Source organism: Orbicella faveolata, unplaced genomic scaffold (assembly GCF_042242905.1).
Source record: "Orbicella faveolata isolate gen_17 unplaced genomic scaffold, um_ofav_v1 contig_46, whole genome shotgun sequence".
NCBI lineage: Eukaryota > Metazoa > Cnidaria > Anthozoa > Scleractinia > Merulinidae > Orbicella > Orbicella faveolata.
This window is the reverse complement of record NW_028301576.1, coordinates 25,590,657-25,660,000: the sequence shown is the minus strand read 5'-3', so window position 1 is coordinate 25,660,000 and position 69,344 is coordinate 25,590,657. Positions and strand designations below refer to the sequence as shown.

The window sequence follows — 69,344 nt, the reverse complement described above, 5'->3', positions numbered from 1 at the left end:
CGTGTCCTAAAGTTCTCATGATTGATGAAATTCAAACTAAATCCTTGACAATTTTTTCAGCACTGAAAAATAGTAATATATTTAATTCTGGATTGACAATTAAAGAAACAAATAAATACACAGGTAAAGTTGCACTTTGAGAAAACAAATTTGAAATTATTTTCCCAAAAAACCCATTTAACTGGCAGCGACGCTTGTCTCACCAATTCCATGTGCCACTGCGGCCATGTTTTTTTTTTTCTGTTGGAATTTAATATCTTCTCCGTTCGAAAATTACTGATTTCAATTTGGAAATAAAGGAAGGTTGGTACACACTACATGAAGGCTGTTAACGCAAAACAAAGAAAACAATTCTTTAACGGTGCTATTCACGCCGTGAAAATGATTTGGGTCCAAAAATAATTGAAACACGGGGAACTAGGGATAAGTTAAGCCTCTTCCAGGCGTTCAGTTAGTTGGGGCTCAACGCGAAAAACAGTGAACGAAAAAATATGGAGGAAGCGCTTTATCTCACCGCATTTCTCCCCTATTTTTTCGCCCACTGTTTTTCGCGCTACGCCCCAACTAAGGCCCTCTTTACACGACCCCAGGTTGCCTTTTACCCCGGGTTGAATCACTGCAGCGGGTAATCCTTTTGTAGTCAAATGTAGTCAAGTAGTCAAGGCGGGTCAGCCCCCCTTGCTGGGTATGTCGAGACACGGGTTGACCTGGCGAGAAGGGTTGAAATTTCTTCCATTCTCACATGTATAAATCAGTGGGCCAAAAACTAACACAGGTTGGTACTTTCAGTCAAATAATCATGTTGTTTTGTTTTTTGGGTTTCTACATCAGGACCTCCCACTATTCCGTAATACTTTCTAGTTTTTGCGTTTGTCATCTTTCTAGTCCATGTTTTCAGTTTTTGATCAGAAGAAAGGCTGGCCTGGGTCAAGCTCGAAGTATACCACACGCTATTGCAGACTGATAGCCCGGGTTGGTGTAAACTGTTTATTTTTAGCACTCTCTGCAATGATTCACCCGGGGTCGTGTAAAGAGGGCCTAACTGAACGCCTTGAAGAGGCGTAACGTATTACTAGTTCCCCCGGTTTCGATTATTTTCAGATTATTCCGCGCACTCCGCACTCCACGTTTTCGGAACAGCATATTGGCGTTGATGTCATACACATGTGCATTTGATATAAATGAAATAATGCAGGAAGTACTGAAAGAAGCCACGCATCAGTTCAACGAAAATGTTCGCCTTCAAGAAAATGTGCCGTCACCGGAAATACGACACTCAGATTGTGGCCCCCTTACTTCTTCACGAATTGACTGGCAGAGATATTTACAGTATCCATTCATTCTGTGGGATCCATTGGCTCAGTTTCCTTATCTCTTTAATACTCTATCATTTTTGTGCCCTACATGCCTGGAGGACGCAGACAAGACGGATATGAAAACCCATTCTTTCTTATCAAGAATGAATCATTGGTTTAATGGCCGGCTTCTTTATCATACTAACAGCTGTATTCTCCTTGTTAGCTGTATGTACCGCTGTTGTAAGGGCCACGACATTTCGTCTTGCCATCCTTCCATATTGTCGAGCTTTCCTTCTTCATATCTTTTTCAAATTCCGTTTTGTTTGTTTCACAAGTCTGGCTTTACAAAGGATGCCCTTCATCTCGTTCAAAAACTAGTTGACGAGGGACTTGCTTCTGAACAAATTGAACGACTATTGGAATTGCAATATTGTGATGCCTTTTCCACAATGGAGTTAAAATTTTGGCGGGATTACTGATTGAGAAGTTCACGGTCACGATAGACTCCAGCGAATTCTTTCCCAAGCAAGTGGAAAAAGGAGCCAGGACACTTTGAAGCCCTTAAAACCACGAAACCTATGAAACCATGAAACATGAAACCACGAAACCTATGAAACCATGAAACCTTTGAAACTATGAAACCTATTAAACCACGATACCTATGAAACCACGAAACCTGTGAAACCATGAAACCGAGGAAACCATGAAACCTATGAAACCACGAAACCTATGAAACCTCGAAACCTGGGTAACCACGAAACCAGTGAAACCATGAAACCAGTGAAACCATGAAACCTGTGAAACCACGAAACCTATGAAACCTCAAAACCTGGGAAACCACGAAACCTCTGAAATCTCAAAACGTGGGAAACCACGAAACCTGTGTAACCACGAAACCTGTGAAACCTCAAAACCTGTGAAACCACGAAACCTATGAAAAACCTGTCAAACAACGAAACCTGTGAAACTATGAAACCTGTGAAACCATGAGACCTATAAAACCACGAAACCATGAAACCTATAAAACCACGATACCTATGAAAGCACGAAACCTGTGAAACCACGAAAGCTATGAAACCTCAAAACCTGGGAAACCATGAAACCTGTGAAACCAGGAAACCTACGAAACCTCGAAACCTGTGAAGCCACGAAACCTATGAAACCTCAAAACCTGTGAAACCACGAAACTTATGAAACCTCAAAACCTGGGAAACCACGAAACCTGTGAAACCAGGAAACCTACGAAACCTCGAAACCTGTGAAACCATGAAACCTATGAAACCTGTGAAACCACGAAACCTATGAAATCTCGAAACCTGTGAAACCACGAAACCTATGAAACCACAAAACCGATGAAACCATGAAACTTTGAAACCAGGAAACCTATGACGCCATCAAACCGATGAAACCATGGAACCTATGAAACCATGAAACCTATGAAACCTCGAAACCTGTGAAACCACGATACCTATGAAACCACGAAACCTATGAAACCACGAAACCTATAAAACCACGAAACTTATGAAACCACGAAACCTATGAAGTCATGAAACCTGTGAAACCAAGAAACCTATGAAACCATGAAACCTATGAACCATGATTCATAATGATTAATCACTAATGCATATATTTGCATGATTCATAATGATTAATCATTAATGCATATATTCGTCATTAATTTACATATAATTTGCATATATTCGTGATCCGTAACACTAGGTAATAACCATAATACCAGTCTTCTGGCAAATCTGAGTCTTGTAGTGTTTGTTAATCATTGACTTTGAGTAGAAATCTAGAAGATTCCTATTCCAGTGATCTGGCTGATGGGACTATTGATCCCAAAAGTGGAAAGAAAGTGAATAGGTTTCTTCTTGCAGAGGTAAATAAAATTATTAGACTATAGTATGCCTGTTACACTTTTGGTATGTCAACATTATATTGGGAAAACTGTTTTGTCTAATGTGATACACTATTTAGACAACCAAGACTAGCCAAAATGGTCATGGGACATCCAAAGGTCAGGCCACATTATCTGATGGTATGTTGTTTTCGATTTGTTATTTTATTTTATTTTGTTAGAAACAGTCAACTGACTCCACCACCTAGTTGCACTCAGAACTGAAATATCTTGTTTGATTTATATATTTTTAATTAATTTTTAATCTTTACATAATGTTGAAATCTTAGAAACACTGGTTTACCAAATTTTAGGTGGTGGTGGTAAACACCATGAAATTCAAATCCAACTCATTCATGTGGACAGATTTTATTTCATCACCCAGCATTGAGCAAGGTACATTCCTGTGTACTTGCCACTGTGAAATTTATGTGAATGGAAGGAAGTATACAGTATTGTGAGAACTGATCTCTGTAAAGACAGCTCTGCCAACCCTGACACCCCAGTCCTCTGTTAGTGCTTCAACAGCATCAACTGTCCCCGATGATGAAGAGGCAGATGCTAATGACTCAGTTGATGACGAGGCTGTTAAAGCAACAGTACACTCTCTACCAGTCAGTGTTAAGAACCTGCTATTCAACATCACAACAAGAAGCCCTTAAAGAGGCATTTGAACATGCATATGGACAAAACAGACACATATTTGTGAAACTTGAAGCAGAGCCATCTAACATTGTTGACAGCCATGCAATTGCTGTCTTCATAAAGCTGTCTGTAGACTATAAAAAAGTAGCAATTTGTGCATCCATTACTCAAAAAACAATTGCATGAAGTGTTTGTAAGAACAATACGCTTTTGCACAACGTTCTTAATGATTGGTTTTTGACCACTGATATCACCAAGAGAAGCTTGTGGGAAAGGCCAGTAATTAAGGCAAGTTCCAAAGTTGATTAAAGATAATTCTTTAATTTGGTATTGCTTTTAAGACATGGAACTAGGCCTTTCTTCCTTTGTCATCACCCAAAGAAACGTTTGGCTGTGTTCAAGGTTCATTTGTTCATTTATGCTAGAAAGCCAAACACAGAATTCTAAGGACTATCATTCCAAAACTTCATGTCTTACAAGCATAGTTTACATGACAACACTTTCAATTAAGTAAAAGGAAACATGGGTCATGATAGCCTGCTTTTCGATGAATGTATCCTAGGGCTGAGACGTATGTTACCACAATAGAAGAGGAATAACCTTGTTTATATAAATTAGCAATAAAAAGAGCTAATGTGTTGGAATGAATAGGAAAATTAATGTGCCTGACATGTAATTGATTTTACTCAAAGTCCTTAAACAAAAACCACGGATGGTGATACATACTGAATGATGATGGGCTTAAGCTAGTCTCCATAAGCTTTGTTATGGTGATACCCAGCAAAAAGTGGGCTGGTATCTTTGTTGGAGATGTATCCATGCAGCAAGACATGTGTTGGAATTTCTCCACCTGTAAGCAAAAGAGACTATCAGCTAATATGTTTTTGCTTCTGGCGATGTGTCTTGCTTTGAACAAACTATTCTAACGCAAACCGGTCAGAACCACATGCCTTAACAACCCAAGCAAATCCTTATGTTTTGCGGTTTGCTTGTTAATGATGTGTGCAACACTTGTTGTCTAAAACAAAAATCACACATTTATTTGGAGTTGATCCGCTCACAAGATTAGGCCTATAACAATAAAGCTCAAAAAATGAAATGTCCTTAGACTTACACCATACCCAACCAACTTAGCAGCATTGGTGTAGAAGTGTAAAGAGGGTGACGCATGCCAGGCTTCCTCGAGGAAAAACGATTTACAGTTCAATTCCAAGAGAAATTGATACCATATGATCAAATCCTTTTTTACTTCTTGTGTCAGCCGTATGTAATGTAAGGGCCATTTAATCCCTGTTGTAAGGTTTATTAGTCGGTGGAGAAACACCCGACCTGGTACGATGACTGGATAAGTGAAGTTAAGCAATCCGATAAGGGACTGTAGGTCACGCAGTTACTTTTCTTTGAGTAAAAAGGGAGTGAATGGCGCTTAAGCACTTAGCAATCTTGTCCTGAGGAACCCTAGCTTTGTGCCTGTTGTAATCTAATTGAGTCCTACAAATGTTGAGTCACTGACTGGAAATATCGAGAATGGCTGGCCAGGTTTGAAAAATCGAAATTCCAGAAAACTTTGCCTAAAGAACTCTTTTAGGGAGCTGCTTTTGAAACCATTCCAATTTTCTTAGAATTACTGATCGGATCCAACTGCCCGAAGGCGATTAAACCAAAGGAAGTGATAGCTGGTAAAAGCAAAGATCCATACACAGTCCCAACACTCCTTGGTTGGTGCATAGTCAGACCAGCCAGTCTTTGACAGACCCCCTAGATGAAGACAGCATAGTAACATGCAACAGGATTATAGCACATGAGAACACGTCTGAAACAAGCCATGTTAGTTTTATCCTGGAAGACAAGACTAAAGAAATCATAAACCCCTCCTATGTAAAGCAAATGCTTGAAATGGACATTGCGGAAAATAACGACTTGGCTCAACAAGGTCTTTCTAAGGAAGACAGGAGGTTTCTGAACATTGCAGAGATGGGCATAAACAGACGTGATGACGGCCATTACAAACTTCCACTCCTGTAAAGGAAAGCTGTCTGTCGTATGTACCACCTCAAGAAACGGTTTACATCACCGAGTAATGAAGAATATAAGGGAGAGCACATGAAGTTCATGGAAGATATGAGTGAAAATGGCTAGGCCAAAAAGGGTCCAAGTGATGCTGACATGAAGCCCAGCATGACATTTTACATTGTTCATTACGGTTCAAGACATCCAAAGAAGTTAAGACCAGTTTTTAACTGCAGTCAAGAGTACAATGGCAATTCCCTGATTGAGAATCTATTGCAAGGTCCTCTGCTGACGAACAATCTTACTGGTGTCTTGTTGAGATTCCGACAAGAGCCCATTGTTGTGACATGTGACATTATGGGCATGTTCCATCAAGTCCATGTCAATCCCGAGCACCGTGACCTGCTTCACTTCCTCTAGTGGGAGGAGAACGATCTTTTTAAAGATCCTGTAGAGTACTGCATGAAAATTCAGCCTTTCAACAGTCACCGTGAACCTGAAGTTACAGTTTAAATTGATCACATGATGTGATCATGCATGGAGAGACACTATCAGCCCATAATACACATCTGTGGAAAATACCCAGGTGGATAGTACTTGTCCGTGAAAATTTTTCTGTACTAAACAAGCAGGCTTCGTTGTAATAATATGGCTACTCGATTTGCTGAGGTCAATGAAGATGTAACTATCCTTGTCAATGAGGGAGTACCCCAAAAAACCAAAAAGGCGAATTCGTATGCAGTTAAAGTTTTTAAAGGTAAGGAAACTTTTAATAGGACATATTTGTTACAAAGTTACAATGCATTTGACGAATTAAAAGATATTCACCAAGAAACCATAAGACTGAATAAAAGTTAAATTCAATAATATTGTTTTTACCTTTAAGCTTGGTCTAGAGAGAAAGGAATCACGGAGAGCATTAGAGTTCCCATCAGAAAGACTTGCTGAAGCCCTTCCCAAATTTTTCGTGAAGGCACATACAGTTAGTGGGCAACACTATTCGCAAAACTCCATGAAAGCCATTTGAGCGGGTCTTGAACGGTACCTGACTCAAGCTCCACACAGGAAAGCATTTTCTATCATACACGACAAAGTTTTTGTTCCATCCAATGAGGCTTTAGATTGCCAACTAAAAAGTTTGGTGATGACGGAGGTGTTGTCATCTACAAAACACAAGCAAGCCTTAGTATGTCTCAAACAGATCGAAGCCCTTAGAGCACATATTAGGAAGGGTTGTTCTCTGATACACCCCCGGGATTTAGGACAGAAAAAAATGAACAGCTTTATCCACTTTTGAACAGGTCTCTTTTATGAGGTGCAACACAAATAAACATCGAACTAGCAGTGGCTCTATTAACTATTATTTTGTACTAACACAGCAAGCGGGTAACCTCTAATAGAAAGCATAGTTACAACTCTAAGATGCAATGTGTACCACCTGTTGGACAGCATTCGAACCGGAGCACTGATAATGAACCGACCACATGGGCACCATTTAAAACGAAAGAGCAGGAAGGTGTCATTGAACCAAGTGTTTCAAGAGAGTTTCTAATATCACCAGTGTTTAACACTGAAAGCCTCGTCACAATAGACGATGTTTGTTCAGAAAAGGTGGCAGAAGGTATCCTGAAAGCACCTGAGGGTATTTATGAAATTATATTGACATTTACAGAAACCGTCTTCAACAGGTCATTCAATGCCGACAATCTTTTACTATTAAATAACATGCCAACCAGTCTAATAATGTGCCATACAGAAGAGGTTCAGAATGAGGATGATGAATGTGATGTTGCTGAACATGTTCAAGCCCTGTCAAGAAATCTAGGAGGATTTAATCTAACAACCAAAGTGATACCAAAAGATGGAGAGTGTGCTTTTCGCTCTCTAGCTTGAATGTTGAGTTCTGTCTGTGACCCACAGCAGCCCGAGATTTCAACTCACTTAAATTCGATTGGTCAATGTAAATCTGAGGATGAAGACACAATCACCATGCGTAATTTGTTTGTTGACAAAATATTGAAATGTGATGAGATTTTAGCTTTCTTTCCAGGTCAAAGTAAGGAGGAAATTACAAGAGGCACTGCAGTTCAGGAGGCAAGGGATGTTTGATACAGCTATTGGTGACTTAATCATGAGAGTGTGTGCACAGTTACTACGTGTGCCTATCATGGCTGTAACATCTCTCAATTCTTTGCCATGTGTTTCCTTCATCCCCAACAACCCACCAGCAGACCTATCTACGTAGCCTATCATTATTACAGGGCAGGACACAATGATTCCACGAGACCATTAGGTAACACAACACTGTGAACTGTATGCATAGAAAAAGAATAAAAAAATTTATGCAGAGAAAATCATAAAAGATATCTGGGAATGCATTCTGAGAAATATTGAAAACAACAACTCCAAGGTTTTAGTATTTGCCAGATGTCCAAGGTTTGATTTATAAGATCCTCGCAGATATATAAACAATAAGCTCCACTAATTTTGTGAGGACTGACTGATCAAGTATTTGTCTGCAGATATTAACTGTTCCAAGGCTCGAATAGCTTTCTGAGAGCAAAGCTTGAAGAAAACGGTAAGCTTTGAGGAAAAGATAATGTCCAACGTACAAATATCCAAGCATATTTTCTGCACAAAATAGAGGCTATTGTGTTCATTATCCTTCAAAAGGTTTTCAAATAGCCCGCCCAATTTTAAAGCCTTTTGCTGTGAGGCTTTTTTTAACACTTCGGAATTTGTGTGGGCATTGAAAATATTTTCAATCTGTTTAAAATGTTCAATTCTATTCAAACAGGCACTTTTCTAGGGATGAAAACTAAATGCGCAAAAGTAAATTCCAAAATTCGAAACTTTGGGAATAATACTTGGAGTATATTCTAGGTTATTCCCCAGATTTAACTGAGGAATATTTCGAGTAATGTGAGGAGTTTACACCAATAATCACGTTTTTCTATGTTTGAAGAAGTACAGTTGTTCGTCAGTCAAAACCAAGAGGTGTTGTATGGCCAGAAGTACATGAGAAGGAAAAATGGTAGCTTGCTTTCGCCAATTCAGTTTTTCCTGATTTGGTTTTATCATTAAAAAGGAAACATGTAAGGAATTTTTGGTCTTAAAAAATTAATACATTTCAGAAGCCCAGAAGAAAAAAGACATTATTATCAATATACGCGGCCAAATTGAAAACCGCCCTCTTGAAAACACGCGCTTTGCGGGCCGCAAATGACTCCTAGCGGGCCGTTAATGTATTAACGGCCCTGCAGCTGATTGGTTCTCGGTTCATCATCCGATGAATATTAACCAATCAGGTTACGTTTATTGACGCGGGAAAACCATTCAGGTGCGAACAGCTTGCGTAGTGAATGTTTGCCGTTTGGAAATTTCATTTTAAAATGGAAGAACTCCCAAATTTTCAGCTTTTTTCTAGTCAAAACTCGGACTTAGACAACAAGCAACTGGATGAGATTGAGCAAAAAGCTCAAGCGAAAAACACCAAGAGAGCAACTGAGTGGGGAGTAAAAAAGTTTGAGAAATGGTGTGAGAAAAGAAAAATTACAGTGGATCTCAAAACAGTAAGTGCAACGGACTTGAGTGAAATTCTCTGAAAGTTCTTTGCTGAAGTGAAAACAGAGAAAGGCCAAGCATTAACTCCAAGTGCATTGACTGGAATTAGAGCGGCCATTCATCGCCATCTAACCTGTGCTCCACTCAGCCAAAACATAAACATTTTGCAAGACAGCGAATTTATGTCTGCCAACAAAATGTTTGAAGCGAAGGCCAAGCTATTTACGAAAGAAAACAATGCGAAACCAAAACACAAATCATCCATTCAGTCAGGAGACATGCAGAAATTGAATCGATACTTCATGGAAGGGCAGAACACGGACGGCGTTGGGAAAGATGCGGAGAAGTTAGTTGAGTTTATTTGGTTTTCGTTGTGTTTTCATTTTGCTCGCCGCGGCAGAGAGGGATGGCGGGAGCTTACAAGGCAGTCATTTGAAATAAAAACTGATGACACTGGAGCCCGTTACATCACCAAAAAACTTACTGAACAAACTAAAAATTACCAAGGAGGCGCTAAACAGTCTGAGCAGTCATACTCGGATGTTCGTATGTACGAAACTTCAACTGCACTTGATCCAGTGGCTGCGTTTGAATTTTACCTTGGCAAGACTCATCCCGACTGTAAGGCACTGTTTCAGACTCCAAGCAAAGCTACCACCAAGAATGTAAACTTTGCAAGCACCCGACACTGGTACAGAAATGAGCCTATGGGAAAAAATACTATCAGCAAGATGATGGAAAGGATTTCCATCAAAGCAGAGTTATCGGAGCGGTACACGAATCACTGCATTCGTGCATCGACTGTCACTTCTTTGTTCCAGCGCGGTGTGGACGCAAGGAAAATCTGTGCAATCACAAAGCACAAAGATGAACGAAGCCTTTCCCACTACATCAGCGAGACAACAAGTGCACAAAAAAGAGAGTGTTCAAAGATTTTAAGTGACACATTTCAGCCACAACTCACTGTTCAGCAAGAAGCTTCAGGAATCACAAGGCAAAATGTCGCGGGCCCGTCAGCCGGTCCTAGCTCAAACTTAAACCCACAGTCTCTTCTCCAAAACCAATTTATTTCCTTGGCACAGCCGTACCAAAATTGCACCCAACATATTCAGATTGGAACAATGAACATTTATCACGGAAAGTATGAAGAACCGTCGCCATCAACCCGCAAACGCTGCCGAATAATCGAGAGCGACGATAGCGACTAAAAGCTGTAACTTATTTGATGAAATTAGCAAAGACAGTCTGAGTCCATTGCCTGTGAACGGGAAGACTATCATTTTTTTAAATGTAAACTGTCTTTTTGTTAATCATTGTTACCAATCGTTTTAAAACTAGATTATATTTGACATTTTATTGTAAACAAAAAGGAATTTTATTTGGCTCTTGTTTAGCTGTTCGTATTGTAGCAACAACTTTCCATACCAAAGTTTCATGCTACATCTCTGTTAAACATTTTTTTCTTATTAAATGAATTTGTACGATTTGGCCTTGTGTATTGATAATAATGATAATCGCATGACTTTTGTCGGTCATATAGTTTATTTGTGTCCCTCGTAGCATCATTTGCGCCCTTGCGAAGAGTTAAAGGAAAGACTGAAAAGAAAAAGGCTACAGAAATTAACCAAAAAAAGAAAATAAATCTGTGAAATTAAATTTCTCAAATGACAAATTTGTAAGCAACTAATCCATACAGCTGTAATTGTGGCTTATTGTGTTTTGCAAGCCTCTCCCAAAATAATTGGCCCCTTACAAGCCATTCAACCATTCATAACTCAAAGCAATTACACTTAGCCAGTATAAAACTCTGAAAAACTTACATGAGCAAGTCATGACTGGTTTTTGTTTTGTCTCTGATTTGTTGAGAAAGAGGTGCAAGCTTTTTTATGCCAATCTTTATGGCTGGACGCACTTAGTGTAGCTACCCAACAAACTTTTTTCGCAAGTTAGTTAGCTCTGTACTGCAAACACCACAACTTTCTTTACAAATGAGATCAACAGTTTCGTGGTGATGTTTTTAACATTGAAAGGAGGCTGTGTTACCAGTCAAAGAAATTCTTGTTCTCTGATTGGCTATTAAACTTGTGAAAAAACTTTGCTGGGTGGCTACATTAAGGTACGCTGTAAGCAAAGGAATGAAAAACTTAAGTAAATGCAAATTACTTTCCACCCTCCAGGGAACATTACTTCACTGGGAATTGTGCAACTTGTTAAGATTATTTGTGCAATATCGATTAAAATTAAAAGTGCAATTTTATTCCCAGACAAAGATGTGCTATAATGTCTCCAATGAAATGGTTTTTATACACATTTGCATGTCTGTATATTTTTTCTATATGTAGCAGTGTTTTGCACCATGATACAACTTCCCCTCAGGTTTCAATAAGACGGCAACATAAAACTATTTATATGCTTCTTTTAACTAACAATTTCATTTAATTGTCTATTTCTTGAGATCTCTTATTTGATGCCTTATATTAAATATAATTTAAAATAGCAGTAGCAACTGCAGTAAACAAGGACACTAGCTTCATAGAGCTTCGTAGATTAGGTTAAATAATACTGTGGTATTCTGTGGTAATTGCAGTAGTTAAAATGCTTATGTACATTTATCATTTAAAATATTTATATAATACCAATGATGAAGTGCTGCATAACATAATTATACACCAGGGTGCTACTATGGTCCTGTGCAGACAACTACATCTTCTTATTTTTGTACATTGCCCACTGGCTATCAAAATAATCATGCCTTACAAGTAAATGCCAATTCTCTAAAAGAATAGTTAAATGCCAAACCAGTTAGTGGCAATTTCCCTAAATGAGAGAAATGGTTTTGATTGTGTGATACTATACCCCTAAGCCCTACATGGTGTAAAGGAAATTGGTTTTCTATACTACTGCAGTTTTCTGTTGTCACAAGATGTGTTAACACTGGCTCTTTACTACCAGTGCCAAGCAATCACATGTATTTTGTGTAGTTGCATAAGTCCTTTCAAGCCTGTTGACCACTGGGTGTATACTTTCTGAGCAGTGTTCAGCTTCCATGCCCATGGTGTGCTTGCAAATGGCTTTCTTAGGGACATGGAAAGTTAACGCATGAAACTTTTGAAGCAAGTTGGTGTTTGGAAAGTTTATAGGAAACCAGTGACCAAAGCTAGCACATCGGACCACAAGGAAGGCTACCTCATGGTGACAGAGAGGAGTACTGGGTGAGTACAGCTGGAGACAGTGTGAAAGTTTTGTCAAAAATGTTGACACCTTGTTCATGCTTCTTTGATCACTGAAAACTTTATGTTCTCCATTTTGAAGATTCCCTCTGAGTGGTTTTAAACAATTTACAATTTTTCCCACGTTTTCAGGGTGGAGAATTTTGGCAACATCATTACCAACCAGAGCCCCTTTATGATACACTTGCCTCTTTAAATTCATCCTTTCTAGTACACCATCCAATCTCCTTTGGAAAGGCCCTTTCAAATTATGTATTTTGGCAACTATGGTAGTCAATTGTTCCTTGGCTGCTTTCAACTGGTCTTGATGTTGTTTTGCGTGGTGTTGTTGTTCATCCCTGCCCTTTTTAAACTCTTGTGCTGTTTCTCTTGCTTTACAGCTTCCACTGTGACCTACACAACCCAGTTCACGTTAGTGTGGTGAAATCTGGTTTAAGTGATGGAAGAACATGTTAAATTTAAATGGCAAAGGTGTCGCCCTGGTGGTGGAACAAGTGAAAAAGACTGTCACTGTTGTAGAAGTAGAGCGGAAGATCACTTTAAAGCCTTCCAACCTTAAAACGAAGAAGTCACTCCAGGATCCACTCCAGTGCAGAGGACTGCCACATCAAGGTACTAAACTGGAGCTTAAAGAACAACTTCAAACTTCTCTTGCGCAACTGAGGGAGGACTATGAAAAGTCAGGGAAAGTATCTACTGCCGTAAACATGGACAAGAAGGTGACTGCAGACAGCATTTGTCTTGTAAGTGTTGATACGATAGCAATGGCATCGAACAGTGACTCTTGTTTGTAACTTGTGGATCTAACACTGAACGGTGTTGGGATCACTGGGGCTGTCAAGGAATTTTCCCGATATCCCAGTGACTGCAAGTCCATGTATGCCATGTTTATTTCTAATCGAACACTTGTCATTTTGAATGACAAGGGCATAGCTAAGATTGATATGGCAACACGAGAACAGACCATTCTACTGTCAAATGGCACTCCCTCTTGTAAAGAAGTACGAGGCATTGCTCCTTTCGGGGATTAGGGAGAGACTCTTTACAGATATGGAGAGAAGGCAGATAAAGAAGGTTTCTTCAAATGGGACCATTCAAATCATTGCAGGCTCAGGAGAGGAAGGCAACAACGATGGCACTCTGGCCTCATTTTCCCAGCCTATGGGTATTTGCGTGGAGAATGAGAAGAATATTTTTATCACTGATGCACAGGTTGGAGCAGTAAAGTTAATAACAGATGTTGGATGTGTAGTGAAATTTCTGGAAAACCTTGGAAAACTGTACCAATCTTTCTCCGTGCATCAGAAGCACAAGCGAACTCACACCTCAACACTGCAAGAAGCTGGAGAGATGATGAAATTCGTTTCTGGGTACCTTCAAGGCACTGTTCAATCAGTGCAGACATTACTGGGCAACAGCAAGGAGACCAATGGACCTGAAGGAACTGTTGCAAGCAAGACAACCAGGTCTGTTAACATGATAAATCAGGGACTGGCAAGGTTACAGAGCAACATCACAAAAATAAATCCAGCACTTACAGTTAACCCTGAAGCTCTCCTCACCACGAAAGTCAAGAACCTCCACGCAGTTTCCCATTTCAAACATCCAACATGTATGTAGTTACACTACGCCAGGGATTTTGGGACTACAGCCCTGTAATCAGCAAAAAGAATGATGCAGTGGTCCGCTTTTTACTTCACACACTCAACATCGTATTATCCTGTACCCTCGACACAAATTCACCTTCAAGATTTTCCAAGGATGACACAACAAAACCTGCCAGTCATGAGTTCAGCTGACCAAGATCTGATGAGAAACTGGGCAAACACACATGGTAAGTGTGTTAAACAACGCACTGTCGGACAAGAAACCACCAAGTATAAGGCTGGTACTCTCCGTCTGAACCTGTATCAGACTGCTGTCCACCAGGGAGAATGGCTAGAGTTTGCACCAGTTGAAAGAGTAGAACAACCTAAATTTTCAAAGCAAGAGGGAAGAGAAGGCGCACCTACATTGAGGGACCCAGGAGATGATCAGCTCTCCGAATACGATGACCACTCCTCCGACAACAACTCTGATGATTTTGCAGTGGAGGAAGATGGTGCCATTCGTGATATGCAGAACGAGGAACTCAGTTTCCTTTTTGCATCGTGCAGAATGCGAAGTGGACAGATAGTGAAAACAACTAACAAGGCTTTGCTTTGGACGTAATTTTTCAAAATATAACGGTATGTAACTTTTGTTTAAAGAAAAATGTTCTTCTTTTTTCCGTGAAGCGTGAAATGCCTGTTTAATTTTTCGTGAATTGTGAAAGGACCATTTTATTTTCCGTGAAATGTGATCTAGACCCCCCCCCCCTTTACCACCCTCTCTATTTAGCAGCCTCCTATAACAATCTTTGGCAATTTTAAAAGTCCTTTCCTCCCTGGCAAATTCCCACATTGCCCCCAGTGGCACTCACACAAGCATGTTCTAATCGCATCGTGCAATTTAATAGCTTTCAAGATTTTAGAATATTATCATTTATTGCATTAGAACAGTTACCACTAAGTGTATCTCCTTGGTATCATTGATGATTTTATTGTGTCTTTACTGAGAAGTTTGACTGGAAGTATTGTCACACCGCAGTGATTTTTGGAATGTTTGCTATTATTGATTTGTGACTCTTGTCATCTTCTTATCTGTTACTATCTAGGATTAGTACTTATCCACAAAGACATCACACAAATTTCTCATAACATCAAACCGAGGCTTGGTGGTGATCGCTTTGCGTGGTTTGTTGATGTTTAGAGAGAATACTAAGTTGCTCTTGTCAGCTTCTTCACTTTTTGTTTGAAATGCCACAATGGTGTATTGCTTTTGGCTGTACAAACTCTTCAGACATAGAAGTCAAAAAGTCCTGCATTGCTTACCACCGGAGAACAAAGAACTGCTTTCCAAATCGCTCACAAAAATTCAACAAACACGCCAGTTAGTGAAGCTATGAAGCTATGTGGTGACCACTTTGAAGCTGACTGCTCTAAGAGAATCCTGGGTCCTTCACATGTCAACTTAAAACTAGGGTCTATTCCCACAAAGTTTTGCTTTGTGCAAGAAAAAACACAGAGCAAGCTTCCAGCAGAGCGAAAATCGGCCAAGCGAAAATAGCCGATTTCATACATAAACACGCCATTGGATGATTTGACAGAATGTGATGGCATCAAAAATGACAACACAAAGCTCGAGATCAAGGAGTCCAAAGTAGTACAGTTGAGAGGGAAAATCAAAGAATTGGAGCTATCCCTGGAGTGAGAAACTGTCAGAAGGAAAACAGCCGAAGCTGCCTTAGAAGCTAAGACATTCTCTGTGAAAAATTTGTGACAAGACGCAGAGGTTTTCAAGTTTTACACTGGTTTTACTGAAGAACAGTTTTGTTGCCTTTCAGAATTCTTGGGTGATGGAATAAGTAATCTGACCCACTGGGGATCATCAAATGCTTCCAATTCCAACAGTGAAGATTTAGGGGGTTCAAAACCTGGGCCCTCAAGGAAACTGGCTGCTGAAGATCAGCTACTTCTGGTGTCGACCAGGCTGCGTGTTGGAATGCTTGAACAAGATTTAGCTGTTTGTTTTGAGCTCTCTCAATCGCACGTGTCAAGAATTATCACCACCTCGGTTAATGCCATGTTTCACCCCTTTAAAGAAATAGAAATCTTGCAAATACGTGAGTAGTCATTGGCAAACTCACCTGAAAAGGTCAGGGAGTCTTGTCCTACTTTAAGGTACATCACTGATGCTACTGAAATTTATATTGGAATCAGTGGTGACGGTGCCATAAACTTTGTCTCCACTTTAGAAGGTAGGTCAATTTCAGACAGGGATCTGACAGTGAAATCTGGCATACTTGGCAAGGACTGGGCTAAGGTTGATGTGCTAGTGGCAGATGATCTTGCATCTATGGGTGTGAAGTTGAACATTCCCACTTTCTTAAAAGGGAAAGGTCAATTTGAGGAAGATGAACTTGTGGGAACTCGATGCATGGCCAAGTTTCGCATTCATGTTGAGTGAGCCATTGAGCAAGTCAAAACTTACCATACGTTGGACTATGTGCCAATCAAACTTCCTTGCTCAGCATCCATTCATGTTTGTCCTGAAATTTACAAGATTTGGAGTCTGCACTAACATTTAATTTCCCTGCAATGTGTGTAGCTGAAACCCACAGCTGCTGCTGAATACACCAGTCCCAAATTTATTGGGCGAAGGAATTCAATTTTGGGGATTTTGAGCCCCACATATTATTAATATAAGCTACAGCTGTGAAACTGTCTATCTAGAGCTGGACGTGGCAGTTGATGGTTTCTTTGCAAAATGACTTGAGGGCAAAGAAAGCTACCTTTTTTGCGGCTATCGAAGCGATTCAGCATTTGCAGCCCACCTTCTTTCTCTAGAATGACAAAGAAGGCAAGCACCTTTTGTTTATTTTTCACAAGCACTTTGTCACTTTGCTTGTGCCGTTTCTCTGGTCACTTCCGTGCTCTAATTCTTTTTCCTCTCAAATAAGGGAAATTAACACAGCAGAGGAAATTACAAGACGAAAGAAACAAAAAGATGTTGGCCCTTCTGCAAAACAACAGCATTATGATACATTATGTAAACAAGTTTTCACCTGCAACTTTGACCTTTTTAGAGGAGGAATAAGTATGTGTAGTCATTTTATTTAATGTATTTGGCCATTTTTTTTTACATATTTCCTTTATAGTCTGTTTATTTAGTTACTTATTTCTTTGTTTATTTATTTACTTATTTATTTATCTATTTATTTATTTATGCATTTATTCATTCATTTAAATGTCACACAGCTGTCCCTCTTGTAACCTCCACTCCACTGGTTTGTTATAAAACTTGCTAAATGTCTGTGCAGATGCCCACCCAATGGTACTTAGGATCATGTCAAGTGGCACATCCTTGGCATTTGCCTTAGAGGCTGTTGCTGCTCTAGTACTAGGTGCAGTGAAGGTGGTTATGTCAATACCAGAGAGTTTAAAAACATCCTTGGTCCACCTCCAGATTGTGTCATGGGACACTGCTTTGTGTGGTTGTATGCAGCTAATAAATAGCTGTTTCTCACTGTTCTGCAGAGGCTTTGTTTTCTGGATGTATTCTTTTAATGTGGATAGTGGGCAAAGTGTGGGATAAGTTATGTACTTCTTGATTACCAGGGGCTTACACATTTGGGCTGTTTTGCTAGTTTTAGTGTGGTTCTGCAGTTCGAACTGACAGGAAGTGGTGTTCACAGTCATACCATCTAGAGAAAGTAAGTACTTAGCCTTTCCTCACTGTCCTGTTACAAGCAATAGGCACCTTAAGATACCAGGACGGGACGAGCTAGGACGGCTACCGGAAGTAAATTTACTCAACCGGGCATGCGCACAAGAACTCTCAACTAATCTCTCTACCGTCCTCGTCTCATCGAGGACATCATTTCACCCGACTAGCATGTCCCCCTGGCCCTCTTGCCCTGCTAAATGTTCTAATCATCTTTATTTTCAGTTATATTGATAGGAATGTTTATAAGGTTCGCGTTTTTTGTGATTGTAGTGTAGAATACTACACTGACATATGAAAATGTGAATAAAAATATTCCTCATCTGTTTGTTTGTGTTTCAGTCACTGTTCAGTCACTGTCACGAGTGTGCAAGCTCAATACAAACTGTATGCAGAGAATACATCAGTGCAAGTACAGTCGGTAAAATGTTGTAAGAATGAATGCCATGGAGCATCTATTGAGCAAATAGAATACACATTTTCAAACTGATGTTTAGTTGTTTTTTTATACTACCCGGAACTTGATGCAACGTTTGTTTTATTTTCATAATGTTTGATACAATTACAGATGGAAATTGAAATGTTCACCAAAAGTCAAGATTCTTTGGCGACAGAATTCTCAAATGCTCCGATGGTAAAAAGCCATCTGAAGCAGGTCGATCAGATTGTTTGTTTAATTTTTTCATACAGAAATTCAGGTTTCTCTATTAAAGTATTGACAGATGTTTGCATCACTTATAAAGAAAAATAAATTCAACATCACTGTTCACTATCATTTAAGCTTAATAGGATAAGATTTCTACCATCTTTTTTATAGTCTAAAAAATGTTTGAATTATTGACATCACCGTTCTTTGCGAAAATACACGCCTTGAGCATTTTGTTTTTGGCAACACGATGGGACCCGCAAAAGTTTCCCGCAACCTGGCCTTCCTGTCCTCGTATCTTAAGGTCCTTAATAGCAGCATCACTAATGTTAAAGACTTTTATGAAAGGGCGTCAGGTGGATGTAAGTTTCTGAGGTAACTTAACACTTTAGAAATATCCCAAATACAGTTGTATTTGGGTTGGGGTTTTCTGAGTTCGTAAATGCATTTGAAGAACCATGTCACCAAGGGGTGAGAACCAAAGTGTTTCCCACTGTCCATAGTAATAATGGACAAAATCGCAGATCATGCCATATTTATAGTGGAGTAACTCAGACCCTGATTGTAAAGGGTCATGAGGAAGTCCAAGGACTCATTTATCTTTGGTGAACCATAAATAATGCCTTCTTGATGACAAACTGCCAACCACTTATCAGTGTATGTTTTGGATTGTTTTTGCGTGGTTACTCTGCAGGAAGCCATGAGGATCTTGGCAATGTCTGGAGAAACATTCTATTGTGTAAAGGATTCCTGGAGAGTGGACATATCATTAGGTCTTGCAGTATGTTGCAGTAGGCTGTCTGAGGGTTTCATTATCCAGGGTTGATTGCATGGCAGCTGTAGTGCCTGTGAGAATTAGGTTTGAGTTGGCCACACTGGGATGACAAGAATTCCTTTTGGTTGGTCCGGGGCAATTTTCTGTAGACATCTGGGCATTAAGCTGAAAGGGTGAAAGACATAGAAGTTAAACTTGCTCCAATCAATAGCGAGTGCATCTAAAAAGGCACACCCTGGGTCAGGTTTCCAGGAGCAATACAATGCAAGTTGACTATTTAGCTTAGTTGCAAACAGGTCAATGTTCAATTCTGGGTACAAGGACAAAATAACTTTGAAGGCTTCCTTGTTCAGCATCCATTCAAGTTTGTCCTGAAATTTATGAGATTAGGAGTCCCCACTAACATTTAATTTCACTGCATTGTGTGTAGCTGAAACCCACAGCTGCCACTGAATACACCAGTCCCAAATTGATTAGGTGAGGGAAATTAATTTTGGGGATTTTGAGCCCCCCCCCCCCCCCCCCTCCATATTATGAATATAAGCTACAGCTGTGGAATTGTCTATCTGGAGTTGGACATGGCCGTTAATGGTTTCTTTGCAAAATGACTTGAGGGCAAAGAAAGCTGCCTGCAGTTCTAGGATGTTGATATGGCTAGTACTTTCCAAGGTTGTCCATCTCCCTCCAACTTCTTGGTCACCATACACTGCCCCCCTAGCCTAGGGTTGAGGCATCAGTCTGAATGATCATGCAAGAAGTTGGATGGGTAAAGTAACGAGATGAATGTGGCATGTTTTCAATCCACCATGTCAGCTCTGCTACTGAGCTGGATGTGAAAGTCATATGAGATTTGTAATCTCCCTTATGTGTTATCAGGGCATGGGTTCTGTCTCTCTCCAGGAAGCAGTAGTGTAAAGGTCCAAATTGGACACCTGCGAAGTTAGACACTACAAGGCCAATAACTTCTGCAACCTTTGACATTAGGGGCTTGGTCATATTTTGTAACCTTTTGCAGGCTTCTACAATTTGGAGAATTTTTTCCTCCATTTGTACAACAGTCATGCTAAAAGAGTCAAGCCTAAACCCTAAAAATGTGAGGGTCTGAGTAGGTATTATGACAGATTTTGTAGGTTGTAAGTGAAAGCCTGGGCAGTTGAACAAAAATGCTGTGGCTCTAATGTTGCTGCTACATTTTTTAGCATTGTCCCCTTGTAGGTAGGAGTCATCTATATACCCCAGGTCGAGATGGCCCAGTGAATGTAGGGATGCATAAACTGGTTTAAGCACTTTAGTGAATATACATGGGGCACTGAACAAACCATTTGGCAAGCAAGTATACTGGTGTACCATTGAATGCAAATTTCAGGTATTTTTGGTGCTCTTTAGCAACTGGTACAGAGTAGAATGCATTTTTAAGGTCAACTGATGCCATTCAAGGGTGTCCATTTTAAAATGGTGGTATTGTACAAACGCATTGATAGGCTTGAGGTTAAGTATCATATGGTGTGACCTACCTGGTTTAGGTCTAAGGAATATAGGTGAAACAAATTCCCCAGGTTCTGGTGAGGAAACTTTGAGGAAACCTTTTATAAGTAATTTGTCAATTTCCTCAGTGACAATGTCACGCTGTGACTGATTAAATGTTTGACCTGGCACATGCCCTGTGCCATCTCATGGGATCTCTATGCCTCCAGTCATATCATAGAATTACATTTTGAAGATGGACTCATGAGGAGACAAAAATATCTAACTTGTGAGTATCAGACCATGTTTTCAAACCCATAAGGGTGCCAAAATCGGATGAATTATATTATTTTCTAAATTACAAAATGGTAATAATCGTAATCATAATCATAATCATAATAACAATAACAATAATATTTATTACAGGAAGTTCACTCAGCTACTGGTGATACACAGAGAGGTCCTGTTCATCATCATCATCATAATCTAGACTGACTGTTTCAGGTACTGTAACAAATGTAAACATGAAGTGATGCATCATGTGTGGTCAACTACAGTGGAAGAGCCTCAACTCTTGATAATCCAACTAATGAGATTTAACAACAGAGGAAAGAAACTGAAGAAAAAAATGAAATTGGCACAGTACGAATGGATGCATTGTTCTCTGTTAATTGGCATACAATTCAATTGTGGGATGTTTTTTAGTCACTTTCAATCTTTACCATTGAATTATTTCTAGAAATTAGCGAGTTGTGTTCTCTTTTATCTCCTTTAAAGAGATTGACATTTCAGCTGTATGTTCCATTCAGCCGGGAGTCAATCTTTCCTACTCTTTAGTGGGAGTTATTGTAAGTAGGACCAAAACATACTGGTAGTTCAAAGAGTTTTTTCTTTTCTTTTTTTGGGCTAACTGTGCAAGGGAAACTCCAATGAAACTTTTGCAACTGACATTTTCATTGAAATTGTCATTTTAACTACATCAAGGTTCAACCAGCATTGCAGGCCATTGTAAGTAAAGTTCATTGAAATTTAGAACCGTAATTGTCACCGACAATTTGAAAAAAATAATTTTACCATTCCAAAATACTCTTCCACTTTATCACTTTATTTCTGGATGAATAGACACCTCACTATTGAAGCTCCAAGGATGCTGGCACTTATTTGATGATGAACACATTTCAAAAGTCAACGACACTAATGTGGCAGCGGAGCTGGAAGTATATTGTAATGATTCCTACAATGTTTATGTTACTCTGTTATTTGACTCTTTAGGAATGAGGGAAGGGGTTCATTGCTGTAATGCACTGTTGTACAATTAACAGCGAAGCGGATATTTGCTGTTCTTAGAGAAGACAACGGATGCCAAACCAGTTCCCAGTCAGAAGCCAACCTGCAAATACTCCCCAATGGAGAAAGGCAAGTCCATCATGATGACAGTACTGTTACTGTCCATTTCACATCCCTAGTCTCAGTTGGGTTTTATCAGTGAAAACGCAGGTGTCCTTATTTTTAGAAGCCTCAGAAGTTCGTTCTGCAACAATTACATCTGGGCCACAAGCGGACAGTCCTTCCACAGAGGCTAGCACAACCTTTGCAATCTTGTTTCTTCAGGGATACCTGCGTGTAATGTTCTGTGGTTCCACATTACGTATCATAAGAAATATTTAGTGTTCAGTTGAATTGAAATTAACCAAATTACCCTTCTTTATAATCACTCTCACATTGGCCAAAAACAATGATGGCATATGTTGCTTGAATCAAATCATCATCAATGAGGTCAGTTAAATGGTATCGCATGAATTCAGTTTTACCAGTAGATAAGTTGCCTCTCTCCTATTAAACAATCAGTGAACAAAGTGGCGTAAATCAAGGCAGATGACACTGCAAACCTTGTCAATACAAGTGGTAAACCCATTTGAAACTACTCCCATGAGGAAATAAGACATGTCATTAGGAAACCTGGCAACACAAGAAACCTCAACAACTTCATAAGAGCTTTTTTTCATGCCCATTTCTCTCTTGTGAATTTCACAATGACGGTTATTGATTATGTATTTACCCGTGTATAAAGCGCACTTTTTCCCAAAGAGTAGGTTCTAACTTTGAGATACATATTATGCACCTAGCAATGGTTTGCCCCAGGATGGGGGGTTGAGCAACCCAGGGAAATTAGACTTCATAAAGCGCATGTGGGTTGGGATTTTGACATCCACAACGGTCCCCAGGGTGGCAAATTTAACTCCACAACTATCTTGAAAAGTTCAGAGGATCTGGGAATGAGTGATGAGTGCTGTGCTATCTTGGAAAATACCCAGTATTCTTTTAAGCGAGTTTCCCGCGTCCAACGATGGCTGAATAAAAGATAAGGAATATTGTGTTGTTTTTTATGTCTATCAGTGCTCTGTCTTAAAAGTTCTATAACATAAGGTATCTTTCCTTCAGCTTTGAGAAGAAATATTCATAAAAAAGCTCATTCAGATCAAAATTTACTTCCTACTTGCATGTCTTCACTAGATGCTGCCCAGCCATAAGTTTTCAATGTTCTCTGTGTTTATAGATTTGGAACTGGAAGTGGCCAAAAGAAGATTCATGCCTCAGCTTCTGAGGGTGTAAAGGTTTGGCAAAGAGGCCATCAGAGGACTTGGTTAGACTGCCAAGTTTATTCTTCGTGAGTATCAGCAAAGATTTATTGTGGATACTGAAGCGATTCAGCATTTGCTGCCCACCTTCTTTGCCTAGAATGACAAAGAAGGCAAGCACCTTTTGTTTATTTTTCACAAGCACTTTGTCACTTTGCTTGTGCCGTCTCTCTGGTCACTTCCGTTTTCTAATTCTTTTTCCTCTCAAATAAGGGAAATTGACCAGCAGAGGAAATTACAAGATGAGAGAAAAAAGAAGATTATGGCCCTTCTACAAAACGACAACACTATGTTGAAGGTGATACATTATGTAAACAAGTTTTCACCTGCAACTTTGACCTTTTTTAGAGGAGAAATAAGTATGTGTAGTCATTTGGTAATCCAATGGTCTGCCTCGGAAGAAGGGTCGAAGATTTCACAGCAACTCAAAAAGCGTATTGAGGTGACAGAAAGATATCCTGAAATTGAACTAGCATATTTGATTGGATGGCCGTCCTGCAGAAGTTCAAGCCTCCAGTCAGAGCCCCTTTCCATGTTGTTCCAAACAGATTATTTGATACAGTAACAAGCAACTATAGCAAAAGGATAGATGTTGTATTCGATGTATATCAAGAACAATCTATTAAGAATGTGGAGAGGTCAGAAAGGGCTTCCAAATCTGACAGAATCAAGTACAAGAACATTCTGCCTGGTTACAAGGTTAAGTCATGGAGCAAACTGTCGAGTGCTGCCTCAAACAAGGTTGAGATTGTGAAGTTGCTTGTGTCTCAGTGGGAGAAGGAAGAGTTCAGGACCACAGCCCTACACTTCATCCACATCTTCTGACTTTAAACCTGCCGAGTTATCAAATCTGGTGAGCAGTTGCTTGTTTAAAGTGGCATGCACAGAGATACATTAATGTACATCAATTTTTGTTAATAGTTGAAGAAAAGGAAACCATATTCGAGAGTATCAGAAAAGACATGAAGAAACACGAAGTTCCCCAACAATCTAAAAGGCTGTGCATGCCCACGGAACGTACAGACAATACTGCTTTCATATCTGATGACGGGGATCATGAAGATCAAGCAGTAATTAATCTCGTTCTTGAAGATAAAAAAGGAGAACAGTTGATGGAGTATCACTTTCAGGTAACCCCCCAGACGGTGGAAGAGAGGGTGAAGGCCATGAAAGATTATCTTCTGGAAATGGCAGGCATCCCACCATCAGAGGATACACCCCTTCCTAACTTGGAGTGCCACCAAGCATGCTTTTTACTTGGGGGCTACCATAAGCATTACAAGAATCTGGAAACCTACAATTTGGGTGCCAACACATTTTCCTATTACATCTTCCCCGATGTGATGCATCGCTGGGAAAACCTTTTCAAGGCCAAAAAAGAAGGAAAACGCTTTATCCCACTTATGGCATCTATGGATACTTTTTTGAAATACGACTTGCCGGAATGTATTCTGGACCAATGCTATTATGTGAATACTGCTCTCGTTTTTGAGGTAGTAAAGAAAATCATTATGGACTTAAAAAACTGCTCGTACAAGATGGCAACAGGATCAGTCTGAGGATAAATGTGCCAACCAAGACACCCTATGGTATGGAATGGGATTCTCTCATTGAAGAAAAGAAACAGAGAAGGAAGCTTGCCCTGGCTCACAGACAAGCAATCATAAACAGCCAAAACCCACAAAGTGTTACGTACCTGGAATTAATGTTATGCGTGTTCCATGATTGTTATCAGAAGTTACTTTGACTTGACGTTTTCTTTCCATAAATTTTTATTCTTACCTGGACTAAGAGGACAGTAAGCTTTAAGATGATACCAAGTTCATGTCAGTTGAAAAGTCACATGACGAGCTATTCACTTCCAGAAAAGCAGTACAAGTGCGTATGTTATTAAAGCACAATGTTTATGTGAACATTTTTGATAGTAATTGCATTGAGATGGGTGCAGAAGCCATTGAGATGGACTAATAAGACAGTAGGTGTTAAAATGATAACAAGTTGGTGTCAGTTGAAAAGTCAAGTGACAAGTTATTCACTTCTGAACAAAGGATATGCATGGCATCTTTTTCAAGTTTGTGTGAGTGTTTGGTGCAAATCAATGGCTTTGACAGCTAGAAAATGTCTTTGAACAGTTGGTAAGGACATTTAACTGATTTTATGCAGTAATCTCTTCTGCCGACTTTTCATTCAAATTTACAGACAGTTTCAGCCAGTTGGCTTAGCAGATGATGAATTGGCTGGCAGTGAATTGGCAGACAACTTCAGTTCGGCTGAACTTTTGTCTTGGGACTTCCATAACATAGTAGCCAGGTATTACATCGGACTATGAAAAACTAGTTTCCAGGCTCTTCGCCTAGAGTACCATAAATCCTTGAATTACAGCATACCTGGAATAAGTGCCCCCTTTAAATAAGAGCCCCTCTTATCAGCCAAAATTTAAAATAATCACCCCTCAAATAAGTGCCCCCTACCCTCCCCTCCCCTCCCCTAATCTTGTGGACGAGTAATGAGACAACAAAGGATGTATAGTTTTTGTCATGTAGTATGAGATTTGTACATTTTTTCAATTTGTGAACACATAAAGTTTGGAAAAAAGTTACAAGTACTAACAGTGCCGCGATTTAAACTTTATGCACAGATGATGTATTAAAAATGATCATGTCAGACCATGATTTGGGAAAAATTTAATAAGCGCCCCCCCTTCCACTCAATTAAGCGCCACCCTTGAATATGTGCCCCCGTCTACTCCAAATTTTGAAATAAGTGCCCTGGGCACTAATTTGACGATTTATGGAAGGTCAGAACACCTGGACATTAAAAATTTGTCACAAACGAAACAGCGTGCTTTTGTCGCTGTTTTAGGAGAAAAACTACCTCAAAATAATCAATCTCTTCAAACGCTTCCCTTGACATCAACGAATATGCTTCCTTTGAACGTTTTGTTTTGCATCAATGAATGTACACAACAAACGGTCAAAGCGGAGCGGTCAAAGTAGAGGTCACAGATTCAAGTCTGTCCATCATAATAATCATAGACTTTCTATGCAGTGGAGCCTGGGAACTGCTAACAAACAGATAACCTGAAGTCAAGATATCAGGACAAAAACAGGAGACTGCCCTAAGTGTGCAACAGATAGTTTTTAAAAAAAAACTGAGGGAGGCACTTTGCTACTAATGCATCTGAGGACTAGAATCTTGCTCAAGTTTGTTCGTCTACCATTTGTGTAGTATTTTTATTGATGGTAAATTGTGTTTCTTTAAAATAATTTGTGACTGGAGGTTATAATAATAATAATAATAATAATAATAACATTTATAATGCGCAAATTTCCTAAAATGCTCAAATGCGCATGACAAGATTAAAAACCGAATAAAAAGGCTAAAAAGCTACAATTACAATTAAAAGAAAACTTACAATGATTTTAAAAAGCTTAAATCACAATTAAAAGTAAACTTACAATAATAAAAACAACTATGATAAAAATGCATCACGGAAAAGGTGAGGTTTTAGCTTGGCTTTAGTTTTTAGCTTTGTTCCCGCTTCTGTCTTGTAGAATGGCTGCTCAAGTCAAATCCTTGGTGTTGGTAAATGTGCAAAATGAAATGATAAAAGTGCCAATTCTGTCATAACAAGAATATCGAAAAAAGTATTGAAAGAATCAGAGTTTTGTTGAAATGTCATGAATGCCAGAATCAACATCTTGGGAAAAAGATTTCTCTCCCCCATTCTGCATTCAGGAAAGCTTCATGGAATGGGAAGAGTATATGGAACCTTGTTGATTCTTGGACACCAAAAAACCTAATCTTTTAAAATCTTCTATCATAAGCTTCAATACAATGCATTAATTGAGGAAGGCTGAACTGAATTTAGCCACAGAGTAGCCAAAGAGATTAATAATTGGGCAGAATCTTCAAGATGTCACTTGGGATTCAGAGAGGAGAAAAAACATTGCAAAGAAAAATTCAGGAGATTAGAAAAAAAAGCATCAATAAATTCAAAAGAGGGCCAAAGAGGTCCAAGTAAAAATTCATTGATCACACCAAACAGCATCCGCCAAGGATAAGGAGAGAATTTAGAGAAGACTGACACTCAGCACAGTCATTTTTAAGGCCTTTACAATTTTATTGCCACCAAGGTTGAAGTTGTTAATAATGATAATCAGCAGCATGACACCATTTCATTGGTAGAAGAGGAAGAACTCTAACTCCTTAACTGTGAACCAAAGGAGCTGACTGACAATGATTCTGATGACATCCCTATCTGGGTTTACATTAAATGAAACCTGCAAGAGCTGGCCATGAAGTGCAGAGACTGGCCTACAATCAGCTACATGCCAATTGGAATCTGAAAAGTAGACTAGGAGAGGCAGAGAGGGTAAAGATTTAATTCAAAGAAAGTCTTGAGGAAGAGACAAAAAGGCTGCAAAAAATTGAGTATTGAACATGGTCACTATTAACAAAGTAGAGATCAACGAGTATGAAAGAAACTTTTGGAAAAGATTGAAACTTGAAAATATCCGTACACAGTTTTTAACGAAAGGATGCAGTCAAATTTAAAGGGAATAACTCTGAATAATCATAAGTATAGCACTGATAATTTTTTAGGAAGAGATTGGAAGTTTCTAGCCAGTGTCTGTGATTTAGCAGCCCCAGATCAAAACTCTGCCTGTATTTGGTGCAAGTGCCCAAGACATAAAAGGTTTGACATCAGTAAAAAGTGGTCCTCTTCTAACAAATCTCTTAGGGCAAGAGACTTAAAGAAGTAAGCATGCAAGAGTTCAACAATATAATTGCAAAACCAATCCATTATTTAGTTTTATTCCTGTTGACCATGTGATGACTGATACACTCTACTTGCTTTCTGAGAATTTCTGATAGTCTAATTTAACTTCTTACCAGGGAACTTTGCAAAAAGGCACCATTGGCAAGGTATGGGTTTTGTCAACACAGGTTTAAGCACATGGCTCTGTATGGAAAATTTGAGAAAGATTGTGGAAATGGTGGCTTTGAATTGAAAATTAATAAGGACATCAAGAAGTTGGAGTACCAGGATCTTACAGGACCTGAAAAAATCATGCTTTTTCAACACAAATTTCCTGGTACAACATAACTAAAATTTCCATCTTAATTTATGATCCTTTCATTCCTCTTCCTGCCAATATAAAAATACAAGTTTCATTAGAGCAGACTTCATAAACAAATTTGTTCCTCTGATAGCTTTTTGATGTAATCCTTCCACGACTTTCACTGAAAACATCTCCATAATTTGGAATTTCAATACATACTTTTCAATCCTCTCTGCCCACAGAGTACAACTTCATTGTATCACTGGCACATTATTTTCATTGCATGGCCTCCATTCACTGAATTTCTCACTCTGCTCTTTGAAATAAATTTTGAACATGTTTCTCACTTTGTCAACCCAGCTATCTCCAGTAGATGATTTTGCTCTATAGCTTCTGTGAGTTTCTCCATTAGTCTCTTCAGAACATTGCAGTCCCCCTTCGACCTGTTTTCCACCATCTTGAAAAATGGCACTCTTTTCATATTTAATTACACTGCAAGTCAGGTGTGTAATATGGAGGATTGGGGCCAATTTAGACAAATGTTGAGGTTATTCATGGATAATAAGAGTCTAATAAAACTGAAAAACTCATGTTCAATAATCGTTTTAGAAACATCAAAATCAAGAACACAAGCATTACATGTATAAACCACCATCTTTTCATCCTACAGATACCTTTCAAACTCACTTGTAACCATTGAATCACAACAATTGACAAACATAAGAGCAATTGTGAAAACACCCATGCGAGTGCCCTGATTTCAAAGAGCAATTAGTTGATGCTGAGCCAAAAATATTAATATGAGCTCCAAACACCTCAAAATCAAAATCCTTGCAATACAAACACTTTCCCATTACTTCTCATGCCGTGCCTGTGAAAAAAAAAAGCTACAGGACCTGCCAAATCATAACTATGTCAGGCATGCAAACTGACACACAAATACACAAAACCAAACACTGATACGCCAATTTGTTTCAGGCAGTTACTAGTCAAAGGTACTAACCAGTTCCCCAGAAAAGGAGTCACTGAAATTTGCTTGCATTCAGTGTGTATCATTTATACACACTAAATTTGAGTTCAATCAGACTAAACCAAAGTTCAAAGACAATCATACTTGTCTGCGGTGAGGAGCCTGTAATAAAGTTTTCCCACTCAAACCATTTACTTCACACAACAATTTGTTTTCTCTGCCATGTTGACATTTTGTCCGTGATCTTTCAAACACAATTTATTCCTTGTGATGTCATGACTAGTACTTAAGCTAGACTAGTATGCCTGCACATCATGCTCTATTTGTGATGTCACTCCTGATCCTTGACTACTCCAGATCCTGGAGTGATCTTGGAGAAGGCTCAAAACATGCCAGATCTACTACTAACATTACATATTTCAAACTCCTGCATGGTTAGTGAAAGGATTCAGCACCTTTACAAATTTTTCTTTATTTGTAAAATAGAGTTAACAATTTGGAGCGATACAAATATATATGCAATATTTAAGTAATGTAATTATGGCAGCTTAATCAGTGGGTTACCTTCAACAGATGTAAACACCCGAACTCTATCCCTCAAGAGACCCTATCTTACTGTTATACAGGACTGCTCTAATAATTATTGCTGTGTTAAACAATGAACTGCTTAACTTGCAAGCCATGTGAAGAATTTAGAATGCATTAATTACTTGCTGTAACTGATAGAAAGTTATGCCTTATCATACTTTTATCTGTGGTTGCGGCTGGTTTTACAAACCTCAAAACAATCAAGCCAATCAAGCCTTAATACATAGTTGCATGTTTGCATGTACGCATTTTATACAGCACCTTTGTTGCCGTGTGTTCGACACTAGTATCCTTGCTTACTGTAGTGCCTTCTTTTGTGGCCATGCCTTTCTATTCAAACCGTCCTAACTGCCCTGCCAGTTACAATCCAAACGTCATGTCTCTTCTTGAGTTATGGGTTTTACCCAAGGACAGTTAAACTCTTCTGGCATCCGCTCAGAATCTCATGATTACAGGCACTAAGGCCCAACTTGCCCAGCCTGTTTTTGAGCATGATCACAAACATGGTAATCCTGGCTGTTCAACCACATCCCTGACGTCGGCTCCCATTGAAGAACACCCTGTTCCCCCTACCGGCCCAAATGCCGCCACAGTTCCCTTGATCGTCAAAACAGTCAAACAACCATTTTTGAGCCAGCAGCTCAATCAGCTACGCTAACTCATTGCTGAGGCTGTTGGTTCCGCACATCCTGGCCACATCCTGGGCAGTTCTAATGCCCACGTTACTCTTCTTTGTGTGGTGAGTTTGCAACATCTGCGACAAGAATCGGAACGTGAAGGAAACCATGATGGCCTCCCGTCAACAGGGCCCTGGCCCCTGTCAGTGGACCCAGCCAATATGGTGCCCACAGAGCTTCCACTAACGTGAGTACATTGACTTTAATGACCTTCTGTTATCCAACTTGTACCCTGTTCATTCTTCTCCATCTCCAAATATTTTCACTTTGGCAATCAATCGTCAAGACACATCTACCTTAGCATTCATCCCTACCTAGCAAAAGAAACGCCGTACCGATGGCCTCTCCTCATGGCTTGAGGCCTGGAATGTCTACCTATGCACCCTTCTTGCTAGTTTCCCTCATCTGACCCCAGACCTCCTCGTCTACCAGGATCAAATCTGTAAATTCAGCGGGAAATTTAAGTCTTCGGCCTGGCTTATGTACGCCACTGCCTTGCACCACATGGCAGCCTCCAACATCTCAGCCCCATGGTCAAAGGTTAACAAGCAGCTCTACAACGACATTCTGAAGGAGGAGACCATATTGCATCTCCTGTCATAGCTTTGGCCATCGCACTCTAGCCTGCACTGTGCATTCCAAGTCCAACCAGCCCTGCTGTTCCTACATGGCCTACTCACTCCCTTCCTTGCCTGACCCCTCTCAAAGTAGTACCAGTTCCTCCAACCAACCATCTTGACCCCAACAGCTCCAGCCATCTGCCATCTGCCATCTGCCATCTGCCATCTGCCACCTGTTATCTGTCATGACTGCTTTTGCTACTGCCCAAACTGTCAATATCAGCACATCTGCAACAAGCCAGACCACAGAGGCAACCATCCTGGCTCGCACTGCCCCAAAGGAAACCGATTCTATCATCACAACCTCTTCAATCAGTCCCCCAACTACTCCTATTCATATTTCCAACTTTGCTCATCAACTTGCAAATCATCCAGTCCAACAGTTTGCTTCTGATCTAATTAGTTACCAACTATTACTATAAAAGTGAAAAATTTCAACAGGACTCAAGTATGCATTATTATATTATTTAATTATATCAATAATTATCAATAAGTTAAAGATTTCTAAAATCATTTAACTATTGTTAATGTCATAATATTGTTCAATTTCTTTAACATTGAAGTTGCCTTTGAAGAACAACCACAAAACATCAAAATTCTATTTAGATTTCCATACTTATGGAAAAGATATAGCTATAAACAGAGCAATCTTGAAATTAAATTCTTAAATTGATTGTTGACTATTTTTCATTGTTCTTAACAAGATTTGACCAACTGGGCATATGCCACTCCTAAGGAAAACCAAATGGACAGCAAGCATCAGTGTCAGTGAGGCTGCTGCACAAAGTGCAAATTGGTGATTCCATTTCAGACAGCATCACCATCAACTGATCTCATCAGAGAGTCCACCAAGGAATGATGACTATTTTCAGTTTTTACATCATTTGTTCAGACTCACACACAACCCAAACCAAATACCCCCAGTGGACCAAAACCTGCAAACACCCAGTGGTTCTTAGTTTACTGAAAGGATACTTTTATTAAACAACAGATTTCAGCACAATCCAAGCCCATCTTTGACAAACACATTTGAAAGACACAAGGTCTTATAAATATGTATTTTGATTACTTTCCACTGAAGGATTAATTTTCAAGAAGACTCAAGTATCTCTTGTTATAATCTCATTATTATAATTATTAGTATGCTGTAAGTTAAAGAGTTGTAATATTATTTAAGTATTATTTACCTGCAGTTATCACTTTGTGGCATTTTTTCAAAACATTTTCAGTTTTACAACATTTATTCAGGCTCACACACAGATGCACACACCTGATTTTGTTTTGCATAGAATTGATTTTGTTTCTCTGTAAATTGAACCATGGTCATGTAACATGGCATGCTGGCTGCCATCGTGATTAAAGTTGTTGTAATTATCCAAGTTTATCTTTTCTACTAATTGGCCATTACCACATAAATTACTTTCCAGTTGTCAGCCATGCTTGACAAGAAATATCAACACTTCTCTGTCTAATACTGTGACAAGGCGATGAATATTTTCACCTTCATGATTAAAGAATGATCAGGAGGTTTGTGTTTAAATACGTGAATTGTGGAAATTCACCCTAGACAATGTTTTCTTAACACTGTGGCTCTATGTCCGGCAGCCAGTCAAGATTTTAAATAGACTTGATGACTGGCAGTGAGACAAATTTTTTTTTGAAGTAAAACAACATGAAAAGAACAATGTGACAGACGACCCAGTATGCACATGAATATATTGCTGAACAACCAGACCCAGAATGGTTTGACACAACGCTTTAAGAAGTCAAGGCATTTCTTGGCCTTCATGTGTTGTTTGGGATCAAACAGTTGCCTGCAACTAGACTTTATTGGAGCAATGATCCTCTCATTGGAGTCTGGACTGTCCAGAAAGTCATGTTTCAAAATCGCTTCCACAAATTGTCCAAGTATTTTCACCTCAACAATAATGCAAATCCACTCCCTCACAAAGACCTCAACCACGACAAATTATTCAAAGTGCGGCCTCTTTTCTATTGTGTTATTGAACATTGTCAGACAGAACGGAGACCCGAAAGGGACTTATCTGTGGATGAGGCAAGATTACATTTAAGGGACAGCTTGGTATGAAACAATATATGCCCATGAAACCGATAAAGCAAGGAATTGAAGTATGGGAGTGCACCGAAGCATCAAGCTGGTTGATGTGTAATTTTCAAGTGCACATGAGGAAAAAACACAATGGGATGGTGGCCACAACTTGGGCTATCATGTTGTTTTCAATTTAACTTAAAATTTAACAGGCAAAAATCACGTTTTTTGACAATTTCTTTTCAAGTGTCAAACTTGCAGAAGATCTGCTGGAGGATGGTATTTACTCCTGTAGAACAACAAGAGCAAACAGGAAAGCTTTTCCTAAAGAACTTGCAGCGACAAATCACAAAGTCAAAGCCTTGCGGCAAGGGGAGTCAATTATTTGCCACAGAAGCAACCTTGTTGCGACTACTTGGAAGAACAAAAAAGTAGTTTGTTTTCTAAGCATGCGATGTAATCCAGTTGGAAATGACACAGTGAATCATAAACGTCATGGCACAGTTATTCAAGTACAAAGTGCGCCAGTTGTCAAGTGCTACAACTGAAGCATGGGTGGCGTGGATCTTCACAATCAGTTGTGTAGATGTTATGCAGCACAAAATTCTTCTCTGGTTCTGTGTTGATGTCAGGGATGTTAGGGAAGATATTTACAAAAAAGAATTCCCCATGCTTCACATGGAAGCTTGAATACTTTCATTATAACAAATAAAGAAGCACATATAAATGGAAATATCAAAAAATAAGGCCACCTCTTCTAACCAACAGTCGCACAAGACGAAAAACAATCGAAGGCATTTTACGAATTATTGCTCAATGCCCTCAGGCAGGTTTTCTTGTGCAGTTGCCTCTTTTCTTGAACTTGCTTTTGCTATTTTTAGAGATTCAATACAACATATTGAGAGTAATGAGTTTTTTGAAACCTTACTTGAATCATGTGTGCATTTAGAAAGTTTTAATGTGGAGACAGATATGACCCTTATTCAAGAACCTGTTTGGGCCTATTTGAGACAGCATCGTAACTGTACAATGTCTCATACATTACCATACCCAAACAGAGAAAAAAAAATTCAATGCACCACAACAAATCCAACCTTGTTCCTGATGACACTCTGAAACATTTTTGTGATAACTTCATAAAACAAAAGGAGTGCCATAGCTCACTCTTCTCTAGAACTCTTAATACATGTATTATCAGTTCTAAAAAAGAGTTTCCCTCAATAATCTTTGTAACAGAAGAATCAAGAAACTGTCAAACTTTGTGTGAAAAAATTCCTTTGCTACACAGCACACAAATAATCTACTTGTTGGCACTCTATCAATAGGTATAACTAGTTGTAAAAAGAGTAATTGCTACAAAATTCAATTTTGTTTTACATTTTGTTAATGACCAAAGAAAATTTTGTGGCCTTTTTATTCAAAGGTACTGTAAATAGCAGGGCAAAAAAACTTCGTTCGTCCGCCTGTCCGAGACGAGTACTCTGAGTAGCCTGAGTTTCGCAAAGTTTGGTTTCTTTACACGGCAACTTACCCACTTTCACCTCTGTTTTCCAAGAATATCTGGTTCTGTTGTTTTGGTAAATACTGAGATCCACATTCCATATACAGAAATGACGACCTCGTTTGAGACAAGGCTTCATTAACACTTGAACAAGGCGATTACTGTTGTGGCAAGTTTTGTGATCATTAAAAAAGTAATAAAACCTTTAAATGTCTTTGCTGTCAGTCTAACAGTGTAATTTAAACGACGTGAAACGCTCCAAGCCATTCTGCTATTTAAAAGGTGCTGAAGGAAGATGCTTTGAAACTTTCACTGTCACATGACCCACCTAAAAAACACGCGAAATAAAATCAGATCACATGCTACGTTTTCACTGTCAGTGTACAAGATGTTGGCTAATCTGCTTGACCTGTGGAAAATGTGGTTAAATGTAATTTAAGCTAAGTTAAACACGAAACAATGCTGGTCAGCAGCATTCCCCTGTTTTGGACATGCGCAGTGGTGTGGGGTCTGCTGGGGGTCCTGTGGTTTTACAGAGTGGTTTTTGAGGTCAACTCATTCTCACGTGCATTTGTGCCGTTTCGACTGTGCTTGGCGATTTAGCTGTCTTGTTCCCTGCTTGATTTTCTACGATGGGTTCTCGTGGGACGAATAATAGCTTGCAAACTGTTCCGCTTTACCCCACCGCTTCAGCTGGAGGAGAAGCTTCCTTGCAACACACCACTTCTTCGGCAGGTGAGAATGTTTTGGTTCCCTCTTCAAGTCAAGCTTCGTAAGTTGTTCTTCAATCAGCTGGACTGGCAACCGGTGGAATTTCGCCTGATTTGGTGACGTTGATTTTGCAGACCGTGCAAGCCGTTCTCGCCGCGGACCAAGCGTCCTCGAGTGCTGCTCCAAGTGCCATACCTTAGTCAAGTTCCTCAGCAGTGATTCCTACGACTGCCACGCCGGCATGTTTGGTGGGCGTTCCTGCTTCGCTCCCTTTGCTTGCCAGTTCCACCGAAAGCTTGTTGGCCTCAGGGACAGGATTCAACGTACAGGCGGTACAAGGTAGGCCAAACCATTCACTAGTTGTGCCATCCTTTGTATCAACATTTGTGCCACCTTCCATGTCCTCTTTCGTTCCTAGTGTTATCACCACAAATGTAGGCTCCTCACAGAGCGGGGCAATTCACGATGTCACCTCTCGTCCTGTCGGGCAGCTCGCATCGCTGTTAGATCAGCCGTTCGTTGTGGGTCCTGGTTTTTCGCCTGTGACCGCGAAGATTGTCACTCAGATCGTTGTGGGCAAGTACTTGGACCTGAGCAATTTACTGGCGGCGAACTTGCAATTGCAGCAAAAGGATTCTGAGCCACAACTTTTATTCAACGGGTGCCTTGTTCTTACCTCTCACCCCAAAAGACAACGTCGTAAGATCGAGGACATTGCGGCTTGGATGGAGGCGTTCTCCATCTTCACCTTGGTTATGGTTACTCATTTTCCACATCGATGGAAGGATTTCCTGCAGTATCAACTCCTCATCCTACGCGCGTTTCGTCACTTCTCCGGAAAAGTCTGGCTCACGTATGATCAAGCCTTTCGCAAACATGCGGCAGCCATTTGCCTGACAGATTGGTCATGTATGAATGTTCAACTGTTTAATTTTCATGCTGCTGGTTCTTCAGTACGCGAGTCTTCTCTGGCCCAATCCACCGAGCACCTTGAGCGCTCGAGCGAGCCTCCGGGATCCTCATCTTCTGCGGTGGTTTGTATTTCGTGGAATAAAGGTCACTGCACAGCCCCCTTCCCTTTGTGCCGCTATGCACATCGCTGTAGTGTTTGCTTGGGCTCACATCGGGTGACAACATGCTCTAGCCATTCCAGCAGGGACAGCTGTGATGATCGCAAGCGTTGGGAAAGTTCTCCTGGATCATCCTCTGGTGCCAAAGCTCACCGCTCTTAAAACCCACAAATCCCGCTGTTTGTTATGACAACTTGCTCGTGCGTATGATGTGCACCCTTTGTGATGTCTAAACGTTGTAACCTTTCTTTGTTGCTTCGTGCCTTTTTCTTTTGTAACATTAGTGACATTGCTGTGTTTTTTCCATTTCTGTTAGAGCAAAACTCCGCTTTAGTTGCTTTGTTTACAATGAATTGGTTTTTCCACGATTAGTTTGTGTGATTTTTCGCATGCATCTATGTTCAAATTTTTACCTCGTTAGTTGGTCGGGTACATTTAGCAGTGCCACTTGATGTGTGTTTTAGCCTGTGTACCAGTCAGTTATCGTTACTAGTAAAACACAATTTCTTTTGTTCCAACCTCGTTGCTAGCGTCTCCTTTTGTTTTTGTTTTGTTTTTTATTTTGCCTTTGTCCTTAGGGGGCCCCTCTTTACATCCAGTGTCGGTGGTTTCTCCCCTGAATGTGGCTCAGTTCGCCTCGGACCTGGTAGGGCACCCAGATCGGCAAGCAGTTTCCTTCGTGTTACAAGGTCTCCAGCACGAGTTTCACCTGGGATTCAAACCCACTCGTAGGCTTAAAGCAGCTAAACGGAACAAACCTTCTGCATTCCAGAACCCGCACATTATTGACGATTATTTGGCCCTCTAGGTTTCCCGTTGCAGGGTGGCGGGCCCCTTTCCCTCTATCCCCGTCCCAAACTTACAAGTAAGCAGTTTCAGGGTTATACCCAAAAAAGGCCAACCTGGCAAGTGGCAGCTTATTATTGATTTATCCTCCCCTGGCGACTATAGCGTAAACGATGGGATTAGTGCTGATGAATTCTCGATGCATTACATCACACTTGACCAGATTATCCACATGGTGGCCAAGCACTCGCCCAGGGCCATGATGGCAAAATTCGATGTGGAGGCTGCCTATCGCAACGTTGCAGTGCATCTCGAGGATCGGTACCTCTTAGGGATGAAGTGGCGGGGTCAATTCTTTGTTGACCTTGCCCTTCCTTTCGGGCTTCGCTCAGCTCCATTTATTTTTAACTCAATAGCTGATATGGTGGAATGGATCGTTATTAATAGGTACAATGTGGCTGATCTTATGCATTATCTCGATGACTTTCTCACAGCAGGCCCAGCCCATTCAAACCAGTGCGCCTATAATCTGCAAATGGCCTTGGCCGTTTGTAGGTCACTTGGCCTTCCCCTTCACCCTAGCAAGTGTATGGGCCTCTCAACTTGCTTGACAGTGTTGGGAATCGAACTTGACTCGGTCCAGCAAGTTGCCCGTCTTCCAGCTGAAAAATTGGCTGCACTTAAGGATTTAATTCAGTTGTGGTGAAACAAGCGGTGGTGTACCAGACGCCAACTCGAATTGCTAATCGGCCATCTTCACCATGCAGCAAAAGTTGTGTGGCCTGGACGTACGTTCCTACGCCGCATGATCGACCCTCTCTGTTGCTTTTGCTCACGCGATCATCCTATCCGCCTAAACGGGGAATTTCACAAGGACATTCAATGATGGTCGGATTTTCTTACGTCCTGGCATGGGGTCAGCTTTTGGCTTTTCCCAGGCATGTCTGCATCGACAAATGTGGAGGTTACTTCAGATGCAGCTGGCTCCTTGGGATTTGGTGCTTACTTCAAGAATGAGTGGTTCAGTGGGGCGTGGGGCCTCTCCCAGTCCGATCAATCAATCGCTTCTAAAGAGCTTTTTCCGGTTGTGGTTGCTTCGCACATGTGGGGCCCGTGATGGCACCGATGCCATGTCCTGTTCCGCTCTGACAACGAGGCTGTGGTGCACATCCTTACATCCAGGACATCAAAAATTCAGTACATTATGCAACTTCTGCACCATTAACTCTCTGCAGCAGCCCAACGTAGTTTTACCTTTTCTGCTGTTCACTTATCTGACATTCACAACTCAATTGCTGACGCTCTCTCCCGTTTCCATTGGCAGGAGTTCAGGCATCTGGTGCCCGAGGCTTTACCGTATCCAACACCAATTCCTCAACAGCTGTGGGATCTTTTGATGTCTACACCCTAGAGGCTCAGTGCAATCATCTCCAGATGCAGGGGCTGGCATCCTCGACTCGAAATTCATACACCTCAGGTCAAAGGAAGTTTCTTGAATTTTGCTGTCAACTCAGTAAGATTCATCCATCAGGTTCCCCTTGCCCGGTTGATGAATGGACGTTGTGCCTTTTCATGACATTTTTGGCCAAAATGGTGCAGTATTCCACCATCAAGGTGTACCTTTCCACAGTTCGCTCACTGCACATCGATCAGGGTTTTCCAGATCCTCTTGTCGATTGCCTAAGGTTGCGGCGGGTACTTTGGGGTGTACAGCGAACCCAGGGCGATGCTTCCTCTCAACGGCTACCAATCACAGACGATGTCCTGGTCATTATCTTCAAAGCTCTGAATGTCAATATGCCGGATCATTGCATGTTTTGGGTGGCCTGTTGCCAAGCTTATTTTGGCTTTCTTTGTTCTGCGGAGGTCGCCGTCCCTAATTTGGCCAGCTATTCGCCATCCATCCATCTTGGTGTGGCTGATACCGCTGTGGACTCTGCCTCATCGCCTTCATGCCTTCGCGTTCGGATTAAGGCATCAAAAACAGATCCGTTTAGGAAGGGGTGTTTTGTGCACATAGGCAGAGGCACGTATCCACTGTGCGCACTCCAATCCTTGTTGTCATATTTGACTATAAGGGGCAACGGACCAGGCCCCTTATTTTTGTTTCAGGACGGTCGCCCGCTATCACGATCGCTTTTGACCGCTTGGTTGCATCGCATCTTGGCCTCGGCTGGTATCTCTGGCAACTTCTCTAACCACAGTTTTCGCATTGGCGCAGCAATGGTGGCAGCCCGTAACAGCATCCCCGACCATCAAATTCAGGCGTTGGGACGGTGGTCCAGCACTGCCTACTTGTCCTACATTCGGACTCCGGCAGAGATGTTGTCAAAACTCTCAAAGCAACTGACTGCTGGCGCTACACCTTGATTGTAATTTTTCCATCAGACCTTACGTTCCTCCTTTTACTAATTTTGGGAGTGTTTATGGGGCTGGTGTCTTCCCTATACGGGTGTGTGGCTGCTGTGCTTAGATTGACGCTATACGGTGGTTGCTGCTCACAGGGTTGTCATGGTTGCCCTACAACTCCGCTCTTGTGCACAGGGTTGTCATGGTTACCCTACACGCTCAGCTCTTGTGCTCGAGGCTCCATTATCTTTCCAGGCACCTTCCCCAAGCTCATCTTTTGTTGATGAGTTTAAATGTGGTTAAATGTAATTTAAGCTAAGTTAAACGCAAAACAATGCTGGTCAGCAGCCTTCCCCTGTTTTGGACATGTGCAGTGGTGTGGGGTCTGCTGGGGGTCGTGTGGTTTTACAGTGTGGCTTTTGAGGTCAACTCATTCTCACGTGCATTTGTGCTGTTTCGACTGTGCTTGGTGATTTAGCTCCCTGCCCTCCCTCTCTCGCTGGTAAGTATGAGGTAAGTATCATGGTTCCACTGTTTTTGCAGTGTGACGGTGCCTGGTGGTTGCCGCTCACAGGGTTGTCATGGTTGCGCTACAATTCGGCTCTTGTGCACAGGGTTGTCATGGTTACCCTACGTGCTGAGTTTAAATTGGTAGTAAAAGAAAACCCGACTCGAGCAAAGAGGAACATCCTAACAGTGAGAAAGTGAAAAAAAATGAAGAAAGTCAAATTCAAAAATTCCAACCAATATGGAGAAGAGAATTTCCCAAGGTTAAATTTGACGAGGAGAAGAAAGAAGTGACCTTTGTGAACTTATTTTGCCAAACGTTACATATAAATTTTTTTATTGTCTCCTTGCTTCAAAAAGTAGACCAGTAGGAATTCTGATGTTTCCTTGAAAACAACCTCAGAATATTGCCAGGACTCATATGTTTCATCTTAGATTGCAGTTTTAATGCCTCATAATGTGCTACATTTTCACGAGTCGTGTATTGTACATAAAGAATGTGAGTGATCCCCAATGTGTCTCTATGAAATGGTGTTGTATTAAAAAGTGCAAAGAACAACAGAAATTGAAATAACTGTGAAAATAAACACTTGAAATTTGGTACAAAACAGATTATACAATTTCTACGTTTTTTAAGGATATTTTGTTATTCACTTTAATAATTTTTTTGGATGAGTGAATTTAACTTTCAGACAACCAAAATCTGAACGTTTTTTATGGAATAAAAAAAGTTTTTCGCCCTGAAATAGGGCTTAAGTAATACCATTTTTCTCAATTGTTCAATCTCTGGCTTGCCCTGACTCATTTGGTTGTGTTCTGTTTTGAGTGATTTATGTCTAGAATTAAAGATTATTTCTTCCTGAACATTTTTTGTCTTAAGTCTTTCACTGAATAGTTTTTGAGATATATTACATTATTGCGTTCTTGAGGAAAGAGAGAATGCATCCTAATTTTCTTTCTGCCTGTCTGCAGCTACGAAAAATCAAGGGTTTTTGTGAAGATTGCAAATTGGCCGCCCCTCTAGGTTTTTCAGGGGTTTTGGGCCTCATTTTCGTGTCTACCTGCTACATCATTCTGTACTCATCTTGTGGCTTCTTTCATTGTTTTTGAAGTTTTGGGGTTTTCTTTGAAATGGCTTTTCACTCTGACTGCATTTCACAAAAAAGAGAGTGAAGTCCCAATGCAGACTGAATTAAGACTTATTGCCTGGGTGAAGACAATTTACTATTATCGCAAAGCATGTGTATATGAGACAATTTGCTTTTACAATCATTCACGATCGCTCATTTCCAGTAGTTTTGATTCTGTACTGTGCATGGCTTGGTAGATCAGGATGCAAGATGGCATGCTTTTGTTACATAACTGGGACAACAGTTATTTATTCTGTTCACGTACGCAACTTTGAGTTGCCTTGTCTTAGGGATGAATTAAATGTGGGAACAGCCATATCTTGTTGCCTGTATTTTGATTACACTTGTTGACTTTAATAGTTCCAGTGGCCACAACTAGTTCAGTCTGTATTCAGCGAGGGTGAAAATTGAATCAATGGAAGAGTACTCCGAAGCCAAGATCTATAAGAGTAAGCCAGAACTAAGAAACAGTGACGAATGCTGACTATTTTCATTCATCAGCAAAAATATTCAAATCAGTAGCCGGTCACACAGAGTTTGTTTATCATAAACCAGGGATAAACCAACACGTGAGTGCAAATGTTAGCTGATATTTGTACTTCTAGCTTAGAAGACATGTACTAAATGCAACACAAGTACACTATAAAACACAGAACAATCCTATAAAAGGCAAAGGCACACCACCTTTGCAGCACTTCGTTGGCTTTTTTGTGCAATGGTGGAAAGCCAAATAATGGTCTCATAACATAGAAGTCATGGAAAAATAGAATTTTTTCATTAAAACAACGGTGTCATTTATGAAGTGAACATTGGTGAATATTCACTGAGATGAAGTCGAGGCTAATATTCACTAATGTTCACTGAGCCTGGAATAACTGTTTTAGCATAATTTTTAGAGGTGAATATCAAGGACTACAAAATAACAGACTAAAACATAAAAACACAAATGCAATTGTTCATGTGCATACACATATGCAGCCGTAGTTTTAAGAGAAGCTTTCATGTACATCGATTGTCAATCAATTTACTCGTCAAGTTCACCAGTAAAACAGACGAATGAAACACTACTAAAAATAAATTCATCCCATACCTTTGTTTTATAGTTGTTGACTTCATTCACTGTTGTCATCACTCCCTAAAAATGAGTAGCTCTAGTTTGAAGAAAAAAAAAATTTCAGTCAATCAATCTGACCTGCTGGTGATTGACACAACCACTGCATTTATGATTCTTAAAAGCCTTGAAAATGAGTTCTTAAAAAGATTTTTGGTCAAAGGGCGACAGCAGTCATTTTGAAAATTCTCCATCGTTTCAAATATCCTGGACTTGGAGTGATGTCTTTCAAATAAATGAAAACTTCATTCAGCAACTGTCTGCCATGTTTACCAGTGTTCTCCAGAAGCGCCAGCTACCGGCGTTTTCACCAGTTACTTGCATTTCAAGTGCTGGCTACTTTTGTTAGACAAAATCAAAGAAAATGATTCAAGAATCTGTTTCTGTAAGACAATTTTGAGTGTAGCTTGAGTTTGCGCTTAAAATTTCAAGTTAAAAAGGGCGAACACGTTATTATTTCTGAAGGAAACAATAAACAATTATAGCTATCTAGTGTTATAGACAGATAAGAACTTAAAATTTTCTTGTAGTTGCTCAAAGACACACATGTAGCATTGTTAAAAGTGCATTGGCCGAAAGCTGTCAATGTAGACTTCAACTTTTGCTGAGATTCTGTTCCGATTCTGTCTGCTGAAACTGATCAAAAATGACACCTCATTTCTTGTCTCAGTTGCCTTCAAAATGCATCAGATCGCATCTCCAGCCACATAATTTTTGAAAATTTTCCTGGGGAGGGACATGCCCCTGTGCCCCCCTAGAAGCTTGTGTCACTTTGCTGATTTTTAGCTGACTACTTTAAAATTTGTGGAGTACACTGTTTACTTGCCAAGATGGCAAAGATGGCGAGCTTAGCAACCAAGCTCCAGCGGGGTGAATATAGCGTCATATGATGAGCTTCTCGACCAATCAGAATGTCCAATTCTTATATTCACCTCTGGAAATTATACTAAAAGGTAAATAATAAAAGTACAGTGAAAATAGAACTTATATTAACACTTCAGAAGATGCCTTTAGAAGAACAAAAACGATGAATTATCTTCGTCACTTCACAGAACATTCAAACTTTGCCACTGACTAAAATACATGTAACAAAGCTGATGCCTGCGATCAACAAGCCATCAAATTGTGGTTTATAGATGGGATCTGACCTCACCTTGCTAACCATAAAGCAAGGAAATCAAATAATCCACGGAAAAATAGTGGACTTTGTCATTATGTTATATCTATCTCTAAAACTTCAGCTGTTCACGTAAAGATAATGATTTCAGCTACAGACAGCTAAAAGTTACAGTACTGCCTGAAAATATTCACCCATTTCCCACGTTCTCGCCGCGGGGCCTCCACGCGTCATTGACGTGGTATTCCCGCACTCGACCTCGTCTTTACCTAGGTAAAGCCGAGGTCAGCATTCATCCTGGCGCGGCAATGTTTGGACAAGGTATTACCTCGGTAAAGAAGATGCGTCAGGTTTGGATAGCAATTTGTTTTCCGTTTCTTCGCGACAAAGCGTGCTTGAATGCTCACTCTTGAATCTCCACCTTTTCATCCCAAAGAAGCATTTGATAAAGCCGACCATTCATGTCAGTTACAAGATTGATAACACAAAAAAACATTTGGTAGCTGCATTGTATGAACTACACCAAAAATATTTGTAACTTGGTAAAAGATAGTGTCTCAGTTCTTAAACACTGTGTTTTAAAAGCATTCCATTTTGCCGAGAAGAACGCGACAGAGCGATGATGTGTTCGCTATTTCATGTCCAGGCATCATGCAAACGACCGGGAAATGACTAAATGCTCAAGGCCGGAATGGCTCTGAAATTCACTTTGATGAGAAGAAACCAGGTCAATACATTTAACTTCAATTCCAATTAATGTGTTGCCATAATAACATGCGTACTTTTCTGTTTATATCCACTGTGCTTTGTAGCAGGCAGTTACAAAACCGGGTTAACTCCGATCGCTGATTAACTAGTAAATAAAAACAGCAATTGCTGTTTATGCCTTCTTGTATAGCTGTCATCGAATCAGCAATCCGAGTTTTTCTGGTCCAAGTTTGTCTTTGGTTCCTTGCATACGATCGAGATGTAAGCTTATTAACTGTAATATTCGTGGAACCCTTCCTTAGGTTCAAACATTTTCTCAGGAGACCAAACCACGAGTAAGAGAAATCTTCATCGGCTTTTTTGCATCTACCTGTTTAGTAACAGCCCTCCAAATGTAACATAACTTTAATAGCACAAGATTGATGCAAGAATGGATCACGAAACCAAACCACCATTTATCACTCAGCTCATTTTGCTTGACTGCATTGGTGACATGTCAGTGACATGCGATCAAAACATACGTGAAACTACATCGTCAAACAAAGTCTTTTGCTTTGAACATGGTCTGCACTTTGGAGTATGTAAAATTAAGAATCTTAGCTCTTTTTAGACTACATTTCAAAGAGTGCCATTTATAAACTCGCGTGTGTTTTGTAAATCGAAAATCTATCGGTCAATCAATTAGCCGCTTTGTAATTCTTCAAATTACTTTGTGGCAACCAATGAAATTCGCTTGGTCCCACGGTATACTTGCTGCTAAATTTATCACGAACAAGATAAACAATGGTCAAAATAGCTTTTGGTTTAAAAGCAAATGTGATATCTTATAAGATGTATCTCGGCTACTGTCTTCATTGAGGGCTCAGCGGGAAAGTAACAACCTTCAAAGGTGGTCGCGATAAGGCTTGTTATTTGGCTTGTTACAATTCTGATCAAAATGTTGGAGAAAGCTCAAAGGTTGCTTTGCCGAGAAAAGACATGCCGCTATTTTCATATTGAATTCCATGGTTTTTTGGAAGTAAGGGTTATGGTATAGTAATCTACGCATTTTTTGGTATCAACTGTTTTCTTTTTTATCTTTTACCTTTCGAAGAGTTTCAGTGTGTACGTAGTTTCTCCCACTTCATTTATCTGTATCTCCAAATGATAGAATAATACCCGTTTGATTTCCACTGATTCCGACAAAGAATTTATTAATAAGTGTTTTTTCAAGCGGCGACTCTTCTTTATTCATGAGGGCATTCAACACATGTAATCATCCTTTAGGCAAAGATTCGTACAGGTAAATATATTATTCACCTTTATACACTTGATCAAAAGGAGAATCGAAACCTTTCACCAGTTTAGGCTGGTAGATTTTTCTTAACATTTCACGTCACCGTTTGCGGAAATCAAAAGATGCTTCATGTTTGATTTCCACTGATTCCTGACCTCTGTTGATTCCAATACTAAATCACGAAGTTGTGTTACTACTTTCCATGCATCGATTTTAAAATTAAAAAAAAAAAATGAACTAGACGACGAACAGTTACGTTTTTACCTAAAACTGGTAACGTTTAGCGCATGTAGCTGCAATTGCGGATCAACGCGTTGTTGATTACGGCAGTAGGAGACCATCCAGTTGCCGCTGTAATCAAGTGATCTTCAAAACCCTGCGAACTCTATTAAAACGGCTACGAAAAGTGTCGTCAGAGTTCATAAAAGAGCTTGCTAATAGTCAGCACATGTACATTTCGAAAGAGCGACACAAACTAGAGGATAGGCATTTACATGTTAACCGTTCGACTTTCCATCGAGCGTGTTTCTTGATTCCGGATTATGATGGAGTTTACAAGCAACATTGATGAAAAAATGCCACTCTACTCGATACACATACATTACTTCCCCGAGGTTTTACCTCGTCTGTTTACCGCGGCATTTTTTCAATTGCGGTCGCACTCGTCTTTACCGCGGTGCTCCATATTTTCACCCGTGGTGGACGCGAGGTGGGAGCACGCGGCAAAGACGAGGTTTTACCGCAACGTGATGGGTCCATAGTTTCAGGGGGTACTGTATATCACAGGGTAGAACGCACTCCTAATCTTTGATTAGCACTAGTCTAAGACGTAATCAGAAGAAAACATTTGGGTCCCACAGTGCCAATTAGTCACCGGGAAAAGGGGGTTATGTTACATCAGTTTCCTGTATAAATATAAATAATATAACCTTTATGTACCCTCAGCAGTGTTTATAGCACAATTAGGTTAGTGGGGCCTAACAAACAACTGAAACAAATGATTCAAATTGAACATAACATTGTTAAGAATCCCTGTGGCGCTTAAAAGGTTAAATACTTCGATATATATGTCGGTATACCCGGTGCCGGGCTCACTAAAAATCACAATTCAGTGGAAATAGTGAAGTTTTCAGCTATATAAACAAGGTTTTGATGTTACCAAAATTTTAAAAATTTTAATTTTGACTGCTGGACACGGAGTAATTCCAGTGTTCGAAATTAGCCGTCATCTGGTCGTCCAAGATGACTAAAAACTGGTTTAGACGGCCATTATGAGCATTGTTTAGTATTCACTTATAGCAACAAAGTCAAGCAAAGTTCATTGATCGATTGATGGTTTTATGCACATTGTTTAATAAACTGCCCTCAAGACCTTTTTAATGAGTCTAAATGTATTTGATTTACTGGCGTGTAGTTGTACAGAATTTCTGTTCATGAAGACTGTATTGTTGTTTCCTTGCCACATGTACCCACACACAATGTGTGAACTTATGTTAATTCAAGGTGAGACTTTTTTGGCACAACGTGCCAACCTTTCAAAGACTTGTTTATTTGAAAATTCGGAATACAACCCCTCAACTATCCTAAAAGATTCTTTATCACTCTTAGATTAGTGAACTTGCAATGTAACGGTTTCAGTTTACCAGTGCAACTTTAGTAATTAAGACTGTATTGTTCAACATCTCCAATGTGACCAATGCAACCAATCACGCACAGTAAAAGTGAGACGACATTTACCAAATGTCATCTCTATCGAGTAAGCAAAATTACTGGGCCAATAATGACAATAATTAACGAGGACACTTCAAGTATTCCCCCCATGTATTAGCGGAGTTTTAGAGGGATTACAACGCATAAAAATTAGTGTTGAGGAAAGTAATCGAACAAAATGATATTTAGTGTTACCAAACGTAAGCGAACGTGACTGGAAACTGTATTAGTTAATAATCTGAACTGACGTAAGTTGAAAATCAGTCCAACTCCAACATCAAAACAAAAAGTTCCCGACAAATTTCACTAATTTCTTACATGGAGTCAAGTAACTTCTGTATGGAGCGAAGTGACTTCGATTATGGAGCGAACTGACTTTTGGTTGGGGCGAAGTGACTGGGGGCGAAATGACCATGGGTCGAAGTGACCGTATTCTTTTTTAACCTTTTATATCATCTTCGGGACTTTACTTTTGTGCGTTCTTTCTGTTATTTTTCGTCTTTGCCCCTAACAAAAATAATTAGCTTTATATATTTTCCGACTGGAAGGAGACGGTCAAACTTCCAGAGGCGGCTCATTCCCGGGCTCGTTCAGCCGGTGGCCAGCTGATTTTGAGAAGGTGTCGTCAAGTGACTCGTTCGCTTAGTATGCAGGGCTACGTAAATTATTCTGGCTCAAATTAACAGCGCTCGCTTCAATCGCTTCATTCCTCTAAATATAAATATCATTTTCAAATTGACAAGAATCAACGATTCCATCGAAATTCAATGAAATGTTCTGAATCTCGAACAAATAGCAAGTTCGAGTCGCCGTACGGGTGCCGCAGTCGAATAGCCACTGCGGGACACTCACAAGCCGTAGACGGCGACAGAAAATTTCTTATAATTAACTTGCTTGTACAGGAATTGTCCGCGTCTTCGATGTATAAGGGTTGAAGCTAGATACACCTAAAACTATCTTACCTGTTGTGATTAGGTATTGTCTCTATATATGAAATGTGTCTTCTGTAGTCTTCCGCACTGTAATGATCAGCTGTGATCCAGGTGTGATCAGATGACAACATCAGCTGAACAGACAGCTGGAGCAAGCAGTGGTCACTTGATGAATGACTTGCATCAGGTTATCACAAGAAACAGACCAAACGTCCATAACTGAACATTAGAAGAGAGACGTTCCAAATAAACTTCCAGACAGCAGCTGCAAAGAAATTAAGTTCGATTTACAAGGGTACGGGTCGGCGCGGCCATTTTGAGCGTAGTCTATTTTCCTTCCCAGACTACGGGCGGGGGAGAACACTCTGCGACGCCTGGCACTTTTTGTGTATCTGAATCATCCGACAAAAAAATGACGTCACATCCAGTTAAAAAAAAAAAAAAAAAAAAAAAACAGAGCGCTGAACGGCAAAATCAAATTTGAATGTGGCATAATCGTTCTCTCAGTAAGTAAAATTTCAGGAGTCTTCTGCCCCACCCCTGTTCCCATACCTTTACAGGTCTCTCCGTCGATACCGATCTCTCGGGAGGGGGGGTCGCAATAGGCTCGATTTCCAACCGTTTTGGGAGTCTGGTTGTTTATCCTCCTCCCAGTATTGCAAATGACAACCGACTTCAACTAAAACAAGTCGATTAGCTCCTAACCATTTGTTAGCCCCCGACCCTTCCTGACCAGAGGTCGAAAACGCTCTCTATTTCTCGTCCTTGGAGCGTGAATGGGAGCCAGTAGACTTCTGGTTGGGGGTTAGCCGGCTAGAGACTAATCGTCTTGGGGGCTAAACGATCCCCAGTCGATTAGTCCCTGTAGTAACCTGTTAACCTCTAAAAATCATGTTTGTTGTTTTTCTTTCCTTGTTCCAAGAAAAGATTGCAACGCTTTTAAAGCTGTTACTCTCTCCTCCGCAGAGGCTCCCCCTCCCCCCGGGCCCCTCCTCTAGCGACGAAAGAGGAGCAGAAGACAAACGAACTCGGCTTATTGAAATGTTGGCCAAGAAAGATACATACTCTTTTGCAAGTATTATTATTATTACTATTATTATTATTATTATTATTATTATTATTATTATTACTATTATTATTATTACTATTATTATTATTAGTTAGTAGTTAGTAGTTTCCTAACATATGCTTACGCTTAAGCTTTTTTACGTCATCGTCCTCATTTATTTGCCATGTAAATAATAACAAAATATAGCTGAACAAACGACGAGGAGACCTCCAAAAGAAACCAACAGGCTTGTAACGGAGGCCTGTGCGGGTCCGCAAATGATCCCAGGACCACAAATGATCCCGGACCGCAAGTGATCCCCATATTGGACTGCAAATGATCCCGATCAAAAAAAACTAGGAATGGCATGGATGGTGGAGTGGTGTGGATAGAGAACTGGCGTACGTGAATACCGATATTTTTATTCAAAGCTATCTTAAATAATTACAATGGCTAACAACTTGTTGTTTTTTTTTTTTTGCATACTTTCGACTACATTTTGTTGCTAACTACGATGCTATGAATCGCACCTCTCGTCATCAAAACATGACTTGGCTTGCGTTTCTTTGCAATTCTTCGTAAAATTGTGACCAGATTTAATGCAACATACGCTACATATCCTCCTTCACTAAACATTGATATTTCGGTGTTATAGTTAAAACAAATTATATCAGCAATTGACGTCACTCGTCTTAAGTTGCAAACTAAATCTAACAATAAAGCAACTATTACAAAAAACGCTGTCATCTGAGTAGACCTACGACGCTTCATCACTCTGTAAAACACCTTGTGTGTAGCACTCGCATTTTCTTCCGCATTTTGGACAAATTTATTTTGTGATTTTTCCTTGGCCGTATTTTTGCTTTAATTCCTCGGGAATGGCTAGTTGAGTATTCTAAGAAGCCAATAGTTCCAAGTTACAGTTATGAAGTTCAGTTTCATGGCCAAGCAATGCCGTATCTTCAGTGGCTTGCGCTTCGTTTTGACAATTAGCTGCATAGATAAATGACATTAATTTCCGTTTCACATATGTCAATACCCTTCGAAGAACAAATCAGCAACTGTGGAATATTTCTTGTAAAATGATAAAACCTGTTTTTAGTACAGAGTGCATTATTGGGATGGTTTGGGGGTTGACGTCGCTAAAGCACTGTGGCACTATGACAATAAGGTGTAAATTTTAATGTTTGTACAATTAATGAATTTCAATTCATTAATGAGACTTGCAGAAAGGGAGGTAGGATGGGGTGGGTACTTATGAGCACTACTTAAAATGGATGGTGTATGTACCTACGTTACTTCTTTGAGCTTTTCGAAAAGCTATTTATTTGTTTCAGAAAGCCCCTTGCTCTCCTTGTGGTAATTTTCTCTCTATCAAAGAGAGCAAAATGTTCATACCCGCAGCCGAAACTCTCCCGAGTTAGTGGCATTAAAATTGGTCCAATTGTACAAAAAAACCAGGAAAGTGCTCAAATATTGCTGCAGACTCCATGGTATCTACAAGCATATCTTCCGTGTGTTTTCGAGAAAGCAAGGGTTTCAGATTACTTACCTTTGCGAGGAAAACAAAAGTATCAAGTTACAAACGTTTGCGTGAAGAGTAAAATTGTTACGTTCGCTACTTAAATGTATTATTTAATTTAAAATGAGCAAAAATCAACGTAAAATACTATAGTAAAATTCGAGAGCTGTCTTGACAAACGGTTATTAATATAAGCTATTCTTGGACTGTGAATGAAAATACACATATCAAACATATACAATGCTAAGATATGTCTCATCAAAACTAGCAAGGTCAATACAAACCAGGAGTGAATGGTAGGGGTTATATAGGAACTGTGTTTTACACTCTGCACTACCTGAGATTGTCTCAATAGTTTAGTTTGTAATTTTTCACCTTCCTTTGATAACATAGACACGCAAGGCGTGCAAGAGTTATTATTATTATTTTTTTTTTTTTGTGAAGTGTCGGAGATAGGAGCATTCATGGAGCTGTTTACAGTAATGATTTGGTTAATTTGACAAGTTTTTTTGGTTGCCATGTACAGCAAGAAAGTGAGGATTTATGATGTACGTGCGATGTTACATCGGTCATGGTAAGATAGCTAAACAGTAAGCCATAAAATGTTTGACTGAGCAAACTACAGTAATCTGACACGTCTCCGGATTAATGTAGATACCATCTTATTTTCTCACGGGCAATTTGATTCGTTCTTTGATACAACCCACACTGTGATTGGTGCGACACGCGCACATGCATAATTTCCTCACTCACCGATCACATAGCCCTTCCAACCCCCGAGAGGAATTTTTGCTCGAATATACTCAAGTTAAATAAGAGACCTTTTCGCATTTTATACGAGTCGTAAGTTTACCCTTTTTACACAGCACAACGCAACAACACCACTTCACCGAAGATAGAAAGAAAGGGGAAAAACCTCTCCGACACGTTGAAAGTCTGATTTAATTAAATCGCACTTTAACTTGGTGCCACGCTGTCTTCAAAGAACATTTGAGCAGTTTTCATACTTTTTACCTTTAAAAATATCGGACTGAAATTAATGTCGTCAAATAAAACTATTAAACTGCTATTGCAGAGACGTAAAAACCGTCCAGAAATGGAAGCTTCTTTTTGTTTAATATCCTGGAAACAATAGCCGATAACTTGTCAGCTCTAACTGAGTTTACTCCCATACAAAAAACAAAAGTGTTAAGTTACCACTTGTAGCTTAAGATAGCAAACATCTCGTGGGAAAGAGTGGTGACGATTCGTTAGCTCTAATTGAATTTACTCCCTTGTGAAAAACAAGAGTGTCAAATTACCCTTCGTAACTAAAAATAGAAATATCTCGTTATATTTGCATGCAACAAGAACAAACAATCGTTACCTGCACTTACTATTGTAAACGTTAGAACTCTTTCAAATCTAAATAGTCTCGTCTCCTCTAAAACATGTCCTAAGAACTAGAAGCGACGATTCGTGACCTCTCATTGAATTTACTCCTTCCGAAAAACAAAAGTATCAAGTTACCTTTGTAATTAAAAATAAAAATATCTCGTTCTATTTGCATACTACTAACCCACGAACTGTTTCAAACCTCAGGGCTCATCTCGCTCAAAACTAAAATCATCAGCCTAACCAACAGAAAATGTCGAAGTAAACCCAATATATGAATACTTCCTCCTCTTTTATAGAATAATAAATATGGCCGTGCTGAACTATATCGGAATCAAATCTTCTCACATAACATTTACCTTTACAACAAGAAATTTGATTGGCTGTTTATAGTAGATCCAATCTGATTGGTGTGACATACATACATCTCTCTCTCACTCACTCACTCACTCACTCACTCGCTCACTCACTCGCTCGCTCACTCACTCACTCACTCACTCACTCACTCACTCACTCACTCACTCACTCACTCGCTCGCTCACTCACTCACTCACTCATCCATTGACCCGTCCATAACATACCCGACGCGCCGACTAATAGGTATTTTTTTACAAAAAAAAAAAAAACTCAATAAATCCATGCCACCAGTCCTTGTTTTTGGTCGGGATCATTTTCGGTCCAATACGGGGATAATTTCCGGTCCGGGATCTTTTGCGGACCCCTACAGGCCTCTTCAGAAGTCAATATATTGATAATTTTAAGTCCTGCGGGCGCGGCAAGACCAATTCCCTATTTTTTAATTAAAAATGTGATCAACTTTTTCTTCAAGTTGGAGAAGCTTGTTAAACTTAAATATCGATAATGGTAGAGAATTTCAAATTTTAGGGCTTGTGTAATGGCTCGCACAGCACGCTTTTAAAACATAAAAAAATTCTTTTTATGTTAGTCAAATATGTGAATGACCAGGCAGAAGGCTTGTGCTGCGTTAAGGAGAAAAGGACGAAAAACAAAAAGACGCGAAGAAATAACAAATATGACACGAAGCTGAGCCTTGGACATAAAATTTCAATATTTATAAATTTCTAAGCGTGTGTAGAAATTTTCCCGTTTTTTTTTGTGAAACGTGAAAGAACGATCATTTTTTTGTTTTCTTTTTTCGTCAATTGTGAAAAGACCTTTTTAGTTTCCGTGAAACGTATTGTAGACTCCTCGTCTACCAATCTCGATTTTACAATGAATTTGGTTGTGCGAATTTGAATGTTCTCTGTATATTTTCCGGCATAAGCTACGCAAACCAGGAGCCTAAACATAAAGCCCCTTAATTCAAAGAAAACCTTGGTTCAACCTCTTGTAATAAAAGATTCCTCTTCTCGTATTTTAAGCCCGTACCAGCAACAAAGAGGCCTTGATATAGCAAGGTGCAGATATCTCTGATGTGATGTAGAGATTTCTGTTTATTTGTCTGTGATCGTTACGACGTTTTCAGAGGTGGTTCGATTTAACGAATCGACGTCAGTTTTTCATGCGTCTGTCCTGTTGTTGACATGAATTTCGTCATAACTTTGTCAAAGTAGCCGTGGATCTACGAGGCGATAGCCGAGTGGATCCGCAGACTACTTCGACGATGTTATCACAAAATTTATTGTCAATAACAGGACACACGCATTAAAAACTGACATCAATTTGTTTGTTACGATGACAAATTGTCAAATTGTCCGCTCTCTGACATCAATTTGTTTGTTACGATAAAAAATTGTCAAATTGTCCGCTCTCTCGTTGACGCATCGCATAAACTATAAATTCAGGTGTCTGTCCACTTATGGACACTAAAAAAAAAAAAATAGCCAATGAGCGCGCAAGAATTTCTGCAGTTATCGGAAAAACAGTTTTTATGGGCTTACGTCTTCCCCTTGCCATACATCGTAATTTCAGAAATTGGCATCAGCTTTTCTATAAGAGATCTGGCTCGTACAAAATTCATGCTTTACTGATTTTCATTTTTTCTGGTTTATCGTTTCCATGGAAATATCGATTACCTTAGGGAACACGTTCAACCAAACTTCCATCCTTTTCCAAAAACTGGGTAATTTTCACATCGATCAAATGAGGGGAAAGTTCATAAAACGCTAATTGAAAATGCTAGGTATGGTCGAGAAAAAAAAAAAACTGTATAGACAGAAAAAGTTTTCCCCGTTGTTTCTTGACTTAGTATGTTAAAAAAAAGAAGTTTGAATAAATTTCTGCCCGGTTTGAAGATTAGAATCGTTTTATCATGCTATCATCACATATATCATGCTAATAAAACCGAGAAAAAAAGTTCGTTTAATATTCACTTTAATGTATTCTCACGCATTTTATGATTAATTCTGGCTGCCCACTTTATGTGAATGGTCGAGCCCTCAAAAGGATAATTCTGCTGGGTCTACACCACTTTTGTTGCATGAGATTTTTCATTCAGCTGAAAATTGTAGAGGTGGGCGGCTAAATTTCCTATTCCTAAAAGGTATAATTGATCGCATGAGTATTTCCATTTCTTTTTTTCCTAGGAAAAGAAGAGGGCTTTATCGCAATACGTGGTGTACAGTGGGTTCTAGGTGTGTGTGTGTGTGTGTGTGTGTGTGTGTGTGTGTTTTTTTTTTTTTTTTTTCTTTCCGTGTTCATTATAACACGATCCCGCGTGGAATTTAGAGCAGTTTAAAGCAATTTTGTATTTTCTTTCCCAAAATTGCCACACATCCTCGAATAAATGCGATTCCATAAACACTTTTGGAGCAGAGAGAAGAAAAGTTAATCCTGCATGAAATGACCATGGAATCTGAATGACACATTTAGGGAGCATTTACATTACGCCGGAGGGATTTCCAAACGCAGCTTTATTTCTTCACTTTGGCCTCGTCCACTCTAATCCGTCGCGAAGACGGAGCTTTTCGAAAAAAAAAGCTCTTCACAAACGAAAACGCCGGCTTTTCGTTTTCGTGATGACGGAAAATATCTTTAAAACGATGCTTTTCCAAAACGATGTAGTCGCAATAATCATGTGACTTTTATACCCGAGTTTTCCTCGAACACAAATCCAAAATGACCGGTCATTGTTGCGTTTTTAATTTCCTCCGGTGTGGTGTGGACGGAAAACATTTCTCCCTCGCCGTTTTTACACTTGCTCCAGACCTTTCGTTCGAATATTGACCGTCGCTCGCGTTCGCAAAAAAATACGACTGTTTTGCAGTCTATCTCCTGACACAAAGAGCTTCTCTTTTCACTCGACAAACTTCTGTTACTCTAACGACCATCTCTTTTCGCACAAACAGCTCCCTCCTGATAATCGTCTCGAGTTGCCCTGAACTTCAGTGATGTAGAGGTCGCCCTGTTCTGTCGTGTCCCTCAACACAATAGAGAGTTCAAGAAAACCACGACGGCAACGGGAACGTCGCGAAACAAAAGGTTTAATGAGCAGAACAATGGCTGTGCACGTGCATTTTGGTACATTTCTCGGATCATGTGTATTTTGTGCCCCCCTCGACCGATATATCGGTCGACATATCGACCGACACTCGACCGAGGTATCGGCCGATATATCGACCCACACTCGACCGATATGTCGATCAACATATCGATCGACACTCGGCCGATATACCGACCGAGATATCTCGGTCGACGTATCGACCGATATATCGGCCGTGTCGGTCGATAGGTCGACCGATACATCGGTCGAGTGTCGATCGATCTAGCAGCCGACACTCGGCCGATACCTTGACCATTGACTGTCGGTGGAATGTCGGTCGATATTCGGTGGTATATCGGTCGACTGTCGTATAATATAAGTCAAAAGCTTCGACTGCCAGGGTCAGATGTATAAGTTATGCGCATTTCATCCTTTTTTGGTCAACCTTAAAAGTGTCAAACTGCTTCAAATACATACTAGAGGCAGATCTTTCCGATTCATTTAAAATTGGATGCGTTTTGTCTTTCTGCCAAACAAAATCGAAGTAATCGCGTTGATTGATTTCGATTGGTTTGATTGAGTTCGGTAATCGAACTCACGAGTTCGATTAATCGAACTCACCGAAAAGTTCCAGTTCGATGATGTTCGATTACCGAACCAATCGAAAAACAATCCGACCCATCGGGTTAGATTGAGCTCGATTGATTTTTAGTTCGGTTTTTCGATAGACTACGCCAGGTTTATACAAAGAAGCCTCTGAGAAGCGGGGGATAAAACAGGGATATCTGCGCTGCTCAGCAAAAGGTTACTAACCTAGGTTAAATTACGTCTGCGACGCAGGCTACAGTCACCAGTATCGGTGAAGTATCGGAGGAATGTCGGTAGATCGACATGTTGGCCGACAATCAGACAACCACTCTCGATCGACATATCGACCGACATATCGGTCGAGTGTCGGGCGATATATCGACCGACACTCGACCGATATATCGACCGATATGTCGACCGACATATCTCGGTCGATATATCGGCCGAATGTCGATCGATATGTCGACCGACATATCGGTCGAGTGTCGGTCGAAATATCGGCCGACACCTCGGTCGAGTGTCTGTTGATATGGCGACCGATATATCGGTCGAGGGGTGTACAAAATACACATGATCCCATTTCTCTGCCGTCTCCTGCAAAAAACGTGAATTGATCAAATTCTGCGTTGTCTAGAGAACGTGAACCAGGACGGCTAATTTTTATATCTTTATTTCATATATTTCATCCTGTCCCAGATTTAGTTTCATGATAGTTTTGACACTGAGAAACAAAGGAAAATGATTTTATAGACTACGAGTAGTCCCTCTCTCGCTTAGTCCGTCGTGTGTGACGCGAAAGAAAACCGCAGGAAAAAAAAAAATGGCCGCGCGAACCCCTGTGGGCGAGAAACACGCGAAAGGAGGGACTAAGCCAGGAGGTTTGACCTTTCACGGCCGAGTGACATGTCGGTGGAAATTTTCAATCACATTACACGTATCCAATAGGATTCCTTGTATTCGTTCAGCGAAACTGCTAAAGAAGTTTTGAAAAAAGACGGCAAAGGAGGCCCCTCCTTTGGTGTGCTTCTCGCTCCCAGGAGTTCGCGTGGCCATTTTATCTCGTGGTTTTCTTTCGTGTCACGCACGACAGACTAAGTGAAAGAGGAGGGACTACTCGCGGTCTAATGATTTTAGGATACCGGGAGATTCGTAGGTAAAATAAATAATCATTTTTTTTTTTAATCGACGTTGTCCTTGGCGTCAGGTCTTAGTTTCTTAAACTCCCCAACATTTTCATCTTCACACAAGATAAAACTTGGTACAACTCCGACTCTATCTACGAGTCACATCGTTCACCAAACAAACCAAAGGACAGGAAAACGTGTTATCGACCTTAACGAAGTATTAACAGCTCAGCAGTTCACGACTTTAATTGAGAAATCTACTACAGTCGCTTATTACTTAAAAATATTTCAATTAATTACCCGGCGCAAACTTCCGAAAGTAACGACCCTCCTTACTTTCGGAACTAGCAGCCTTTGCAATCGGGGCTCGTTACTTTCGGGGGGAAGGGGGGGGGAAGGTCGTTACTATCGGGGAGCAAAAAAAAAAAAAGCTTATGTAAATTTAAGTACGAGTGAACTCTTTTTACGGAATAAAAGAAGGCAATGCTAAGAACAGTTCTTTAAACATCAACTTAAATTCTCGTTCCAGTTGAAATCTATGTTGCTGTGACATAGGTGGGGTGTTCGTGCATGTCTGAGGGATGTCTATACCGTGTTGTCAGTGGTCGGTAGGAAAGCTAGTCAGATACCGTAAACTTTCTTTACTTCATGACGCACTGCTATATGTTAGTCTGCTGTAACAATATCTCAGTGCGATGATAGAGTTTTCAATTTAAATTTGAACGATAGAGAATTTTCAATTTTCATTTCAAGAATGTTTCTGTTAGTACGTTCCCGGTACTTGATGAAAATTCTATGGGTTTTGTGTTACCGACTCGGCGGAACATGAACTGACAAAGCACGAATTGACATTTCGTGGCGCCTCGTGACATAAGCGATACCTTCCCTTGCTGTAGAGTACTTTAAATCAAGTGACCGTACGTAACTTTTTACCTGACTATTGATTGGAAAAATATGTATACTACTGAACTTTCGGTGGGGGGAAGGGTGGGCTCGCTACTTTCAGGGGGTCGCCACTTTCGAGATTTATTAGGGGCCATAACTTTTTTGACGTTACTTTCGGAGGAGGGGACGGGGGTCGTTACTTTCGCAAGTTTACCGTGGGACATTTAGCTGTTCATTAAAATATTGTTAAATTAATATTAGATATTGTTATATTGGCATTCACTACACAGCTAATTGTCCCAATTCTTTTGAATATTTTTCAGTACAAATGAAAGTTACGTAATACTATCGTACGGAATAAATTATGAACCAAGGCTATTATAACTGTCCCAGGCAACTACAAGGCTATTTTGTATTACGATCCAACCTCCGTGGTAAGGTCTTGAGAGACAACAGAGAACTTCATCTCCCCTAGAACTAAAACTGCTATGGGCCAGTCCACATTCATGTACGCTGCTGCCAAAGAATGGAATGACCTCCAAAACGACCATCGAAACTGCAGTAGTTTGAAAATGTTTAAAACTAAACTTTTTAAATTTTTTAGTGATTTAGACAAGACTGATCATAAATTTAGTGTTTAGATTATTATCATTTTTTTTTAGTATCGTTTGATTGATTGTTGTTTTTTACCATGTAATTTATAGAAACTGATCATCGGTTTATACCAGCGTCTTCCTCCCGGACTTCGCTGATCGGTCTTTCAGTTTTAAATAAAGCTTTTATTATTATTATTATTATTATTATTATTATTATTATTATTATTATTATTATTATATTTCCATGAAAAGTAGCTGTTAATCAGGAACTTAGCAAACATTCCACTGCAATCAAAGCGGCTACGAATCTTCAGGGAGTTTAAAACGTGCTTAGAGGAAGAGTTTTTAGGGGTGTGCTTCATAACGAACATATATAAATAGGACCTGCTGTGGGAACGTTGATCGACCAGCTAAGAGCAACATAGCCCGGGACATAGTTTGTTCAGGAGTTTGGTTAGTTTCGGGGGCAGCCCCAAAAAGACATCGGAAAATTGTTCGAGTCACTATGCCTTGAAGAGAGTCGGGGGGTGGGGTGGGGGAGGGCTTGGACATAGGTTGCGATCGTAGTCAGACTACACAGTCCATGGACCCTCCCTTCTCCGAGCCATATACGGTGTTGAAAGTGAAACCCAGGTGGAACAAGGGAGAGTCCAGGATAACTTGTATGCACATGGCGAAGATACCATTAGCTTATATAATCTTTATTTACCAGCGGTAAAAAATAATTCGTCAGCCAGAAATACCTGTAAAATACATAATATCTAATGCCTAATCTCTAACGTAACTAAAAACTTGAAATTAAAAGCTGCTTTCCACGAATGCCGTGCCTTATTGTTCTCCTTTGAGCAGGAATTAAAATTACCCTAGGAACTCAACTTACCCTAAGTCACAAGGAAGGCTGTTCCAAAGAATGGCGCCACTATAGCTAAAGCTAATTTTGCAACAGTTTGTGTGCGGCATGGAAGATTGAGTTTATTCTCAGAGTCCGTTAGGTTATGTGCGGTTTCTCTACTTTCGAATTCAAAACTGAAATAGTCTGGAGCCACCAGTCCAAACACTTGTAAACCATCGTAGCTCTTTGAATTTGCTGCTGGCATGCTAGATTTTTTTCCACCCCGACATTTGAAGAGGTGACCCGGCAGCATCTATCGGTGGCATCTACGTCATAGTTTGAGTAGGTCAAAACACGGGCTGCTCTGTTTTGTAGTTCTTTGATAGTAGCAAAGTGATGCTTTCGGTCCACACTACGCCGAAGTAACTTGAAAACACAGCAATAACCGGTCATTTCGGTTTTGCGGTTGACAAAAACTATGGCATGGGAAATCACATTATTTAATATCGTAGTGTCATCGTTTTCGAAAAACTCCGTTTTCAAGATGTTCTCCGTCCAAAAAACGCAAACCCAGCGCTTTCTTCCAGTTCGAATAGCTTTTTCGAAAAGCTCCGTCTTCGTGACGGATTAGTGTGGACCTTAGGCCTAATCGTAGCAATAAAGCTGCGTATTCAAATCCCTCCGGCGTAGTGCATACGGCGTAGTGTATGCGGGGCCTTAAGAGTTGTGGTCGTTTCGGCGGAAAGCCAGCTCGCCAGATGCCTTTTCACCCAGACTGGATCAAAGAACGAGATACAAACATGTTTTGTGCAATTTTGTTTCAGAATGTCTACAATGTTGTCTTTTTCGCTCGTTTAGTTTAAGGTCGTTAAAAAACAGAATTGAACAAACGACCGGTTACCCAGTAAGCTCGGGTGTTATCCATAGGGAAACATGCATTGTTCTCAATGGAGCCCCCCAGATATTCCATTCATGGATAGTAACTATGGTATGATAGCTAATATTGATAAAAACTAGGAATACCTGAAAGTCCGCAAAACTTAAAAAAAAATTTAACTCTAAGTGGCAAAAAACATTAAACCGCGAGCGATACCAGTTACGTTTTTCTCAGACGGTGTAGTTCACGCGTGAAATGCTACCCTTGGAGCAATCACTGGTATAAACTATAGGGAACAAGGAAAGGTAAGTAGAAGTGAGAAATTGTTGGTTTTGAATAACAGGACCTGAAAACGTCGGTTGACGATTATATTGTCAGGATCCTAGCGCTCCCCTCCCTCTCCCACACATGTTTTTGACCAGGTTTTGACACAGATCGGATTATTACTATACCCTTCCCTCTCGTATCTCTTATAAAGTTTCGGACAGTAGGTTGCGACATTTCATTTTCATGCGGAGATCGGACGACCAAGAACGCGCAAGAAAAACTGCGCGCCCTGTGTTACATGCATGTTGGACACCCTCTTATATATCTATGGCGCGGAGACTGGGATCTGGTTTATGGAATAAGACGGAATATTGACATGTGTTTACACGCAGTGTGTACTAGCAGAAGGCTGGGTTGGGATCTCGGTGTCGATCTCGGTCGTTTTTGCAGCATTTCGTCGCTCAGGTGAGTTGAAATTCCTTCATTCTATTTCTTATTGGAGTCGTAAATTATAAAAGGTGCCTTACCACAACAGCAAGGCAGCTTCAGCGTTTCTATTTCATCAAGTCTGATGAAAAGTCTCAGACGTCTAGCGAAAGCTACATCTGTGCACGCTGCTGTACAGCTGGGCAAACGAAACCTGTCGAAACATTCCGTATATTTCGTCGCAGTGACTTAAGCGCCAAAGTAGTGCATGATGTGACGAGTTTACCGTTATTTTTGCTAAACTTGTAAATGAAGAATGACTATTTTACTTGGAGGGTCGACTTTCGCAGACCGCTCGTGACCAGAATTCGTTCACAGCTTGACTGCACCAAGTCTTACGTTGACGACTTTAGACATAGTTAGTAGAGGAGACTACTGCTCTAGGTTAAGCTAAGTTTTTCGTCGGGGCTAGTCCTTTGATGCTCTGTCCCGTATGCAGTCTGCAAACGCCACACGTTGCATGTATTTGATGCGTTTGGGCTTCGTTTTTGGTTTAGGGTTGCTTTAGGGTTGGCAAACAATCATTTATCGCGCTGCACGCTTGTGTTATATTTTGAAAGCTCTCGGGCTAGCGTGCAGAATGCCGGGCCACGTGTCCACATCGTCTTCATCAAGTGTGGTGCGACTGTAAACTCTAATAATCAAAGCAAAAACTGACCTGATTTGTCATTTCCATGACTGAGTTTCCTTTGGACAAGCCTGATAAACAAAGAAGGAAAAAGTGGGAGATTCCTATTTTACCTTGGTAGGAAATAATTTTTGCTGTTCCAAGCACTTCTTGCCAAGTGATTTTAAACGGAGTATGCTCATTGAAACCAGGAGCCATACCCTCAGTTTTCCCTTGGACAAAAGTTGATGAACAATCTCTGTGTAGAGCGAAAAGATGTGTGGCATCTGAGTCTGGCAAAGAAGAAGTGAATACCCATCAGCTTCAATCAACTTAAGAATTAATCACTTTTCATGCCTCCAAGGTAAACAAAAGACGTTTCCCAAAAGCAATGTTGAATGTGGAAGGACAATAGTGACTTCAATACAGCCATTGATGAATTTTGAATCTTTTTTACTTGCTTAATATTTGAACAAGATCTGGCTAGTAGGTTGAATATTTCAGGGCAAGGAGTGTCAGATAAATTATTGCACGGGCCAATTTCCTGTGTTTGATGTTGGGGAGCCTGCCAATTAATTATTTACCTGAAGTGTTTTAAACTGCATTTGAAAACATAAGGTGCAGAATAGACTGCAGAGTGATAAACTGTCAGACACCCAAGACCTGGAGAAGCAGAGTGAATTTTACTCTGAATAAAAGTCTCACAACACATTTAAAGGCCTTGTAGGAATTTTCCCTGATGTCATGGATTTGATAAACAACATTCACTGGCAAGCAAGAAGGTTATAATCATCCCTCCTATGCGACCAAGTGAATCAGAAAAACAATTTTACTAATTTTCTAAGGAAGACTGTTTTTCAACCATGAACCAGAATTGCAAATGTAAGAATACAATTTGAAATGGCTATTAGGAGAATAAATTGATGGCATATATTTGATGATTTAATTCCACTAAGTTTATGTAGAGTTGTTAATCAACCCTATGTACTGAGTGATTTGCTTGTAAACTGGTAGAAAAAAAAAGTTATCTAATAACTCCTGACTGACACCTGATGTTTAATTTGTCATTTGGTAGTGAATGTAAACAGAGTACGTGATATTGTTCATCAGTAGTAATTAAATATTTGGTGATTTTCACCATACTGAAATTGTGCATTATGTGGCTTCATGTTCTATTTTCTCCCACAGGGTGTAACATAGAAAGACACATGGTAGAGCTGGTGTATAATTTGCCAATAACATAAAAGTACAATTGAATTTGACCTCATTGAGAATTTCCTACATTGTATGATCTTTTAGATTCCCGATTGTTTTGAACTATTTTGAAATAGATGTAACTAGAACTAGACGTAGCTGAATTCTCTCATATTAGATGCCGGACAAACGAATTGGAACTTTGATATACATTATTTATTTTGGCTTTAGCAATAATCATATCTTGTAAGGCCATCTCTAAGCATTAGGTGAGCCAATTCATATAAAATATATTTATCATAAATTGTTCAATATTCTTTTATGTCCAAGGCAATTTGCTCATGAAAAATTCTCAGTTACTTCTAATTTATAGCCAGGACATTCCAAAGTCTGTTCACAACAAAGAGTAGTTGTTGTACATTGTACATCATAAACTGAAGTACATATGACTCTTGTTTACTTTTAAACCAGTGTCAAACATTTTACATATTGATTTTATAACGGAATCTTTCAGGGTCTCACCATCCATAACAATGACATTGTTAGCTTCAATGATTTCATGAAGATTGCTGTTACTTGGGTCCGTAACCAGCCCACCTGGGGAGGCCCCCCAAATTTTCCTTTTCTTTTGAACAACAACAAAAAAAAACATTTTGTTACTTGCACCTTTGTATATTCCTGTTGATACATCAGTGTACTTGATCATTACTAGTTGCTAATTTTCTAGGGCATCTTTCATGGCATGCGACTGATAGTCTTTGTTACACTACAGTACACTTCTTTCAATTGATAATTTTGTTGGTGATTTCACTGATGTATCAGCTTTGTGATTGCATCCTACCCTGTAACGCACTGATGCTGTCACTGTACTGAACCATTGCTTATACCATTCTTGGCAAGAAGATTGTAGTCTTGTTTGAGACTCTAACTTAGCATCTTTCGAACTGAAAGATTTCTCTTTATTCTCTCACACCAATTGTGAATTTCACAAAGAGAGATTGGATGTTCTCCAACATGAGAAGACAGAAGTTGTCAGTGAAAACTGAATCAGCTGTGGGAAATTTGTTGAAGTGCTGTGTTGCAATATTCCGGATATTAAATTTACTTCTGTATGTTCTTTCCAGCTTGAGCTTCATCAACTTTGCTACTTTAAGCTACTTCAGCTTTGGTAAAGCTATTCTCCGGGTCAGGGTCATAGATTTTTAAACTTTTCATTTCATTCAGATTCTTTTCCTAAACCGACCGTGAGTAAGGTTCTTTTAGGCAATAAAATGGTGAGAACAGGTTGTTTCTGCGCATATTAGAGAACAAGACATTCGAAGGATGGCAAGGATACCTTTCCAAAAGTTCTTTTGTTTTGCCCCTTTGATTTATACAGTGACTTTTAGCCTTAATTTCATTTGGCCGAGTGTCAATTTTTTAATCTGTTCTTCGTTCACACCAACACCAGGAATATCCTCAGAAGAGAGATTGACTTTTCATCTTCGCCATGTTTGCCATGTTGTTTTGAATATTAACTGTGAATGCTATTAAGCCTTGTTTTGGTGCAACTTCTGTTCTCTGGAATCGGTGTAATTTTTTTTTTTGGTTTAGTAACATAGGGTTGCAAAATGCATCTGAAGTAGGTAGGAGTCTAACTGACACATAACCAACCAAGAAAACGGAGTACCACCCCATATTTATAAAAGTGTCATTTTGTCAAGCAAGAAATGGGCAGTCTTAAACAGACTACTGACACTGTTGTGTTCATATCTAGGCTTATGTGTTAATAGGGATGCCTGTTTTTCTCTTTTCTTTGGGACAAGTGTTGCAGTGCCAATCCTCCTCCTCAGGTTCATCTGCTAGTTGTGTGCAATCCCTATCAGTATCAGAAAGAAATTAAGTTTGTTAACTTAATATGTTTTTAATGATGAATTTGTGAATGCTGAATAATAAGGATGGTGATTACTGTAACAAAAAAATGTTATATTTCCTAACTCGAAATAAACACAATAAAGGACTGACAAGAATAAATTAAGAGTATAATGAATATCATACCACTGTTAAATGAAAAAAAATACACGTAATTGCCAACAAGTCACCCTTGCAAGGACGCGAGGATGACGAGGTGGCAGCATTATGACGCCGATGCACGAGTTAATTTTGGTACAGGCAGAAGAAATCTCGAATGAAAAAGTAAGCATTAAGGTAATGTAAGAGTGACATCATCGGTGATTGTTTTCGAGTTAGCCAATGGCATCGTGGTATTTTTATCTAAACCAATCACATCAGGAGGATCATGACTGGTGCAAAATGTGGTTGACAAGCCTACGCGACTCCTATGGTTATTTGTACATTTGGTGTTCTCTGTTTGGTCTCTCAACCTTTTTGTTGCTTCATTTGTGTTTATGAAGGGCACTTGATGTTGTTTTATAAGGAGGAATTTTAAGTAGCGTTGAGCCATTAAACTATTCTATAGCAGATTTTTAGAGGTCATAGGTCTGCATGGTTTCCACTGTCAATCGGCATCTTGCTTCGCCGAGTTTGACACCTCTGTAATTTGCCATGTGTTTATGCATTGTTTAGGCTCATTTCTATTGCAAGACATGTTTAAATCTCCAAGCATTTGCTTTTGAGGGACAAAATATGAAATTTACTGTGAACATGCTGTTTACATTCTATATTGTGATGCCGGCCCGGCTGTTTGATTAGAACCATTTACAAGTACAGTATGTTGATTCTTATCACAGATATCATATTTGTTATCGTACATTTTTCTTCAGAGACGCCGTAGCTTTACTATGGGAAAGCTATACGTTTGTCTACAGACATTCTTATATGTTTCTTGCATCTATCTGATTGAGCTTATGCCGCTTGATGTATAAGTTTATTCCTCCTTTTGTTCGTTGTGACACCACATGATTCAAATGTAGGTGTTTACACGCAAGTCTGTTGACCGTTTTGAGTGTTGCATGTGCCATTGGTTGGCTTAGTTCCAGGCTTAATTCAGGCAAGACCATGGTTTCGATCCTCCATGTGGATCTCACCAGTTGCCAGTATTTCTAAAATACTCTGAATGAATTTTCATTTGGCAGGCAACTGTCACAGTTTTTACTTGTTGGCACTCTACCAGAAGGTATTACTAGAACATATGATGTTAAATTAAAAATAAGTTACAAGGTACATGTATGGCCATAATATGCTCAATATTTCACGGTGATAATGCTGATCATTTTCAATAATTTTAATTTGCCCCTTACAATCCAAACCAGTTTAAACAACCATCACACTGAATCATGTTGATGTAATCTCTCGATTTTTGGCAGGCATGTGAAAACCAATGATAAGGATCCACAGTTCCCTTCTCTTCTATTTTTTCTTCATTAAATATAATGAAAGATTTTGTAGTTCTCAATTTTAAATTGGGAAGCAGCCATGTGGCAATGCTGAATTTCTTCAATTGCGGTAGTTAGTTTTCCTTTGGTTAGTTCAATTGTTCTGTCATATGTTTGGTGCCTGATAAATTTGAGGAAGTTGAGAAGGCAGGTGTCTACACGCTTGTTGAACTTTCCCATTAAATAGTTGTGCTTGAATCTGCAGTGAAAAGCTTCGACATACATGTTTGTATTAATAACTAGTCCACTTCTCTAACAGAAAGCCCTCTCTTGTGCCCTTGGTACCCATTCTGATGAAAAGTACTTCTGGAGTGATGTAGTTTACTCATCAGCTTGAGGATGGCTAGGCATTTTGTCAAGTAGGTCACTAAAGGTTGCTTCACCAGTCTCCTCTAAAACTGTTTGCAGCATTTTGTATACCTCAGCTCCAACCATTGCATCATTCACTTTTTCTCTGATGCTCTCCCTCCAAGCCTTGTGAATGTCAACATGCCATCTGCACAGCAACTTCCTAGGATGGTGCTCCAAAACCCCCACCCAAGCATTGCAGTATTGGTTTACTCTGTCACTTGGCTATGATTCCACCACTATTTTTCTTGATCATGTTAAAGAACAGTGTGATGATTCCTCATGATTAGACAAGCACCATGCAACTGGAAAACCAGAGCCAAACTCATCAATAACCATTAGAGTTGTTAGATGGAAGGCATGCCCTGTCGTTTCACGTGTTGAGGCGACACGGACTCCCTTGGGACCAAAACTTGGTAGCGTTATTTTCAGAACTGGACTTTGTTCAACAATCATGAAATCTTGTTGTAATGGCTAGTCATAAATTTCTTCTCCTTGCATCTTGTAAAAGAGTACTGGGTTTGTCTCAGGTGAGCTCTCCCATTCTTCAATCCATGCCAGGACACTTTGTTGGTTGTTGGGGTGGCGCTGTATGTCCTTCAGACCATAGGCTTGTTGGATGTTGTTGATTTCCTTTTTGTCCAGATGTGGTGTCTGAAGATTGTCAGGCATGGATTGGCAAATGTCATCAAGGATCTTGTCTGTTGGCACTCCTTGTTTAGTTTTGCTGGCAATCTCTTGGCATCCCTGTTTGGACAGTGGTATGTGTTTCAATTCCATTTCATGGCCATGGTGAGTGTCACATGCCTCCACATGGACCTTACCATCCCTGATTGTGTTGACTTTTAAATCAGCTGTGCACTTCATGTTAATTTTGCAAGTTCCTACAAGGGAAATAAATTTAAAGGAACATTTTGACACAATACATTTACAGATACATATATATATATATTGTCATGTACATTACAGTTTCAGCTACTATTTATTGATATATTACAATTTAAAGTGGTACTTCCAGTAATGGTATGCCAAGGCCAGGCATAATATGCTATTGAGGTTTTGATAACCAGAATAATGAAGTACAAGAACTTTCAAGAAAATGATGGTAACAGATTTTCACTGATTACTGTGACTCCAAACAAGTGAACAATTTCCATATAATTACTACAATTACGATGTATGGCATGTTTACTTGTTAACAGTGCTAGCACCAGTGCATTTAAAGTTACTTTTAATAACTATATTGACTTTTGGTGAGACAAATTTTTCCTGTAGGTCTGTACATGCTGGATCTGTCACAGTGGAAGTAATCCTTGTCAGTAATTTTGACACCAGTTGTCTTTACAAAATTTCAGCATTTCAAATCTTCAACAGTGGATTTCCATTCTTCAAATTCTGGGAAAAAATAGTGGGAAAATTGTGGACTTGATAACCTTACTTTTTTCTAACATTGTTTTAATTTATTCAGTAAGTCATATAGATATTAAACAATGAATTTATACTGTTTAATTGTAAAGTTGTTAAAAATGGAATTTATCTTGTGTGAGCCATTTCAGTTGGCCTAAACAACCCAACAGCCACTAATATGATAGTGCTGTGGTTAATTAAGGTATGTTTTTAGCTTTACTATAATGCTCAAAGACTGCAATGTTTTACTACTTATTAATTTTAAAGAAAACATTCATGCCCTCTTGTAGTATTTTTCTTTCTTGTTGGTCATCAGCACGAACACAAGCTGGACTCGGTTGGCATATCTGGGGATCTGACCAAAGTGTTCACTGTTAGGAGCTTCTTGAAGGGGTGACGAAGAAGCTTGAACAGTCTGTTCATGTACCAGGATTTTGCACAGGCCAGGGTATTCAGTTGCTCCTGTTGGCAAAGATCAGAAGCCATCTCTGCTTCACTGCTAGGTCGGCTTGGAAGAAACTGGGAGGGAGACATTCCTGAACCAGTTTGTCTAAATCCTTTGGGTACTTTTGTCAGATGCACAGGTTTAGGGAGGGCTGGACATGGAGCTTTGGTCAGTTCATCTAACATGACTTAGAAAAACAAGAAGAACAATCTGCCCTATTTAAAAGTGTCTCTGTGCAAAATTCATTCACTTTTTGCTGAATGGAATTAGGTATTATCAAGGGGGACCTTATATAGGGGAGGGTCTCAATGGGATTTTAACAATAAGCCGTAAAATGGCAAAAAATTTTACCAGGGAAAAATATTAACCCAGGGTTCAATATCTGATAAGCTGTATTTGTAGCCACCAGGCTAGCGATTTCTGAAATTAACTACCCTTATACACAACTTTGTAGCCCAAGTAGTTTCCCTCTCAGGCTCTACTTTAACCTCCCTCACTTTGCCCCTTACAACATACATGAAAAGAAAGACCCTTAGGGTTTAATTTCAAAACAGTTGCATGTCTTGCATTTAAT

General features: G+C 39.8%; 3 protein-coding genes, 1 long non-coding RNA gene and 3 pseudogenes across 4 annotated transcripts; 5 read left to right on the top strand and 2 right to left on the bottom strand.

Moving 5' to 3' along the window:
- Positions 1-11,256: 11,256 nt before the first annotated feature.
- LOC110046199 (uncharacterized) lies at positions 11,257-15,659 on the bottom strand. The gene has a single exon (XM_089277496.1). It carries the CDS (start codon positions 12,847-12,849, stop codon positions 12,346-12,348), a length of 504 nt encoding a protein of 167 aa, XP_089133622.1. The 5' UTR covers positions 12,850-15,659; the 3' UTR covers positions 11,257-12,345.
- On the top strand, positions 15,485-16,808 carry LOC149099162 (uncharacterized; annotated as a pseudogene).
- A 1,664-nt stretch (positions 16,809-18,472) lies between these two features.
- Positions 18,473-48,840, bottom strand: LOC149099157 (uncharacterized). The gene is made up of 3 exons (XR_016203640.1): positions 48,385-48,840; positions 42,591-42,651; positions 18,473-19,537 (listed from the first exon to the last, which is right to left on the bottom strand). It is a non-coding gene; the product is annotated as an uncharacterized LOC149099157 (long non-coding RNA).
- LOC149099161 (uncharacterized) lies at positions 23,962-24,967 on the top strand (annotated as a pseudogene).
- On the top strand, positions 27,078-28,603 carry LOC149099160 (uncharacterized; annotated as a pseudogene).
- Positions 35,580-37,536, top strand: LOC149099159 (uncharacterized). The gene is made up of 3 exons (XM_089277934.1): positions 35,580-35,682; positions 35,968-36,867; positions 37,307-37,536. The coding sequence occupies exons 1-3, from the start codon at positions 35,580-35,582 to the stop codon at positions 37,534-37,536; spliced, it is 1,233 nt and encodes a 410-aa protein (XP_089134060.1).
- Positions 38,934-39,884, top strand: LOC149099158 (uncharacterized). The gene has a single exon (XM_089277933.1). The coding sequence runs from the start codon at positions 38,949-38,951 to the stop codon at positions 39,882-39,884; it is 936 nt and encodes a 311-aa protein (XP_089134059.1). The 5' UTR covers positions 38,934-38,948.
- Positions 48,841-69,344: the final 20,504 nt, after the last annotated feature.

Coding starts and splice junctions, on each gene's coding strand:
- LOC110046199 (XM_089277496.1), bottom strand. CDS start 12,849: ATGAATTTAAAGAGGCAAGTGTATCATAAAGGGGCTCTGGTTGGTAAT.
- LOC149099159 (XM_089277934.1), top strand. CDS start 35,580: ATGGGTTCTCGTGGGACGAATAATAGCTTGCAAACTGTTCCGCTTTAC. Junction 35,683..35,967: donor ACACACCACTTCTTCGGCAG/GTGAGAATGTTT, acceptor TGTTGGCCTCAG/GGACAGGATTCAACGTACAG. Junction 36,868..37,306: donor TTCTCCTGGATCATCCTCTG/GTGCCAAAGCTC, acceptor CTTTGTCCTTAG/GGGGCCCCTCTTTACATCCA.
- LOC149099158 (XM_089277933.1), top strand. CDS start 38,949: ATGCAGGGGCTGGCATCCTCGACTCGAAATTCATACACCTCAGGTCAA.